The 72,089-nt window shown below is 39.3% G+C and overlaps 1 protein-coding gene across 1 annotated transcript; it reads right to left on the reverse strand.

Moving 5' to 3' along the window:
- Window positions 1-30,023: 30,023 nt before the first annotated feature.
- On the reverse strand, window positions 30,024-55,723 carry LOC116270577 (leukemia-associated protein 7). Its single transcript, XM_031655854.1, has 2 exons — window positions 54,959-55,723; window positions 30,024-34,582 (listed from the first exon to the last, which is right to left on the reverse strand). Exons 1-2 carry the CDS (start codon window positions 55,415-55,417, stop codon window positions 34,376-34,378), a joined length of 666 nt encoding a protein of 221 aa, XP_031511714.1. The 5' UTR covers window positions 55,418-55,723; the 3' UTR covers window positions 30,024-34,375.
- Window positions 55,724-72,089: the final 16,366 nt, after the last annotated feature.

Consider the following 72,089-nt stretch of genomic DNA (forward strand, 5'->3'; position numbering starts at 1 on the left):
ATATTGCCAAACAAACAGAGCCTCATCACAATACAACAGCATCATCCAGAATGTCGTCTGTTTTCCGCATGAAACATTGCTAGAGGGTACTCAGCGTTTCGGAGCTTGGTGTGTGCAGAGTGTGGATAGCATGCATGCAGGTTAGCATGTGAATTCTCCAGTTGCAACCGGGGAAGAATGCGTGCGACATTGGGGTCAGAGTGTGGGCCTAAGTTCCCGAGTTCTTGTATTGGTTCTGCTGCTGCCCGTGCTCCTGAACAACCCATGTAACCTCTCAGTGCCTCAATGCCATTCTCCAGATGATGAGACCTACACAATACAAACATTCAGTGTGAATGTTTCTTTAAGAAAATTGAACTTGACATACTAGATGACTAAGCCCTGTAAAATCTTCATCACAAGATTCTTGAGAGCAGAAAACTCATGGGATGTACAACATAGATGTTGATTTATTTAAATATGTATACACACACATATATTTAACGCACATTTTCAGGAACACAATTGTTTTCTACAGAAAAGTACTCTTCTAAATTATATGTCCTATTAGTGCTTAATCAGTCAACGCCTACTTGATTGCAAGGCATCTTTAAAATATAGAACAACATGTTACCTAAACAGAATATATCATCATTATGAAATTATAGAATTTTAGCCCTATAATGGACCCTGGAAATCATTTTGTTCTAACTTTTCGTAGCATCTGAGGAAGCTAAATCCAAGTGAGGTAAATTACTGCCCACTTCAAAACATGTCTGCGTAGAATTTGTCATAATGTTAAAGTCTGATCAGGTAAATTGAAACATCTCAGAACTAAACAGCAAGTCTTTCCACAAGTCTTTGTTTCCCAGAGCCATCTTTTTTCTTTCTTTCTTTCTTTCTTTTTTTTTTTTTTTTTTTGAGACAGAGTCTCGTTCTGTTGCCCAGGCTGGAGTGCAGTGGCGTGATCTCGACTCACTGCAACCTCCACCTCCCAGGTTCAAGTGATTCTTCTGCCTCAGCCTCCCAAGTAGCTGGGACTACAGGCACGTGGCACCATGGCTGGCTAATTTTTGTATTTTTAGTAGAGACGGGATTTCACTATGTTGGTCAGTCTCGAACTCCTGGCCTCAAGTGATCCACCCACCTCGGCCTCCCAAAGTGTTGAGATTACAGGCATAAACCACCACACCCGGCCTCCCAGAGCCATCTTGTCGCACGATTATTTGTGTGTCCATTACCATCAATATCTCTTTCTTTTGTTAAAAAAAAAAAAAGAAAAAAGATCTGAAGGGGGAGGGAGTTGTATGGGAGAGAAGTTTGTTTTCCTTCTCCCAAATCCTTTTATATTTTTTTCATGACACGATGTGGACTTTGAGGTGCCCTCTCAGGCCCGCAAGGATATCATGTGAACCAAAATAACACTCTCTATTTAAGGAGACCCCTGCCGCTTTTTTGTGTTATCTTTGAGGCATTCTCCATGGAGTCTGACCATCATTCTTGTTCAGAGACAGCTCTGAAGAATCCTTGGTCTCTCTCACACGCTGGTGGAAAGGAGGCATGTCTGGGGAAAGTTTGGAACAGCCAAGCTGGGATGGTTAGTCTGTGGGATGCCGGGGGTGGGGGTTGGGCGGGGAATGTGCTGGCTGGGGTAGGAAGAGGACTCTGTTCAACCCAATGCTGTATAAACTATCAATAACCCCATTTTCCAGGTGAGACAATAGAAGCCAGTCAGGTTTCACGTAGAGATTAGTCATGGACGGTCTCTCTAGGGCCTGATGCATTCCAGAAGAAACAACCAGAGCGGAGGCTTTGTGCTCTTTAGAAAAAGGTGGTCCCTCCTCAAATTAAAAAGAAAAAAGTTTAGCATGTTATTACCCAACTCACTTAGGCTATACCCAAGGAAAGCAGGAAAGCTGGCAGGGAAGGGGACGCGGCTACATTGTCTCGGAGCAGAATGAGGTGATTCTGGATGGTGACTTGTAAGAAGACCCACTGGAAGAGGGGAGGGAGGGAGGGAGGGAGGACACAAAGGAAGAGTCCAGGGACTTTAGCCCTGGGGTTTCAGTGCCAAAATTCACCATCCATGTATCCAACCTGTGGAGCTGTTAATCACACTCATTCAATCAACCTATGAATACCACCAGGTTCCAGGAGAAACCACTGCTGCATAGATGTGTCCCCTGGGTTTGGCTGGGCTCTTCTCTGAGCAATGTGCAGGGCCAGGCAGGGTTGTACACACGCAGGGGCACCTATGCTCTCTCCTGCTCACACACCCAATACCTGCCCAGTGCTCTCCCACCCACTCCATGCCCCTGATGGGAGGTGACCATGTGAGGTTCAGGGATGTGGGCAGTGAGACTTGGGCCTTCAGCAGCTGCAGGTGGGGGAGAAAAGCCACCTAGGTGATCTTCTGGGGAGCAGTCGGGACAGGGTAGAGTAGGACACATGTGTATGTGTTGGTGACAGTGTGTACTTGTTCCAGGCCACTCTAGGAACATCCAGAATCTCCCCTTACCTAGGACATCACTCTGGAGACATCCCCATCTCCCCAGACCTCTCCCCCAGGCCAGCTTGCAGGGTTGGAGCCAAGTTTTGTGGAACCTAAAAATTACTCAAGTGAAGGACTCAATCTTTAAGGAAAAATCCTCCCAAAATTAGGAATACAAATTGGCCCGAATGTAAACATCTATTTAAAATGAGAAAAGAAACCACAGCAAATGACAGTTTTAAAGCTCTGACAAATACCAAAAAAATCACAAGAACCAGAAATGTATTTTTATTAGTTAACAGCCTGACGCCTTTACATGTTTTCCACATTTTTTTGGCTGCTCTTTGATCACCTTTTCCTATGACAGTGATATTGTAACAGCATTTTTTTACACAAAGAAATAGAATTTAGCTTCAGGCTTTCCTTCCAAACTGAAAACTTACCACTTCACAACTTCTTGTTGGCAATGTTTTACATGTTTTTAGGACTGTTGTCAAATCTGGGGAAAACTCTATCAAGTTTCTCTCATACATGAGCTGTAGGATTTAAGGACTTTCCAAGTTTTCTTATATATTAACTCAATTTCTTATATATTAATGCCGAAATGTTCTTTAAATTGATAACACTCAGAACCAGTGTATTATATATCCTATTGTAATGGTGAACATGAGTTTTCCGTTTTCTTCATCGATGCCAGTATTTTGCGTCAAATCAGTAGGAATATCTTTTCAGTGTGCTCATGTGATTTAGTCTTCTTTTTAATTGAATTATCAAATAATCCAAGCATCTCCCCATTAGTTTTGTCCAACATTCCATCCTGGAAGATATTTTTACATAGGAAATATATTAGCTCAATAACTACAGAGAAGTGCCTGTGAGTCTCATAAACATACCTCACTAAACCCAAACAAAATGAATCCCCAATGAACTTCCTTTAGCTATTCCCTAAAATGTCCAGCACCCCAGCACCACTCCACACAGATAGGAGTATGCTGGGGGAAGACAGATTGGGAAGAGACAGCATTCCCAACTGACTGTCTTATTTTTCTTGGCCTGTTTTATCCTTCTACTGTCTCACTCTGCTTCTCTATTCACTTCCAGGAGCTGAACTTAATCAGTCAAATTCAGCTCACACTTGTTAATGGTGCTTGCACACTGTTTTTTACATCATTCCATTGTTGATAAGGTGTCCAAGAACTGAATATGTTCTTTGGGTCCCGACTCAAATGTCACCTCCTTAGAAAGGCCTTCCTTAACCAGTCAATTTAAGCCAGCCCTTTCCTCCCTACTTACTCTCTTCACGTAGCTTAGTTTGTCTTCTGGTTTTTGGGTTTTCTTGCATTCTTTGCTCTTCTTTTTTTGTTTTTCAACTTTAATTTTAGAATTAGGGTGTACATGCACAGGTTCATTACAAATTATATTGTGTGATGCTGAGGTTTGCAACACAAATGAATTCATTACCCAAGTACTGAGTATAATACCCAATAGGTAGTTTTTTTCAACCCTTCCCTGAATCCCTCCTTCCCATTTCTAGTAGTTCCCAGTGTCTATTGTTCCCGTCTTTGTGTCCATATGTACCCAATGTTTAGCTTCTGCTTACAAGTGAGAACATGCAATATTTGGTTTTTTGCTTCCACATTAATTCACTTAGGATAATGATTTCCAGATGCACCCATGTTGCTGCAAAGGACATGATTTCATTCTTTTTTTTAATGACTGTGTAGTGTTCCATGGTGTATATGTATCACATTTTAAAAATTCAATTCACTATTGATGGGCACCTGGGTTGATTCCATGCCATTGCTATTGTGAATAGTGCTGCAGTGAACATACAGGTGCATGTGTCTTTTTGGTAGAATGATTTATTTTCCTTTGGGTAGATACCCAGTAGTGAGATTCTTGGGTCAAATGATAGTTCAACTCTCATTTCTTTGAGAAATCTCCAAACTGCTCTCCACAGTGGCTGAACTAATTTACATTCCGACCAACAGTGTCTTAGTGTTCCCTTTTCTCTGCAGCATCACCAACATCTGCTGTTTTTTGACTTTTTAACAAAAGCGACTCTGACTGGTATGAAATATCTCATTATGGTTTTAATTTGCATGTCTCTGATGATTAGTGATGATGACCATTTTTTCCTATGTTTGTTGGCTGCTTGTACGTCTTCTTTTGAGAAGTGTCTGTTCATGTCCTTTGCCCACTTTTTAATGGGATTGTTTGTTTTTTGCTCATTGACTTATTTAAGTTCCTTATAGATTCTGGATAATAGGTCTTTGCCAGATGCCTAGTTAGTGAGTATTTTCTCCCATTCTGTAGAGTGTCTGTTTACTTCCTTGAGAGTTTCTCTTGCTGTGCAGAAGCTCTTTAGTTTAACTTGGACCCATTTGTCAATTTCTAGTTTTGTTGCAATTGCCTTTGAGGACTTAGTCATAAATTCTTTGCCAAGTCTGATATGGAGACGCATTTTTCCTAGGTTTCTTCTAGGATTTTTAGAGGTTGAGGTCTTACATTTAAGTCTTTAATCCATCTTGAGTTAATTTTTGTATGTGGTGGTAGGTAGGGGTGCAGTTTTATTCTTCTGCATATGGATAGACATGGTTTCGTTTTTGAACAACTTGTAAGTATTTGAAATCATCTAGTTGATTTATTTGTTTACTTGCTTATTGTTTACACTTTGACTTTCCCTTTGTATTCACCGCTGTATCCTAGCTTAATGATGCCCAGCCAATAACAGGTCAATAGATATTTGTTGAGTGAATGTGTTACACACCCCAGGCCCTTGTTGTAAGAGTTTACATTTTTTTAAAAAGTTGAGTAAAAAGACTTTTTTTTTTTTTTTAAACATGGAGTGTTTGGTCACAATAATGATGGTATTACAATCATTGTGACATTGAAATCCAGGTCATCAGAGCAGGATTATGTTCTCCATTTTACAAAAGGGGAAGCTGAAAAATTAACTTGCCCAAAGCCACACAGTTGAATTGGAGCCAAACTGGACATAGAATTCAGGGCTTCTGACTCCTATTCCTGTGTTCCACTTACTACTTCAGGCTGCCACTAGCATCTGGTGAAAATGTTTAATTTTTTAAATATGAGAATCATGGCTGACTAGCTACTTGTACTTGTGCTGTGAGTTGCAAGACATTGGTAGTTGTAGCAGATTTGTGTTCAAAAGAGAAGAGCAGATGTTCTTTACATGCTGTCATCCAACCTCACAATAACCCTTGATGTAGGCATTATTGAGCAGTTCCTTTTAACTGAGGCTCAAATGATTAATTTGCTGAAGTTCACAATCAATGTTAAATACAGGATTTATACCCAGATTTCCTTCAAATGACTCTCATACACGAGATTAAAGGTCCACATTTGGAAGCTGGCCGGCTAGGTTGGAAATTAAGTATATAGTTATCATACATGATAAAATAATAAAATTCTGTGATTATATATACATTATTATATAAATATGTATAATTATATATTATTACAACAAAATTATTTGGTGAAGGCTAGGCTGACATGTGATCTTCATCTAATTAAGAATTAAATATTCTATTACAGATGGGGTTGCCTTAAAAAAACACACAAAATGGCCCCAAGGTGTGAAATCCTTGGCTTGTTTTGGGAATTACCATGATAAACCAAAAGCTAGAGGTATACTAGCTCATATTATCTATAGGAGATCTATAAGTGCTTTCATAGAGAAGGGGCCAACCCTGGAAAAGTAGCCTCTGGTCAGGGGTCATATATTTTTTTGAGCCAAACAGATCCTCCTGGGCTCCAGCGGCCTTCTCCCCAACCTTAGCTGTGAGATCAGGGATTATAGCAAAAGGACAGATGCAGATTCACCTTGAACTCCTGTCCATGCATGTCTCCAGAGTGGTCCAGTATCTCACCTACTCTCTCAGGCAGCAAATGCAGTTGATGATAAAGGGGAAGACAGTAGAAATGTAGCCCCTGACCTTGGTTCTCCTCATTGCAGCAAGTTCTATTCCCTGAGAGAGCAGTAGAGAGGATGTGAAAAAGGTAGACTGAGGTTAGATTGGGAAGGACATCATATGCCACAATAGGAGTATGACATTTATCCTGTTTTTCTTCAATATTTCTAAATTTAAACTGTACTTCAGATTGTTAAAATATTAAAATTCTCTACTTTGAATCATTCAATAATATATGTATGTTACACACATTTGTGTTTCTATTAAATTTATCAATAAACAGCAAATCTTATTTAATATTATTTTTATCAGCAAGCTAAAATGTTAACTCACACTGCGATTTTTTTTTATAGCAAACTGCAGAACTGAGATTAGGTACATAAACTGGAAATTGAAGATAATTAGTTTGATTCATATTAATGATCTCTACTCACTCATTTTTCTATCCTTGTAGTTTAAAAAATGGGACTGCGAATATGTTAGGGCAATTGAGTCAGAGTATGATTTCTCTTATGCATCAGTAGACACTTTTGGCCTAAAAGTTTTAGGAACTATGTACTTTTCATAGTAAAAGTTATACAGTTGTGACTCAGTTTACCATTGCTCACCAGTATCTGTTTTCCCTTTTTTCTCAGCATACCACCAGGATATATATAATAGTCCCCCCTTATCTGAGGAGCTATGTTCCAAGGCCGCTAGTGGATGCCTGAAACCCTTAGAGTACTGAACTCTATATATTCTATGTTTTTTCCTATACATACATACCTATGATAAAGTTTAACTTATAAATCAGACACAGTAACAGATTAATAATAACTAATAATAAAATGGAACAATTATAACAATATGCCAGCATCACTAGTCTTATGCTTTGGGGCCATTATTAAGTAAAATAAGGGTTACTTGAACATAAGCACTGTGATCCCACAACAGTCAATCTGATAACCAAGAAGGCCTCCAAGTGACTCACAGGGGAGGAGCCTCTATAGTGCAAATCTGCTAGGCCAAGGGAGGGTGCACGTCCTGGGGTGGGCCTGGGCAGGATGGTGTTAGATTTCATCATGCTACTCAGAATGGCATGCAATTTAAAATTTATGAATTGTTCATTTCTACAATCTTCCATTTAATCTTTTTGAGCTGCAGCTGACCACAGTTAACAAAAAACTCAGAAACTGAAACCAGTTATAAGTGGGAACTACTGTATTCCAATTAGAAGTGGTCATGTGACTCCACTCCCATTCAGTCAAGTGACTGAGCTCTGGCCAATGGAATGTGAAAGGAAGTGAGGTGCACTACTTCCAGGCCTGCTTATGAAAACCTCTTATGTCCAATCCTTGCTCTTCCATCACCCTCTGATTGAACAGTGTTTTATGAAGACCCTAATAAGAGCAGATTCATCAGATAGAAGGAAAACGCATCCCTGAGCAACCACGTAGAGTGGATGCCAACACCCCATCTGACCTGCATTGAACTGTATTGTGAGAAAGAAGTAAAATGTTTTGTGTTAAACTATTACAAATGTGGGGTTGTTTGTTAATGCAGTTAACATTCTCTAACTAATACATTGAATAAAATGTGCTATAGACAAGCAGAAGGAAAATTCTGCAATTGACAATGGAGATGTATCACGGGTTTTGAAACAGACTTGATGCATGATCAGGTTTGAGAAGATGTAAGATCCAAACGTGGAGTACATTGAATGGAGTTGGTTGTTCTGGGACAAATAGGGTAAGAACGTGAGTGCAGAGAGTAGGTCTAGAACCTGGATTCAACCCAGGGGAAGCAGTTGGCATGAAAAAGCGTGCTGGGATTCATCCTCCAGGAAACTGGGGCTCAGTGGTAAGAATCACAGCCTGGAGTCCAAGGCAGGAAGCTCAGTCACTGAGGGAGTAGGACATAAGGGAGGAAACTCAGCCAAAGTCAATCTTGAGAGAAATCTAATATTTTTCTGGAACGTGCTATTATAATAAGGGTTCCAGACACGGGAGCCTTCTATTGCACTTTAAAGCTTCAATCACTAAGCAGCACGTACAAGAAGTGGTTTTTCTTTACAAGCCTTTACATTTTAAAGAAGAATCAGAAACATTTTTTAAGTAGGACTAGGAAATGGAAAAAGAGTAGATGTTAGTTTCTTCATTGTGATGTTTAAAAGCATTCTTGTGTTTTGGTAGGTCTTGACCTCAATGGCAATTGTTTATTCTCATGGCAGGAAAGTATATGAAAAGATTAAGGGTGTTTTCCTGCTTAGATCTTTAGGCATATAACTAAGGAAAATGGACAGAGATGTGGATTCACTTATACGCTTGCAAAATACGGAGTACACTCAATATCCCTTTGGGGGTCACATATTTTATCTTGCCTGAAAGTTACTATTTGTTCATTCACTCAACAAGTATAGAGCTCAGATTCTGTGCTCCCAAATCTGCCAGAATCTAATGGGGGCCACAGAGGAATTGTAAGAATGTATTATTGTCCCCTAGTATTAGGAACATTCTTCATTTAGCAAATGTTGATTTAACCCCTCTTCTGGATCACACTGTTTTGGCTCAGGGAAACCTATTAACTAAGGAGTTCACAGTCTAACAGATGGGTAGACGAAGAATCAAGCAATTGTACAGAAGAGGAGATTTCAGAGTGCCATTATGATAAGTGGCACCACCAAATAGGCCTGGTTCACATGCCATTCTGCAGGTGGTATGCCATTTTGGACACCTTGATGGCAGTTGTCTATTCAATCTACCTAGTTCTGCAACCACTCATTAATATTCATAATATGATAACTAAGGAAGTCATTGAAAGTAACCTAACCCACACAAAATGAAATGTATATTTACCACTCATTCAAAATAAATAGCACATATATGTGTACAACACAGTGTGGGTGGCACATTCACAAACCTGACTGCAAACTCAGTTGTGCAAAAATTAGACTTTTAATATTTTTGGTTATTTACTTTAATTTATAAGTTAAGTTCCCTTTATCCAGTGGGACATACACTGACACCTAGCAATTTGTGATGCCATAGACGTTCAAGGTGGCATGGGGACAGGGCTAGGAGTCCAATACATTTAGTCCTTTCTCACCTGATGATGCCAGCTCCCATTGTTCCATCTCTCTGAGTCTCCACCCACGATCCTTAAATCATGTGTGCAGGGCCTTGTCCAGCCTGGGGACTCTTTGTACTATATTTGGGCCATTCTTGAGTTCATGCGAACTATTTGGGTGCTCACAACATGCAATGAGGCAAGAGAAGCTCTCTGAGGCTGTCCAGGTCTCGTGTCAACCTCCAGGCCACTCTAGAAATGATAAGCAGGACAATTCTGCTGGTCACTCCCTACATCAGAGTGCTAGAACCTCGAGGAGACTGTCAAAGCACTAGTTCACACAGTCATTGCTCCTGGAGCCTTCTGTATTCTGGAACCCTGGTTCTCCCTAGCTCTTGGGACCCACACACCTGTGTGGGCCTCCTTCTCTCCTCACTCCAGCTGCAGAAAAGGCATGCCACTGTCCAGGGCTTCTTGCTTCTCCTCCAACTCTCCTCTTTCACCCAAGCTGGAGAAGCTTTATCTTTCTCCCGGAAGTGAGGATCTTTGCTCTGAATTTTCCCTGCCTTTCCGTGGGGTATGTTTTTGAAACCTCCAAAGCCAGAGCAGGGCCCCTATTCTCTGCTTTTGATTAATACATCCTCTCCCTGAGTCAGTTAACCACAAACAATGAGCTTTGCCTCGGTTGGGGTAGGGCAGTGGACTGGTGAAGAAGTAACAGTTTTATCCTCCTACACACATGCACACATATATGCATATTACAACCTTCAAATAACACAGAGATAATCACAATCTGGACTCACTGCAAGCCCTTCTTCATTAATGCATTGATACAATCCTCAACAGAAATGGCCGCGTAAAACACCCTTGCCTTGTTCCTGTGTGGATTCTTGTATTATATTGCATTTCACAGGTCTGTGTTATTTGCTGATCCTGTTCTGTATTCCACTTGGGTCCATGTCTCACCTTCACTCCAGCAGGTTCGTCAGATTAGTAACTAACTGCCTTGTAGCAAAGTGATTTTTATACAGACACTTGTCTCTCTCTGCAATTGTAAAAAGCTTTGACATTGTAGTTTACATTCTAAACTCTAGATCCTTTAATAACAGCATTTCTGTAGCACCAGCAGTTTCCATTCCTAGTTGCTACCGTAGCAGGTCTCGAGCCAATGTAGAAACTTAGTGGGTCTGCCTTAAAATGGACTCTACAAGATGACTGCTACAAAATATCTTTTACTCTCTTCACTATTATGAAGGGAGTGGTATTATATTAGGACCCTCTTGTTTGTGGGCATCAATTACAACTTTCTATTTAGATACTTCTCTTTCCTCTGCTTATGTTGGAGTCTTTTACTCTGTGATTACTAACTGTATTGCATTATCTTCATTCTCTCAATAGCAACAGTACAAGTTTTAGATTATCTGTCCCCTGCATTGCTGAAGATTTACTGTGTAACTCCTGGATGTCCACATATATGTGTGCAGACACTAACAAATTGTACACAGAACTCTGGGGGTATGGAGAAGGGAATGATTAATTTTCCTGTGAAAAAGGATTAGCAAGGGGTATTGAAGGCTTCATGCAGGAGATGACATTTGAACTAAATTTGCAGAATAAATAGAATTTCAGCATGTGGGTACGATGCCTCTACTGGGGGTGGCAGATTAAGAAAGCACAAAGAAAGGAGGGTGACAGATAGAAAATAGTATGAGAAAGGGCACCGGAGAATTAAAGCTCATGGTATGAAAAGGACAGAGGTGGCATCTGGAAGTTAAAGCACATAGTACTTATATCAGAAGACTCCTGTCTATGGCTAATGCTCAGCCTGGTTGACTGAGTGTAAAAAATAGATTCAAAATATTCAAAAATACCGACAAAATGTAAAACAGAATACCAAATTCAGAAAGTGGGAAAGCACCCCTTCCCCTTCAGTTTCAAAAAATACACTTTGTGTATCTGAGCTTTGAACAGGAACCACACCCTGAGGAATGAAGAGGCCTCCTCATTAAGGATAATTTTAAGTTACTAATTGCTACCTACACCCCCTGTCATTAAACAAACAGAGCTGCCTTCACTCCTCCTAGGCTGCCCTTTGAGGAAGAACATAAGCATCTAAAAATAGAACTGCAGGGGCTTTCCCACACATTAAAACTTCTGCCCATCCTCCCCTCCAGCCAAATCACGTTAATCATGATGAAGACCAAAATAATAGTACTGAATGAATGTCCAGGAGCTTAAGTATTTGATTTGGACAAATACTCTGCCTAGTGCTTTATACCCTAAATCCTCAAATTATGGAGAGGAAGCTTGTGGCCCTTAAGGAGAAGAGAGAGGCAAGCTGAAGAAAGTGCAGAGATTTCAACGGCCTCTTGGACTTTTCTGTCTCCTTATGTTTTCCTGGTGTTCTAGTGGTTAGTTTTACAGCATACCATGCTAGTCTCTTCCTTCACACTTTCTGTTTCCCCATGTGTGTTAATCTAGAGATTAATAAGAAAGGCCCACTCTGAGAGTGACCACTAGCAAGCCAGCAATGGGGTTGACTCTCAATTTGGAATGAATGTTTGAAGAGCCTTTTCAAATTTCATAGAAATGAGGATTGTGACCGTACAAAAAAAGATGTTGTATACAAGAAGATCCCTTTACTCTTGGGAAGCAAATTTAGCTGTCCACTTCTTGCTTTTAATAACTCGCATAGCTAATAAAGAGACCAACATGCTCATCTTGGATCCCAGTGCCTCTCGGCGGAGAGGAATTTGGGAAGGGAGTTGGTTTGAAAGGCAAAGTGAGCTCTTAGTAGCCGAAACTACATAACTACACTGTTACCCCTCCATCTACCTGCTCCCAGTGCAGCAACCCTTCCTGAGGTCGCTTCAGATGTTTTTAGCTACTCCAGGTGACCATTCTTTAGCAGCACGGAGCTGCTGCTCATACTTGGAAGTGTCATCAGCCCCACATTTTCATTTTTGAGTATCCCTTTTCTGAGCAGAGATCGGTCTACTGTGGCAACAGAATGCATCCAGTTAAGGCAAGAGATTGACGACTCAACACTGACCTCCACTGGCTGGCATGGAAATACCTAATCCCTTTCCTTCAATGCCTTGGCCATTTTCACGGCGTGCACAGGGAGCCCTCAGCACCTTGCACTGCACTGTTGGTTGAGATTTTACATGAGTTTAAATTACCTTCCTAGGAGCATATATATAGATTCTGGAAAACTCTGATCCAACATTGAGACCTCAGCACGCCCTTGTACCACCACAAACCACAACATCATTTTGTTTACACCAAGTTATTGAGTTCAAAATTGAATTCATGAGAATCTGAGAAATCTATGTCAATCTGTTTCCACGGTGGTGTTATTAATGACTATTCAATTGCCAATAGATTTATTATTACCTTTTAAATGCCTCAAACTCCAATTGGCCATTGTAACCCCATTTTCAATTGGTATAATAATCTTGCCTGCCGAGAATCTGTGCCAGATGCTGTGCTGCCAATGCCTTAGTTGTCTGGAGATGGGTAAGAAAGGCCCGCTTGGATCAGTGCCACTAAAGGTGGGCTGTGATTCTCCTCATGGGGTAGTCAGGACTTGGAACCAGCCAGGATTTCAGGAGAGATACAAGGCAAAATGAACAAGGGAGCCTCTATACGCTAAAAAAAAAAAAAATAATAGAAATAAAAATAATTTTAAAAAGCACAAGCCCATTAGTTTTCCGGGAACAGGCCTGATGCAGTTTAATCCAGAGTAGCCTCTGAGGAACTGGGCACTTGTTGGTTTCAGTAGAAACCCAACTGACGCTTCTCCACCCAGGAAGGTACAATCAAGTTCAGAGAGCAATTGGTGAAAGAGATTATGATTTGGAAATACCTGCCATTTGGCTCCACTAAACAGAGTGGGTCAGAAAGAAAGTACTAAACAAAACCATTTAATGAATGCTCCTGACTCTCAAGAAAGCTGGAGCCAAACATGAAACTCTTAGGTAGCAAACCTATGTTCTTCATATTGGTGTCTTCATTTAGAACGCAACAGTGTCTATGTCAACAGCTATGTTGAGAAATATCAAGCAGAAATGAAGAAAATGCAATATATATCAAAAATTGAATAAAATTTGCTCCATGGTGGTTTTCATTGTTTCCATGCCCTCAAAAACACATTTAAATATTTTATTTAATTTTGAGTAGGTCATACATATTCAGGGTACTAAACTTGGATGGCACAAAAGGATATACACTGAAGAGTAACTCTACTTCTTATCTCTGTCACAGAGACAACCAGTTCCCCTCACAGGAGGCAACCTCAATTACTAATTACATATGGATATTTCCAGACATGCTTTATATGTCTGTACATGTGTGTATCATACATGTACAAGTACTTTTTTACATAGTTGGGACCAAAAAATGTATACTTATCTGTGCCTTGTCTTTTTATCCACATAACAATACAGCTTAAATAGGCTTCTACATTATTACATAATATATTTTCTTATTAGTTTTTATCACATGGCACTTCACTGTGTAATGTTTCATAATTTATTCAGCCTATTCCCTATTGGTAACATTTAGGCAGTTTCAAATTTTTACATTTATAGCCAATATCTTAATAGGTCATTGGTACATAAATCATTTCACACATTTGCAAATACATCCGTAGGAAACATTACTCAAATTGGAATTCCTAGGTCAAAGGTATGTGCATTTGTCATTTTGATAGATATTGACAAATTTCCCTCAACTAAGATTGTACAAATTTGTAGTTTAACCATCAGTGTGTGAAGTGACTCACTCTCCCCTTCCTCGTGGACTCAGCATGTCATAAAATGTGTGATCATTGTCAATCTGATATGAAATAGTATTTTCTGATAATTTAACTTGAAATTCTCTCAACTTTAGTGAATTAATAATGCTTTGCCCTTTTTTATTAGGCCGTTAGACATTTTATTATTGATATATGATAATTCCTTCTATATTAGAATATTCTATATTAATAAAATTAACCCATTAAAGTGTGTCAAATATGGTAGCCACCAGCCCATGTGGCTCTTGAACACTTGAAATGTGGCTAGTTCCAATCGTGATGCACAGTGATTATAAAATACACACCAGATTTCTTGGGAAAAAAAGGAATAGAAATATCTCATTTATAATATTTTATATTGATTACTTATTGAAATAAAATTATTTCAGATATGCCAAGTTAAATAAAATGTATTATGAAAATTAATTTCTTTAATTAAATAAAAAAGTGATGCATTTCTTTAAAAACAACCACTTCTTTTTACTTTTTACACTAACTACTAGAAAATTTAGAATTGCAAGTGTGGCTTACATTGTATTTCCATTGACAGCGCTCGTCTACCATGTGAGCTGCAAATTTTTTGCCCAATTTATTTTTATATTGTCAGATTCATCAGTTTTTTGTTATGGCTTCTGAGATTTGTAATGGACTTAGAGAGGTCTTCCTTACTACAATACTTTTAAAACTTTTCCGCGGCGGGTCCTAGTATTTTTATATTTTTATTAACATAGAAATCTTTGATTCATCAGGAAATCATTTTGATGTAAGGTCTGAGGTTATAATCCAACATTAATTTTTTAGAGGGCCAGAATAAACAGCATTGATTGATTTCAACCTTTTCCCACTAATTGAAGTGTCATCACATCCTAAATATTTTAATGCCAGGTAGGGCTAGTACCATGTATTTTCTATTTTTTTCCCTGAATTTTCCTGGTTACTCTTGCTTGTTTTTTCCTTTATATGAACTTTAGAATCATGTATAGACTCCCAAATTTTATTGATATTCTTATAGGAACTGTATTAAATGTTTACATTTTTTTAGAGAGAATTGAAAACTGTCTGATACTGAGTTTCTCTCACCAATAATATATTTCTATATCTGTTCAAGTGTTCTTTTGTGTCCACAAGAGACATTGTAAAGTTGTTTGTTTTATGGGTTGTTGTTGTTGTTGTTGTTGTTTTGAGACAGTCTCACTCTGTCACCCAGGCTGAAGTGTGGAGTGCAGTGGCATGATTTCGGCTCACTGCCATCTCTGCCTCCTGGGTTCAAGTGATTCTCCTGCCTCAGCCTCCTGAGTAGCTGCGACCACAGGCATGCACACCATACCCAGCTATTTTTTTTGTATTTTTATTAGAGATGGTATTTCACCATGTTGGCCAGGCTGGTCTCGAACTCCTGACCTCAGGTGATCTGCCAGCCTCGGCCTCTGAAAGTGCTGGGATTGCAGGTATGAGCCACCATGTCCAGCTGGTTGAAGATTTCTTTACATAAGTTTTCACATCTGACAAATTTATTCTAAATATTTTCTAGTGATACTGCTATAAAAAATGAAGTCTTTTCTTCTATTATGCCTTCTTTTATTTTAATATAAGAAGGATGATGATTGTATATATTTACTTTATAACCAAAGACCTAACTGATTTCCACTATTGTTTCTAATATTTTTTTTTCAGTTGGCTCACTTTTTATATAATCAAATTTTTACTTTTATAATCTACAAGCAATTATGGTTTGTCTTTTTTTTTTCCAATTTGTATACATTTTATTTCTCTCTTGTAAAACTGCATTGCTTAGGACATCTAGATCAATGTCTATGAATAGTTGTGGTAGTAGACATTCTTGTCTTGTTCCTGACATTAATATAAATATTTCTGAGTTTCCTTACAGATTATAGCACTAGATTTTATATTGAGATTAGCATATTGCACTAGGTTAAGGAAGTATCTACCAGCATTTATTGATAGTTTTGTTTTGTTGTTTATTTGCTTGTTCGTAAGAATGGATGTTGGAGTTTATCAAATGTCTCTCAGCATCTAGAAACATGACTTTTAATCTATTAGTGTGGTAGAAATATATTAATAGATTTCCTAATGTTGAACCATCCTTGCATTCTAGAATAAATAGAATTGCTCATGGTGTGTTAGTTTTTTAATGTGTAACTGGATTTTGTTTAAGAATGCTTTATATTCATAATTTTTGTGTAATAATCCTAACAGTTATTGTTTTATTGTTTTGGTTTTCTTCTTCAAGAACACCAATTACGCATATGTTTGATTTTTTTTATATTTCATATCTGTCATATAACCCTTTTAAATATCTTGTCTATTTATTCTTTTTATTCATTTTTTTCTAATTCTGTCTTCCGCATCTCTAGCCATGCTTTCAGCAATGCCCGATCTTCTTTGTACAGTTTCCAATTTAACTTTCATTTCTCTGATATTTTTATTTGTTTTTCCCTTAACTTCCCAGCCATGTATTGCCAGTACATGTTTAATTTACTTATGTTGTTTTGTGATTGTTTCTTATGAAATTGCATAGAAGTGATTTTACTCATTTTTTAAAATTCAAAAAATACTTTTGGTCACAATTTTTATCTGCCTCGTAAGACATTTTAGTAGTGTCTATTTCTTGATTGCCACTTTATTTTCTTCTTTCTTCACTCTTTTTTCCTCCTTCTTTTAATATCTTTCTGTGGATCTTACACTGACTCCTTTTTGATTACTCAAACAGTGGAGTAAGTTTTTCCAGAATCAGTGATTTTTAAAAGGTTCTGTGACAGAGGTATGGGTCAGGTTCCAGATAATGGGAATTTTTCTTATGAAAAAGGGCTGAATTTATAAGTTAGTTATTTTCACCTTTATTTTTCTCCAACCAATGGACATCAGAAGCGTTGAGTCATTCACAAAGCAAAGTCTCCACTCACACACAAACAGACTGCTTCAAGCAAGTATGGCTTTTTCCTACCGTTTCTCATTCTGCTTTGCCACCTTTCTTTTTTCTAGAAACCTCACCACTTTGAGGCCCAGGGAAGCATTCACTCAAGCTGATACACCCTTATTGCTAGAGAACAAATACCAGCAAACTATAGCCCATTGGCCAGCTTTCTGTTTTTATAAGTAAAGTTTTATTGGAATATAGATATGCCCATTTGTTTATTATACATGGTTGCTTCAGCACTACAATGGCAGAATTGGATAGTTATGGCAGAGACCATATGACCCAGAAATCCTAAAATATTTACTATTTGGTTGTATAGGAAGCAGTTTGCTGTCCTTTATTGTAAAAACCTCCATTTACATTTGAGTATATATCACATAGAATTGTGCTTTTATGACTTTCTTGAAGTTCAGAATCCACAGGCATCTTCACTCTGGCACTTCCTATGTCCTATGTCACTAAGTCTTCTCTCCGTCTCTTATTTTAAAACTCTCTGTTGTTTCCTACTTTTACAAAGGATAAGCTTTGCATTACTGTTTTTCTTGATTCCCTTGATGTTTTGGTTGATTTTTCTGAGATGTGAATAAGAAAATACTCACTTAGCTCTGCATGTTAAAATTGGAAATCCTCAAATAATATTCCAAGAAATTGTTTTTTATTTTCATCTTTGGTTGGTTGTTTTTTGACCATTGGATAGAGATCTTAGCATACTAAATATCTTTATCCTAAATATATATAGATTTTCTCTCCTTAATTTAATGATTTTATGACTTCTGCAATTCTTTTAGTGATTATTTAGTTCTCAATGAAGAACATAAACACAACTTTAAAAAAATATGTATTAGTAAGGAAAAATTTGTTTTATATTTTCTATTGCCCTAAATTCTGACTCATGTTAGGCAGTTCAGAGTAATATTTAGTACTTGAAACTTCACAAGTAATTATGAATAAATATGTGCTATAAATATTAAAAAATAGGAGCAATCTCAACTTTATCCTGACATTTTTCTGCTAAGACTTATTTAGTTACATACTGGGCTTATTTTAAAATTTAACCAAAATTATTGGATATTTAATTATGTTTTTACCCAGAAATGTGTATTTTAAAATAAAGTGTAATTCCAGTTGTATTTATACTATTTCAGAAATCTGTAATCCCAGCTACTTGGGAGGCTGAGGCAGGAGAATTGCTTGAGCCTGGGAGGTGGGAGGTTGCAATGAGCAGAGATCACACCATTGCACTCCAGCTTGGGTGACAGAGCTAGACTCCCTCTCAAAAAAAAAAAAAAAGTCTGTCTGCTCCTCTGCCTTTTGTTTTCCTACTTTTAAGAGTAGTCTGCCTCTGCAAACTTTAGTAAAGTACTAAAATTAAGTGTGTTAAATGGTGTTAAGATATATATATATAAATTAATTTTTAAAGAGCGTTTAGATTGCTATCTTTAAATTTTTAAATAAATTTTATAAAACATAAGTATTTCCTAATCACTAATAGGTTTTAATGAGCTTTAGTAGATGAGCAGAAATATCAGAGATATAAAATGATACTGTCCCAGCTTCCTTAAGTAGCTTTCTATTATTTCTGAGAATCCTACTTTATTCTCTTTCTTGAATTCATGTATGGCATTTAAAATCTCTTAAAGATCGTCATCAAAAACAAACAAATTCTTTAAAAGATGGTATTTGACATCTCTCCTCCCTCCTCCTGCTTCTCTCAAGCACCAGAATCCAGGTACCACTATCTATAAAGCCTTTTCCCAGACACAAATTTAATGTTTGAGTGTTGAGGTGTTTGTTTAGTTTTTCTTTTTTTTTTTTTAAAAAAAAAAAAAAAAAAAAAAAAAAAGGTAGTGTATTATCCTACGCAATGATACTGAGCTTTTGACTGAGAAATTGTGAAGTCAAAAGTAAAGTGTAGGAATTCCTTACTGGACATTTCAAGAACTTTGAAAGGCTATTGTAACAGGAAGAAAGAGGGAAAATATGTTTCAGTAGGAGACCTTCTCACCTCTTTACTCATAAGCCAGCCTGGGCATCATATGACTTTGTCAGACTGCAACTTACTGTTTTCCACTTTGAGGGGAGTGACAAGTGCTATAATAGAGTTCTCCAGTCTGAGGAGGTCAACGAAAGCTTCTCAGAGGAGATGATGCCTGGTTAAAGGGACTTTCTTTCTAAGAAAAGGGATCAGCATGTGCAAAGACAAAGAGGCATAAGGACTGACTAGTGGGTCATGGCAATGAGACATTTACTGCTAACCTCCAAGAGAAGACTTTCATTGAACGAGAGGAAGATCTACACTACTAATGATCAAACTGTGAGTGTTTTAGCTTTGTAGACTTATCAGGAACTTGGGAGATCAAGAAGACAGGATCAAACAGCAAATGGAGCTTTATCAGAAATGAAGAAAAGCATTTCTCCACAGTCCTAAGCTAAACCCTTTCTGCTAGTGCCAGTTCTTATATGTGCATCAAGGCAAAAAAGTATTAATCAGGAACAGGAATGTTTGATTGCTCATTGCTCATTCAAATTTGAAAGAAGAAGCTTCCATGCTTCTAACCTTCCCTGGTGGGGCCATAACATTATCAATCGATATCAAGTCTGGCATATCATTGGCTGTCACTATCCAGTGAGTATCTGAGGCAGCTGAAAGAAATTGAGGCATCCATGTAAGAATATTCATGTTCTATCATTATTTACTTAAATATGTATATACCAAGATCTGTTAGACATATTTAAGTATATATACTTACAAGAAGTAGCAAGTGTTTCTAGAAGAAATGTACTTGAATATAATCGCTGTGTAATCACTGTAAGAACAGAGTTCCGTATCTATCCTGTACATGCTTGTCTGTAGTACCTGGAGCAGATACTGCTCCATGTGTTGAGTGAATGGATGAATAAATAGATAGAAGGAAGATCCTCCAACTATGAAGTTTCTTCTTTTCTTCTGCTGCTGTTGAGTAGATGAGGGTGCCAAGAAATAAGACAGAATGCCAGGAGGAAGAACAAATTTGGGGTGGAAAGGATGATTGATTTATAAATTAGGTTTAGGAGTCAAGAGTTATGCTCTAGCAATTGGGTATAGTAGACAGTATTCAAATAAGAAATTGCTGATATTCTTGCAAACTGAGCTTTTCTATAAAATCATGAGTTTATAATTCTTCCTTTATTTCAGAAGAAAAAAAAAAAAAAGAAAGGTCAATTGGAACCAAAAGAGGAATTAAAAAGCCACAGAGAGAAACAAGTATGGTGTCCTGGGGTGCATTTTAAGTAAGAAGGTACTTAAGCAAAATCACTGTGTTGAGGACATTTTCTTAAATAGGATCAATTACCAGTGTCCCAGTCAATTCCACATGTCAAGAAGCTTGTCTACCTAGTTGACTGACCCAGGCCTAAAAATGATAATAGCAACTTGGTGGAGTCAGCTAAAGCTTGACAGCCTTTCCTCACCAACTGGCAGCCCCATAGGACGTATTAATCACTGCAGTTTTTACCTTGTACCAGATATTTAGAAAGTAAAACCGAAGAAATTTATTTCCATGTGTTTCAGTTGAAATAAAGAGACGTTTCACTCAATCTATTCCAGAAAATATAGCCACTTTGGGACTGAACATTTGTTTCCATCTTAGCCCAATGGCAATCACATTAGGGACATTGTATGCATTTGGGGTGATAAAAATTGAGCTGTGGTCTAACCTATTGCATAATTTTCATTCTAAAATTACTTGATGCTGGACATAATGACCCCATCAGTCAACCTATCATCTGGCTAGTTAAATGAAGTAAGAAAATAACCTCAGCTGGTCTCAGAGGAGTGGGAGTTCAACTGCCTGAGGGGTTGAGATTTCCTGAGAGTTTGTTCTAGATCTCTGTTGGGTCAGCCAGCATGCAATCTTACCTTCAGTCTCCATGGAAAAGCCCATTCAGGCCAAGAGAGAAGCCGCTTTAGATGAAGCCTGTAACCCAAGATGGAAACACTTAACCAGGCCAAAAACACTTTTTCTTTTTGGTGGATCCAGTGCACAGTGATTGTTCCTAATTAGGAGGTCTGACTTGAAAAGTTCCCCCAAAATGCCAGGAGAAAGTTCTCCTTAAGTGTCTTTGCAAAAAGGATACAGTGGGGCAGAAAGTCAGTATTGATTTAAGGAACACAGCTGCATAAACAATGTTCGTTCACTACAAGAAGAAAATTTATAGTATTTGTCAGGGAAAAGTAAACACGTTAGGGACTCTGTTTGTGACACGGTGTCACACATGATCCTTTGAGCCGGCAGGGACAAGAACAGATCAACAACAGAAGCAGCTTTCTCATGATTCTTGGGGTAGCCCTTTTTTTTTTTTATCCTAACCCATTTTCTGCTTCATATTTTAAGAGGACATTACATTCAGACCATTGATATGTCTGTGGATGTTGGGGAAAGAGGAAACTAGAGTGATGCGTCCTCTACCATACTCATTCTCTATAGTTTCTGGAAAAGAAATTCTGAAAAACAATGCTAAAAAGCTAAATTCTCTTATGAACTTCAGTGGTTGTAGGCATTCACTCCTGAAGTTATTTTTCCCCCAGGTTTGGGATTTGGCCCAGCCTCACAGAAATGTTTTCCAGACTTTAAATTTCATGGAGAGTTAAAATTGGTTTTAAACCCAATACAGAGTTTCCATCTTTTAATTTTACAAAGAAAGGTCATCTAAACAAAACAAAATGTTTTTGCAATCTATTATTACCTTCGCTTTCTATAAGAAATGAATGTTTTAATATCAAAAGGGAAAGGCAAGAAAAGCAAGGATAAAAATCTCAACATAAAGGATAAAGCCCAATCCTTCTCATTTAGCTATTGAAAGTTGAAGACTATGTCGGTAAGTGACCCTGGTCCACAGACTGGTATTTGGAAATCACTGCATTAGGGGAAAGGCCACCAGGAATGTATTGTGCCAAGGGCTGTAGAACGCAGAGGTGTTTTGTTGTGTGTGGTTCATGCAGAGCTATCGTACCCATAGCTATTCATCATACCCGTATCTCAGCGATCTATAAGTGTTGTAAAGGGGCCTTGGGAGGAATTCAACTGTTGTGAAATTTTTAGTTTATTTTAAAGTTTGGCAAAATTTATATTGTACATCCCTGGATTCTTAAATCTTTAAAGCCCAGTGGAATTTCAAAGAGCTTAATGATGTTTTCCTTTTAACAAAATTTACCCCAGAAATTCATTTTTAAAAGTAGTGTTACAGAGATAGAAAGTGTTCTGAACATTTTCAGGATAACTTGTGGTACCAGTGAACGTACATAGACTTCCTAGGGGTTTCATGCAGGAAAGTGTATATGTGTGTGTTTGCATGGATATGCATGTGTGTGCCTGCATCTGTATGTATGTGTGTGCATGCGTGGCAGCTGGAAGCACCTGCCAGGGAGAGCCCTACTTTTGCTTGTCAGGGCCCCAGAAAACTGCAAGTTGTTGTTCTGACTTAAATTGACAAACTCTAAAGGTCACTTTTGGTCCTTTTTAGAAAACATCTAACCAGAAAAGGGAAGTATAAATTAGAACAGTTTAGGCAGAAACTGAATGTTAAGGACCGAGGGAAAGCCTTTAGAAAGAGAAGTCACCAGAGAGGTGAGAGGAAGAGCAGCAAGAAGAAGGAGTGCTCCTATTTGCCAGACTTCTTACAAGAAGTCCTCAGCCTCCAGTAATCCATGGCTTTACTGAAAGCTTTCTCCTGTATATAGCACTCCTATCTGTTACATAGACATGCATAAAATTGGCTAAAACCTCCTGTCCCAGAAAGGATTGTGATGATGGGCATTTCTGAGAGAGAAGTCTGCTCACCTGCAGGAACTCTGTGGCTCGGCCCAGGAAGAAAACAGACCCATCAAATGGGTTTAGCACTGAGGCTCTCTTCCTAGCCATTGCCAGCCTTCCAGCACTAGCCACATGGCCTGCAGAGGCTAAGTAGGAAAGCCTAGCTGCCCCAACAGCCTGATGTGTTTTAGCTTTAGGGCCTTACAGAGGGAAGCCTGGATCAGGAGTTAGAAGAACTGGACCTGTCTTCATATTTAAATATCTGTAAGATGTCTAGGCGCAGTGGCTCACGCCTGTACTCACATCACTTTGGGAGGCTGAGGCAGGCTGATCACTTGAGGTCAGGAGCTGGAGACCAGCCTGGTCAACATGGCAAAACCCCATCTCTACTAAAAATACAAAATTAGCTGGGCATGGTGGCAGACTCCTATAATCCCAGCTACTCCAGAGGCTGAGACAGGAGAATCACTTGAACCCAAGAGGCAGCAGCTGCAGTGAGCCAGGATCACGCCATTGCACTCCAGCCTGGGCGACAGAGTGAGACTCCATCTCAAAAAAAAAAAAAAAAAAAAAATCTGTCATATGAAGAAAGTTGGTGAATATCAGTGGGGTGTTTTGTTTTATTCATTGATTTATAGTTTTTTTTACCTTTTTTTCTGTAGCAGAACCCTATTTTCAATAGAAATGCGAGTTGAAAATCAATATAAATGCATAAATATAGAAGCAGCTTGATAGTGTGTAGAAGGGGCTGCGGGAGCGGACACTGGATCTCAGACTTGAGGGGCCTCCGTGGACATTGCCGATCCCACCTGCTCTGATAAACTACTCTTGAGACCTCAGGCAAAGATGCATTTCGGGTTTGACTGACATTCTTCCAGCCCTCACATCTGTTGACTCCGGGCTAGTGCTACAGAAAGTCCACTTGGGTGTACACATGTGGTTAACATTTTCAAAGGGGAGTTTTAATCTGTATGTAGGGCAAAGGCAAGGAAGGCCATGACAAGATCAACAGTTTACTCAAAACTAAGCCCAAGAAAAGCAGTTATAAAGGTCCTGTCTCCATGCATCTGAGGTGTAGCACAGCCTCTACCACAGCTATGTCTGCTGAGGGGCATGCACTTCAGTCTATAAAAACAAACAGCTTTACATCAATCACAATTACGATTCAGGGTGTTACTTGTTGATATATGTGAATAGTTACATATAGCTATATATGTATAAATCTAGTTATACATATGTATGTATAAGTCTTTTCAGTAAAGCCATAGATAAATAAATATTTAAAGTAATAGAGGAAATTCTTAACATGAAAGTAGGACTGTAGAATGACAGGAAAAAGAAAAAAAAAAAACACAAATCTTAAAATTAAAACTTCTGCTTAAGGTTTGATTTGAGCTGTTGCCTTTGAAAACCAAAATGGTCCGAAAAGATAAAAGACCAAATACATTTCTCTTAAGCCCACAGCACCCGTTATTCCCACGTGGTCCCTTATTCAAATACTAACCAGGCCTGCCCCAGCTTCGCTTTCAAGATCGGATGTAACCAGACATGTTCAAGGTGGTATGGTCGTAGACTAGGATTTTTCTGACTAATGCACAGATACCAGAACTCTTTGGTGTGGTAGTTTGAGAGCTGTGTCATATGAAACATATGCTTACATTGATCTATTTGAGTTTCACTAAAACGCTGTAAGCTTCAGGAAGGATGACTGAGAATTTAAATTTCCTTCCTTGAATCACTAAAAAAACTCTGTAATTTGTTTGAGACTTTTTATATCTAATGTATATATACTTAGATAACTGATAGAGGTCTTTGCTTTAAACGTTGAAGTGATAACCCTGGAATTATATGGTAAAATAAACAAGTGCTATGTTTTATGGCTCAACTTAGGAAATACCATGCATTATTTTTCACTAGTTCTTTTTCTTTTCCACAGTGTATTTATTTCTCATAAATTATACCAAATTTCCCTCTGATTAGATTGAAATAGAGATTCTAGGAGATTTTTTCCATAAAAGCATTATTATCTACTTTAAAATTAAAGAGCAAATGTCATTTTTTGATCTTTGAAATAATTAACTTGCTTATATTAAGGAGACTGAGCTTCCATATTTCATGGCTAGAATAACAAAAAAGAAATCACAAAAATGGCATTTTAAGCAATACATATTTTTTAAATTGGATCAAATTCAACATGGCAATTTTTAAATTAGTGAGGGATTACCAATCTCACCTGGTAGGAGATCAAATAAGCAGTATTTTTTAGTCTAGATTAAACTCCAGAAAAATGCATTAGAAATGTGAAAGGCTGGCTCTGCATCTATTTGAGTGAAGTCATTGTCACCACTGTAATATTTTAAGGGATCTCTTGTGAAGTGAAAATGTGGGAAATCACTTAAAAGTCAGACCCACACTTGGAAATATTCAGCTCATGCCATTTGTGATATGGGTTTGGGAAAGAGAAGTCCACATATGGACGTTCATTCTGTCAGACCAAGGTGAGAGAATGCTTTCTTTCACTTCAACTACTTTGATGAAGATTTTGATAATAGTCATTTTTTAAAATGTAGAGCTTACCAACTTCATGGCATTATTCAGGTATGAACGTTGCCAACAGATTTTACAAAAACAGCTTTATTTAGGAAATGAACTTTGGAAAGAAGAACATGGAAAAAAATAGAAGTTGACTCCATGATTCCTTAGCTCTTCTCTGCAAGGTAATCCAGTCTCAGTCCAGAAGCCAGAACCAATGGTGATGGAATGCTGATGAAAACAGTTTTCATCAGTTTTTACATGTATTCATGTGAGTGTGTGTGTGTGTGTGTGTGTGTGTGTGTGTGTGTAGTTCTATGCAGTTTAATCCTGTGTATGTACTGTACCAATCCAGTTAATGGTACGGTACCAATGTAAGTTTCCTGGTTTTGCTATTGTACTACAGTCATATAAGCTGTCATCATTTGGGTTGGGTGAAGAATTCATCAGACTCCATGTACTAGATTTTGTCACTATGAATCTATAATCTGTGAATAATTTATGAATACGATCTATAAATCTATAATTATTTTAAAATGTAAAAAATAGAGACATAGTCATCTAGACAAATATAAATGTGTCTGAGTTATTTATTTGGCAAACTCTATTTTTCACTTATGACACTGGTTTGCTAAGAGTCTCTCTCTTTTTTCCCCCCAAGAACTCATTTTATCTGTTATAAACAGTGTTTAAAACCTGTAGCTAAAAGACATCTTGGAATTTGTAGTGTAATGATAATTAATGCACAGAAAGTCCATTTGGGAGCATGTTAGAGATGTAATCATTACTTACAATTGCATGTCATTCTGCAATTTCTCATTTCTATGAGTACCCATTGTCGACAGAAAAATCTCTACACTCAAAGATCTTTTCAACCTATATTTCAGTCTACTGAAATGAGGGGAAGAAAATGAGAGAGATTACCTGTAAATCATGTGTTTATTGATACAAAAAATTACACACACAAATACGCACACATACAGAGCCTTACTGAATTTATTGGATTTCTTATCAATTCTTTTTCAATTGTTTCTATACTGACTAGATCAACTATTGAGCAGGTTCATTCATCAAAACACCTGGAAACAATGGACTAGCTGTATTCTGCAAGCAGACTAGATGCTGGCTTACATTTGAACGAGGCCCCAGAAGTGTAGGAATGTTCGCTTCTAAATGCTCTAGATGAACTTGAAGTAGACTGTCCCACAGGCCCACTTATGGTGAATGTGAATTTGTGAATGTTTTGTGATTTAATGGTACAACATTCTCCCTAAAGAAGTCAGTCCCAGAAAACAGGAGCAAAACAACTTTTAGTGCAACCTCATAACTGTGCAGTAATTCCAGCCCCGTTAACTTTAGAGCTTCTCATACTACTAAACAACAAAACTACCCCACTTTTTTATGAAAAATTCAAAAATTTGCTTTCAAGAACAGGAAATATTCTTGACGGGGACTGCAGAAAAGTACAATTTTATAATATAGAATAAAACGGGTATCATAGTAAACATTTAAATTTAATTAAGTGAAAGTGTGAGGTCAATTACATCAGAAAGTCCTCTGAGTTTGTCTTCAATACCCTCTTGTCTCTCATTCATTAATCTTATCTCAGCCCCTCTCTGTTTTGGGCCACATTCCACATAATTGTGGCAAAGGCATTGAGAAGGCTATTAATTCCATTATGGTTTATATGACTATTCTTTTATACATAAATAAAGTTAACAGAATGAGATAACTTTTATCTCATTCTCTCCCTTTTGTCCTTCAATTAAACTTGCTGCAAGGCAAGAAAATGGATAGAATAGCTTATTTCTATTCCCTCTGAGTATGCCCATTCATGTAATGTGAGTGTAAACAGTAATCCTGCTATACACACACATACTTCCATTCTGAGTTACACAGGAGATAGGTGTCTAACAAGTATCACATAATCCGAGACTGGAAGACAGGCAAGGGAATATATTTTAAAATGGAGGGAAAAGAAACAAAGACCAACATCTGTTAACTTGATTTATGTATAAAAGAATAGTTAGCCATAAAAACATAATGCCATTAATAGCCTTCTAAATGCCTTTGGCATGATTCTGTGGAATGTGGCTCAAGATAGAGAGGGGCTGAGATAAAATTAAAGAATGAGAGACAAGAGGGTATCAAAGACAAACTCAGAGGACTGAATGAGGCTGTGTATAAAAGAGCATCAGCACTTCCCAGACATTATGGAAAGTGTCATTTGTGAGGAGCACTATATTTTCTCATTTGGGCAAATCAACAAACCAAGTGCATTTGAGGAATTCTTCAAGGTGGGTCTGTGGATATCACAAAGACATTCATTTACCAGATTATCCCACTGCTTTCTTCATGTTTGGGATTACAGCATCAGGCTCAGTGTACCTCTTCCCTTCTCCTCCCTCCATCTGCACTACCCTCGCCACATACACACACACACACAGGGCCAAGCTTTGCTGTCCTCCTGTACTCTCAAGCTCCATTCAGAGCTGGAATACAGGTGCAGCGAGGCAGGGGTCTTTGCAGAATCTCCTCTCTCCCTTTTGTACCAACTTAAGCCAACACTGTCTTCTCTAACTTGTTTCTAGGATCTCCGTGAATTTTTCTGCCAGATACCCTTATGCTCCATAGGCATTTTGTAATGCTTTTTTTTTTTTTTAAGGAAAAAGAAAATAAAGTCATGATTATTATCAAAGTCTCCACCAAGTCAAGGGGAACAAATTACTAGTACTTCTGTGCCAGGAAAGATTTCTGCCAACCTTGGAAGTGTCTCCTGAATTATGACTGTATGCATGGAGCAGATATGAACTTGTCTACAAGAAGTAAAATATATAAACTATGGTTCAGCTTCAAATACCATTTCTATTGAGCATAGCAGTAAACATGTCACCTCCAACAAAGGTAAAGCTCTCTGGTAACACATACTGGGGCCGTGACAGCCTAGACCTTTGGTTCTGGTATGTAGCTAAGTGAAACCAGGACTGTGGTAATTTCTTGGCTGTAGAATGGAACACTGGGATCCCTGATGAGGATACCCAGATGATATGGAACACTGCTAGTTGAAGTTCTGCTGAATTAAATGTGTCTTGAAACTCATGGATCCACAAGATTTGTACTCCTCTCAGATAGATTTACTGCATGAGGATCTGGCACCAGAGCATGAAGGAAAAATGGAAAATGGAGCCAACTGTTGGAGGGAATTTTAAGATGTGGAAGATTTGGTTCTTACAGTCCTATGTTCTGTCAGAGGCAAGTGTCCAGATGACTTCCTACCCTCCAAAGGCCTTCATTTAAATCAAGAAATGGAAAACAGCCAAAGGAACCTGAATATAGTTCCTCAATCAGTGCAAGGCACGCAGTCAAAAGGATGTAAGATAAGCTGATCTGGGAGCTCTTGGAGCTGCCAGGAGATTACAGAATACAGTGAGGAGAGGATCTCAAGACAAGAGCAGGGCACAAGTACCATCTTGTTACACCTGTATCTAGCTCTAATTAAAAGATCACCAGTATGTCCCCTACTTTTATTCTATAAGAAAATGCATTTCTACCATCCAGAAATTTGTTATTATGGATCATCTAAAAATAACAATTAAAGGAAATAGGACGGTGAAACAGTTAGGGAAATTCAATGAAAAAAATATCAGGTGATGTGACTTTTTTTAGAGTTATAAAAAGACATCCACAACCTGTCTTCATGCAACTGTCACACATTGCCCAAGGTACTACATGGTCTTAAATTTTAAAAACACAGTCTGACTCTGAAGTGAGAGAGAAAAGGAAAAACACTACATGGGAAAGTTGAGGAGAAAAGGTCACTCAGAATGGCCCAAGCTGGCCCAGTCATTGTCAGGATGACCATCATGATTATTAACATTTATTGAGTGATTGCTACATGATTGTTTTTAACTCAACACCTGCCTAAAATGCACTGATCAGTTTAATCCTTAAAATTATTCTTTTCACTTTTTTTTAGGTTTAGATATTTACCAAAAAACATAAGTGACTAACGACATGACTTCATTCATCAAACATTTATTGAGCTGTTACCTTGTTCTAGGCACTGCTGCTGCTGTGCTGGGAATACAGCTGTGAACAACATCCCTGGCGCTTTTGTTCTAGTGAGGAAAAACAGGTGTATTCATTTCTTATGGCTGCTGCAACAGATTACCACAAACTGGGTGGCTTCTAACAACGGAAATGTTTTCTCTCATGGTTCTGAAGACCAGAAGCCCCAAATCAAGATGGCCCCGGTGCAGCACTCCTTCCGAAGGCCCTAGAGGAGAATTTGCTCCTGGCCTCTTTCAGCTTCTGGTAGCTGTCAGCGTTCCCTGACTCTGGGCCTGTCACTGTACTCTTTGTTCCCATGGGCACACTGCTTCCTCTTCTTCTGCCTGTGTTCTCTCCCTTTGCCTTTTTCTTACAAGCACATTTGTGATGGCATCTGGGGTCCACCCAGATAATCCCAAACAATTTCACCACAATATCCCTAATGCAATCACATCTGTTACCATCTAAGGTAATATTCACTTTATTGTGATACATGATAATATTCACAGGTCACTTTGATTAAGATAAACACAACTTTTGGGGCCACCATTTAGCCACTACAACAGGCAATAAAAACATAAACCCATTCAGGCCATTATGAGAGCAACAAAGAAAACAAAGCAGGGAATAGGGATAAGAGAGTAATAGGGGATGCTATTTTTGCTGAGCGGGCTACAGAGGGCCTCCCTAATGTGGAGGCTTTGGAGCAGAGACCTCCTTGAAATAGATGAAAAACGTTGTTCTGGCAGAGGGAAGAGCAAGTGCAAAGGCCCTAGGATTGATCATTGTCGTATTTGAAGAGGTGAGTGGCAAAGAGACTCGTGTCTTAGACGTGTAGTAGGAGATGGGTCAAAAAGGCAGAATTTGGATTTTATTCTGAGTAAAAAGGGAAGCCATTGGTAGAGCAGAGATGTAATTGATCTAACTTTTTTTTTTTTTTACTGCGGCCGATGTGTGGAGAATAGACTATAGAGAGCAGAGAAGTACTATGACCACTCAGGGAGGTACTGCAATATTCCAGGCAGGAGACAATAGTGCCTAGGACTCGAATAGTGGCTATGGAAGTAGGGAGAAGTGATCTGATTTGAGACATGTTTTGAAAGTTGAGCCAACAGGATTTGCTAATTGAGTGAATTTAGGTGACACTATTAGGGGAGTCAAGGATGTCGCTAATGTTTTTTGCCTATGTGACTGGAAGGATAAGAGCCATGGCCAACTGAAATTTGAAGGATGGCAGAGAAGCAGTCTTGGGAATCCGTAATTCCATTTTGGAATTTGAAATGACTTTCGGCATCCAAGTAGAGATATTCTGTAGTCAGCTGAACACAGGAGTCTGGAGCTCAGGGTGAAAGACATATATTGGGCATCATTAGTGAATAGCCAGTATTGTAAATCACCAACTAGTAGGTGTAGTTAGAGAAAAGGACAAAAACTGAGCCCTGAAGCACTACGCAATTAAGAAATCAAGAGATGTGGAAGAACCAGGACAAAAGTCTGTAAAGTAAGCCAGTGAGGAAGTAAAACCATGAAAGTCTGCTGACTTGGAAAACAAATAAGAAAGTGACTCAAAGAGGGAATGGTCAACTGCATCAAACACTGCTAATAGATCAAGTAATATGAGGATTGTGAATCTACCATGGAATTTGTCAGTGAGACAGTCATCAGCAGTCTTGACAAGATAAGTTTTGATGGAGTTGTGGGCACAAATCCATTTGAAGTGGGTTCAAAAGGGAATCAGACAAAAGGAATTGTAAGCAACTAATCTGGAAAATTATTCCAGTGAGTTTTGCTGTTAAGAGGAGCAAAAAAACAGAGCAGTAGCCAGAGGAATTTTTTTTTTAATTGGAGATACTATAACATAGTATCATGCTGACGCAATGATATTACGAGAGGCAAAAATTGATAATGCAAGCAAGAGCATGAATGTTAAGAGAGAATTCCACAAGTGAGTGAGAAGGGACAGAGTCCAGAGCCTTAGTGGCCAACCAGTCTTGCACAGGAGCAGGGCAGCCCTCCTTATAACAGAAGCAAACTCAGAGTACCTGTGTACAGATGCAGGGGAGGTAGATCTGCTAGTGAGACGAGGAACATGCTCTTCTTATGGCTTCCACTGTCCCTGTGCAATCAGAAGCAAGCTTATCAGCTAAGAATGAGGTGAGTAAACAAGGGTAAAGTTTGAAAAGCTGTGGAAGGGCCTTCAGAGAGTAAATTGTTAAGGCCAGTAGTGAATTATCTAGTGAATTTTCCAGAACAGCGCTTTCTCATAGAAATATAATGCAAACCATCCATGGAATATTAAGTTTTCTAGTACCCATATTGAAAACATGAAAAGAAATAGGTACAATTAATTTCAATGGTATATTTTACTTAAGCCAACATATTCAAAATATTATTTCAACATGTAATCAGTATAAAAATTACCAAAATATTTTAGATTCATTTTTTTAGTAATGAGTTTTTAAAAGCCAGTGTGCATTTTACATTTTCAGCACATCTCAGTTCAGATGAACCATATTTTAAGTGCTCAGTAGCCACGTGTGGCCAGTGCTACCATACTGAACATTGCAGGTCTAGGAAATGAAGTAATGCTAATGAAGAATGCCGAGGGTCCCTGGAGATTGGGAGCCACGAACTGAAGTGAGGTTGGTATGGCTGAGTGTTTTTCTCCAGCCATATTCAGAGCTCCTATACCGATGTGGAGTAGGCAGAGAGTTGAACTTGACCAGGGATTGAGTTCTGCAAGCAACATTCAACCAAAGGGAAAAAAGGGAAGGGAACTGGTGGCATGTGGAACCAATTGATTATGTAGACTGACCATAGAACATAGGACACCGAAGTTAGCATGGGGTAGGAGAGGGGTGTAAAAAGGTGGTGGGGCAACCAAAGTTCCAGTAGCATCATAGAACTTTAAGAACTGTAGATGCTCTGCAACATAAAAAGATGTCTAGGTAATCCCTGCCCTCAGCAAGCTAATCTTGACAGCAGATTTACCAACAGTTATGCTATTAAGATGGCATGTGATAAACACCAGAAAAGTAGCACAAAATGTGTTCTATGGGAGTTTAGAAGAGGAAGAGTTCACCTCTGGCTAGGATGGCCCATGAGGGTTCCTGGAGGGGGTGGTGGGTAAGTCAGATCTTAAAGGATGAATAGGATTTTTGTCAGCACATAGGAAACATGGTACAAAGTGAGGAAAAAGCACAAGCACAGATAGAAAATAAAAAATGTTCACTATTTCTTTGGGTAAGGTTAAAAAAAAACAACCTTAATATTCATTGAGGGAATCATTAATTACAATAGGGTAGTAATAATGGGTCTTGAAAGAAAAGTACAGAGCTAATTTCCCTGGGGGAAGAAAGACCTCATCATAAAAGAAAGGCATCCCCCCAGAATACAATGTTTCTTAGGTGTGGGAAAACTGAGTGGCAAAGATTATTCTCAAGAAATAAATGCCTACCCCTTCTCAACCTTTTGGCTAAGATCAAGTGAAGAAATAAATGCCCTTTATTTCTGGCCCACCTCACCCCTACACATACTCATGCACCTGTAAACACAGGAGCACACACACACACACACACACACACACACGCATGCACACAGACACACAAAGCATCCATCTTTCCTTTAGAATTCAGTATCATATACTTAGCTCCCTTCTCTGGAAACGGTCAGTTACTTCCAAAGAGAAGCAATGTTTACCTTTCATTCTCAGATTCTGGAAGAAAACATTTAGAACCAACTAGGATCAGAGTGGGTGAGATTAAAAAGGCTTTGATTACTATTAACACCTTAGGAATAGTACTGTACTCCCACCACACAGACCCAGTTGATGATTCTTTTAGAAAACAAGCTGCACATATACACTATAATCTTTTTTTCTAAGTCTGTTGCTGTTTCTATTAAAATTTTAAGGGGAAAATAGCATTTTACTTTGGCTCTCAACACAGTCATCATTGAACAACAAGAAATTTAGTTTTTCCTAAGTATGTGTGGACTGTTGTTGAAAAAAATATCATCTTCTCTCTTCCCAGCTCTAAATGGTTTGGGAAACCTGCCAGTAAATCCACTCCCTCCCTTTTTTCAAAGAATTTCCTACTTCAATCAGAATATTTAGAAACAGTAAGAGCTAGACTTTTCCACGTGAGATTTTAATAATACTGTGCTTTGTATTTACATATCATACATGATTGGTATGTCATAGCTCACTATCACTTTAAGTTTTTAAATTAGTATATAAAAGCACAAGGTTTAGAAGCAACTCTTCTTGTGCTCAACAGTAAGTTATTAATGTCAGGATTGAAACTCATGATTACTGACACATGTAGTCCTACAAAGGTCATTCTTGTAACATAAAAGGAAATGTCCAGTAAGTATTAATAGAACATTGCAATTATCAAATATCTCATTTATTCAAGGTCATTTTAAGAGCCAAGGAACTTTAATTATATAAATAACCACATTAAACCCTTTAGACCTACATTAATATGAATACAAATTAAGGTATCATTCAATAAATATGAATAAATATATACATACATAATCAAATCAGTTTCACAAAGTAGAATGTATTTCAATCAGACAGTCAGCAAATAGGTCAATATACTTAAAAATGTGAACTACTGCTTTAAAAAAATTTCACTAACGTGCTATAATCCTGAAGGCTACAGATGCCACTGGTCAGACTGTTTCACATGCCATCAAGTCTTTCCCCTTTGGATATAAAAACATCCATTGTCTGCTGACCCAATTAGGAAGGAAAGTATCTGGTTCTTTTAACAGTGCTGGCTGTGGTTTTACTCCCGATACCTTTAACACTCATATGTCTGGGAGATTCTGTAAGATCTGTCTCAAGGAAGCACAGGCTACCACGTGGGCATCTGAAGGAAGATTAGCAAGTGACTGAATCAGCTTCTTGACTATTGTCTTCAAACACTGGTGGGCAGCATTCAAGTCTCTGTCAAACTGCTGTCCTTCAATCTGTAGAGCCAAATGACTGCAGATGTTTCTAAACTCAACACTATCCTGAAATGAACAACAAACACAAACAAGAAATTAGATAGGTTATGGGGGGCATTTGTTGTACTTTGCTTACCCAACTTCCATTCCTTTCGCTTCTGGTGACAGCACTCTGTGTTTTGGTTTTCTTTATTTTTTTCTTGGAAAACTACCCCCCATTCTTAGCCTATGTAGTTGGACCAAAGCTGATCACAACTCCAGGGACCAGGCCAATCAGAGCATGGACTGATCAGAATGGACAGATGATCTAAGCCAAGGCCAATAAGCCACAGGCCAAGGATATCTGCTAGACGAGACCTAAAGAGGATCTGCTATCCTCTTTAGCTGAGGCTGTTGGAAAATATCTTGCCACCATAAAGATAGCATCCAAATGAGAATGCGGCCAACACAGAAGAAAGGAGAACCAAGAGATTAAAAGAGACATATTCTAATCTAATACTTTCTGAGTATGTGGCTCTAGCTGTACTTGAACAATAAACTCCAAGATTTTTTGGCCATCTGGGTCAATAAATATCACTTTTTTACTTAACCCAGTTGGACTTGAGTTTCTGTTACTTGTTCCTAGAAGAACTGTGACAAATACACAAATAGCCTGTGTTTCTATTATCCCATACTCACTGTGTTCAGTATTCCAGTACAGAATTTGTTATTTAATGGACATGGTCTCAAGAAATCCCCAAATGCAAATTTAGAAAGAACAGTTCCCAGGTAATTTAAAAGAAGGAGGTAATTCAATATTTTTAATCCCTAAATGGTTTATTTTCTAAAATCCATTGCACATAAATGGTACATTGGGATGATTCCACATCAGAGATAATGTTGAATATACGATCTCTTTTCAGTATATGGAAATGACGTCCCCAGGACTTCTGGTTCTGGCAACAAAACGAGAACTTAGTTTTCCCAAGGAATTCTCTTTGCTACTGAATTCCTAAAATTCTAAATAAAAATAGGGCAAACATCCTTTCTGAGCTTGCAAGAAAATAAGAGAAATCTCTCAGAAGCCAAAAATTTTTAAAAGATTATTTTAGCTGCCTACCAATACTATGAAGAAATGAAAGTTCATCTCTCTTGAGCCGGGTTTGGGATGGAGAGTAAAGTTGTCCCTCGGAATGTGGAATAGCGGACCTGTATTACACAGTTGTTTGACTTTGGAATTGCCCTCTGTACCAGATGAACATCCTGGGAACACTCGTGCTAAGAAATCAACTTAAAATTTTGAACTGGGCTGAAACAGCCATGAACACATGGCAAAAACAAACAAAAACATATTCCAGGGAAACATGTCTGCAACCATTGCCCTACAATAGTATATGCATAATGCCTATGTTGACGATGAAGTCAAAGTATGAAATTTAAAACACAATCTACCATGATATAGCAGATGCAATATGGGACAAGATTACACTCGAAGAATTTAAAATAGAGACTATAAAATATGTTTTAAATCAGCAGTCCCCAACCTTTTGGCATCAGGGACCAGTTTTGTGGAAGACAATTTTTTTCCATGGCTGGTGGTGGCAAATGGTGTCAGGATGAAACTGTTCTACCTCTGATCATCAGGCATTAGATACTCTTTTTTTTTTTTTTTTTCTTTGAAGAGATGAGATTTTTTTTTTTAGTCAAATAATTAGTCATCCTTGAGTCTGCATGCTTTGTCAAATAAAAATTATTTTATGATTGGCAAAGTTTTCTTGTTACCAATTATAAAATATACCCAGTATGCCCCTTAAAAAATAACAATCTTTTTCTTGAAGGGCAAATCACAACATGCTGATTATTTCATAATAAATTGAAGGTGAACAAAGGAGAAAATGCAGTACATTTATACTTTGAGAAGAAACTAATTCTAATACTCATGTGTCACCTTAATACTCATGTGTCGCCTTATTCTGGCTGGCATACAGTAGATGGCCCACAAGTGTTCAGTGATTGAATGAATGATTGGATGAATAAATATTATTCTTGAAAAAAATCTCGGTAATTACTTCCTGATCATACTGGATACTGTCAGGTATAGTTTCAGAAAATATTCTGTAATTTAATTAATAAAACTGGGAATTAGAAGAAAGAAAATTTGCTGCTAAAATACTGCCAAATATCCAGTTATATGGTATGAATTGGTAGCTTCGATAAGGCCTTCTTATTTACTCTAAAAATTTCTAATATCGTACTTGTTCTATTAGCCACCTATTATCTGATGATGAGTGGCTGGAATTTCTCTGTTAAATCTTCATTCCCTTAGCCCTAGTTTTACAATGATATTTAAGTGCAGTCATTCTTGCAGATATTCACAGGAACACCTAGTGCTTTTCTTAACAACAAATTTAATTGACTATTATTATTTATTATTTTTTAGTTTTTATTATACTTTAAGTTCTAGGGTACAGGTGCACAACATGCAGGTTTGTTCCATATGTATACATGTGCCATGTTGGTGTGCTGCACCCAGTAACTCATCATTTACATTAGGTATATCTCCTAATGCTATCCCTCCCCCCTTCCCCCTTCCCACGACAGGCCCGGGTGTGTGAAGTTCCCCACCCTGTATCCAAGTGTTCTCATTGTTCAATTCCCACCTATGAGAAGGAGCACACAACCTAGATCCTTCACATGCTGAATTCACAATAGGGTTTGTGCTCCTATGAGAATCTAATGCTGCTGCTGATCCAACAGGAGGAGGAGCTCAGGTGGCAGTGCTTGCTAACCTACTGCTCATCTCCTACTGTGCAGTGTGGTTCCTAACAGGCCACAGACCGGTTCCTGTTCATGGCCCAGGGGTTAGGTACCTGTGCCTTAAATGAGTAAAGATATAAAAGAAGAAATCAAAAAAGTGTTTTAAGAAAAAATAGGCTTGCAAAAGAAGCACATCTACTTCTAAAAAAAATGAAAATTATAGTAGAAATTTAAAACTTAATTGACAGCTTAAACACCTGATTAAATCTATCTGAAGTGAGGATGAGGAAACTAGATAATAAATATGAAAAAAATACCTTAGAATGCAAGATTACAAGTTGAAGACATGGGAAATATGAATGAGAGGTTGAACAACATGAATGACAGAATGAGAAAGTCCAACAAACACTTCTAGGAGAACAACAGAGAGAATGGGAAAGAGGCAATATTAAAGAGAACAATGGATTAGAATTATACAGAGTAGATCCAAAACAGAAATCTTTATATTAAGGAAGTAAAATATGCCAAAGGGAGAACAAGTTGAGTGAAATCCAAATCTAAACTCATCGAGGCAAAATTACTTTTAAAGGCAATCGCAAGGAAAAATACAGATGGACTTCAAGGTAAGACAAGACAGCAGCTGACTTCTCACCATAACAATAGAGAAGACGACGGAATAATGGCCTCAAATAACTGTCAAGCTAGAATTTTGTTGATTCCTACTAAACTATCATTTAAAACTCAGGGAAAAATAAATATGCTGTCATTTAAGAGGACAGAATTACCACTAATAGACTCTCAGATATTTCTGAAGACGTAATTCTGAAAGAGGAAATTCAACTGAAAATGGTTGAGATTCAGGATGCAACAGTGAAAAAAGAAACTCAGAAACGTGGTATAAATCTAAAGAATGTATTGTTTAAAACAAAAATTATAACAACTAACGTGGAGTTTGGGACATCTAAATGTGGTAAATGAATGACGGTTCATTTTAGAACCATCTGAGCAAGATGTTTCTCAAATGCTGAACAGCAGTGACATGTCGAATGGAGTGGCACTCTAAGCACTGTATTATTCAAGAGAAAGGTGGCAAGCTCATACATTTTAGACTTGTTAGGTACATGTGTGAAAAATGTAAGAGTTATTATTAAAAGTAGAGAAATAATACATAAAACTTCAAAATCAGCAGAGGGAAAAGATGAATTAAAATTTTATTGGCTGGGCACAGTGGCTCATGCCTGTAATTCCAACACTTTGGGAGGCTAAGACAAGCAGATTGCTTGTCCAGGAGTTCGAGACCAGCCTGGGCTACATGGCAAAACCCTGTCTCTAAAAAAAAAAAAAATGCAAAAATTATCTGGGCAAGAGGGCATGCACCTGTGGTCCCACCTACTCAGGAGGCTGAGGTGGGAGGATCACATTGAGCCCAGGAGGTCAAGACTGCAGTGAGCAATAATCATGCAATTGCTCTCCAGCCTGGGCAACAGAGTGAGACCCTGTCTCAAAGAAAAAGAAAAAACAGATTATTGACCCTATGTATATAGAAGGTAAACTGGAGAAATAAAGATACAAACATAAGGCAAGGTAAACAGAAAACACTAAATAAGATAGTAGTAATAAGCCTACACATATTAGAAAGCACAACAAATGCAAAGCAATAAACTCACCTTTTGGAAGATAGTGATTACTATGTTGGTTTTATATGCTGTTTACAAGAAACACATTTAAAACTAAAACCACATAAAGATTGAAAGTGAATGGATATTTAAACATATGCTAAGCAAAGAGAAGACAAAATAAAACCATTAAAAAAATCATTATTTGGGATAAAATAAACTATGAGTAATAAAATGAATGATTCCCCAAGAAGATGTCACAATTTTGTACTTGTACGTCCCTAATATGATAATCATAACATACATTCAGTCTACACACATACAAGCTGATTTTAACCTAGCTTCCTCTGAAACTAGATTGATCAAACAACAAAACAGAGAAAGATTGAAAAACACTAACCACAAGCTTGAACCAATGGAAATAAGAAAATATACATTATTGTCAAACATGTGGACTATTTATAAAGCTGACTATATTATAATGTCACAAAGCAAATCTCAACAACTATCAGAAAGTCTCTATCATGCAAATCACAATGCAAATAAATGAGAAATCAATAACATAGATACCCTTCCCAAAACATGTGTGACTTAGAAAATCCACTGCTAAAAAATTCATGGATCAGTGAAAAAAAATAATTGAAATTTTCAAATACTTTATACTGAACTATATCACAAATTTGTGGGATGTAGCCACAGTGAGAAACACTTTGACTTAAATGATTATGTAAATAAAGAATAATCCCTGAAAACCCATGAGCTAAAAATTCAACTAAATAATGTAGGAAAAGAGAAACAGATACTGTCATTCAAAAGAAAATGAAAGGAAGAACTAAAAGTTGAACAAAAGTTTGATGAGGGACCAGAGTTTTATTCCTAATTCTGTCTATAAGGAGAAACTATTCTTCTCCCTGTTTTTTTGATTGAGAAGGACACAGGTTTCTGACAAAGTACTTATTTGAAAACATCCGCCGGAAACAAAACCAATGTTCATTTCAACTTAGCAAACAGTGGCAGCAGGACCACCTGTGAGCTAGGTGCCAGGACAGAACCATACCACGCTCAAGGATTCGCAAGCTACCATACTTTTTGTTCTTTTCTCTTTAAAGCATTCTTGCTTCCCTACCTTTGTGTGTTGCTCATTTCTGCCCAGAAGGTGTCAAAGAGCTGTTTAGATCAAGCTTGTCCAACCTGTGGCTCAAGATGGCATTGAATATAGCCCAACACAAATTTGTAAATTTTCTTAAAACACTGTAAGTCTGTGTGTGTGTGTGTGTGTGTGATTTTTTTTTTTTTTTTAAATTTAGCTCATCAGCTGCTGTCATTAGTGTTAGTGTATTTTATGTGTGACCCAAGAAAATTCTTCTTCTAATGTGGCCCAGGGAAGCTGAAAAATTGGACATCCCTGGTGTAGATGACCTGTCCCATGGCTTATGAGGTGGCCTGTGTGCTGAAGCATACTACTAGGGAATGGGAAAGTAGGAGAGAAAAATCACTCTGGACTATTTCCTCAAGATCCACATCAAGGGAAATTGTCCGATTGCTTTATAGAAGTAATCCAACACTAAGTACAAAGTATAAGGATCAAAGAAAACATGCAAGGGGAAATTCAAAATAGAAGGAACCACTAAAACGTGTGCTGAGGTATGCCTATTAGCCAGTGTGCAAAGGAATTCATCACCCAAAGAAGACTAAAATGCCTTTAAAAATATAGTTGTGGGCCGAAAACCTGAAGTCAATTTCACGTTTTACTGTAAAGAATCAAAGAAGGCATCGTTTGGGGAAATTACACGTATAATAAAAGTCGACTGCTGGGCTGTACTGGTCCCTGAGGCCCTGGGCAAACTTCAGATCTCTGGCAAGCTTTGCAAACTATTCTAGTACAGTATTTCCTTTTTATCCTTTCTCAAATATATTAGCAGTCAAAGAAAACAAATTAATAGGAATAGGCTTTCCATGGGACTCTTAAGCCAGGGTAGGGAAAAATAAAACAGGTGAGTGCTTCTCTACCATTCAAGAAGGTCTGAAGGCCAACTCTGGATCCAATAATCATTGCCTTCAACCAAACTTCTGCTGAGTCTGCAGTGGAAGGTAGGGGTCACAAGTCACAGCATTAAGGCAATAGTATATTAAGTGGCTCACAGGCTTTCAGTAGAAACTCACATGATCAATATTGGTGATGATTTCACTCAGGATGCTTTCCATTCAATGACAGAGCCTATCCTCCCAGCCGCTTTTATTTAGCAAATCCCAGATGCTCCCAGAAATGATGTAATATCCTACACGATGCTTTGAGTACTTTGCCAGAATTAGAACTACATGGTTGAGCAATCTAAAAGTAGATTTTGAAGCTTCTAAAGCCTTGTGTAATTTCAGACTCTGGATATGAAATGTATTGATTGCTACAGCGGTCCAAATTGATGGCCAGCATTTACATTTTTAAGCCAGTTGAGATACTCTCATGTGACTCAACGGATCTATTGGGGTAATGGCCTTGGCCTGTTTAACTCAGCTAAATGAATTAGTTAAATTTATTTCAAATGTGTATCAAGCCTCCACCACATGGCTGGATAAAAGGCAATAAGATATGGTACTTGATCTATAAAGAGCTTATAACCTACTAGGGGGAAATGAGACACATAGATCATATACCAAATATCCATTGCAATATGATGAGGGCTATGGTAAAAACACAAAACCCCAATTCTATGGAAGAATAGACATGTATACACTCATAATTTAAGCACAGCACAGGGTTCATGCAAAGCTCGTTCTGTCATGTGACTCCTTCCTATAGCGTGCTGGGGTTTTATTGTTCAAAATTCATTTGGACACACTAGAGAAATTCGTGTGCTTAGGAGGCAATCCATTCAAAGAAATAGCTCTAGATTTTACATTATGGCTTATTAATTTTTAGCACACATCTGCCCTGTGGTAGGCAGAATAATAGCCTTCCAAAGATGTCCACATCCTAGTTTTCAGAACCTGTATGTTACCCCACATGGCACAGGAACTTTGCAGATGTTAGTTAGAACAGGAAGCTCTCCAAGCCATTATAAAGACCCCGGGGATGGAGACAGAGCTCATTCTTTCAAGAGCACTGGACTTGCCATCTGAACGCTGGTTCTACCCCTTTGGCCAAGCCATTATGCCTATGGAACACTCAGTTTTCTAATCTGTGAAATGGAAACAATAATAGTTACCACACGGAGGGGTTTCAGAAGTCAAACTAGCTCATGTATATGGAAACTCTTTGTATTTTTAGGTGCTCCTTTACATTAATAACTAAAGTTATGGCGGACTCTGTTAGACATTGGGAGATCAGTAAGGAGAAGGAGAGGGCAGGGGAGGGTAGAGGGAAAAAGAAAGGGGAAGGGAAAAGAAAAGAAAAGAAAAGAGAAAGAAAACAAAAAAAAAAATCTGCCCTGTAGAAACTTAGAATCTAATTGGTGAGATGAAATTTATTTGCAATTGTTCAGTAGGAATGTCACAAAAATAAGATTAAGGTTCAACAACAAAGGTGGAGGCCATTAGTAAGCTTTTTGCAGAAGAGGAGAACGGAGGCTTGCATGAAGTATCAGAGAAGTGGTAGGTGGGAAAGACTATATTAGATACTACAAGATAGACAGGTGGTATGGAAGAAAGCATTATTTGGCTCATAGGCCCCTGTAATCAGAATAAATAACGGAAGCCAAAGTGTGGAGTCAAGAAGGGGCTGGGTCAGGGAGAAGGAGAAAGTCTGAAAAGAATAGAATTTTGTGTAGAATATGAGGATATGGTTGTGTGGAAAGCCTTGAACGTCAGAGTAAAGTCCTTGAACACTTCCAATCATTGTAGTAACATGCAAACCAGCTTTTGAAGAACACTGGTCTGGCCTACACGCCTGAGCACCTACTCAGCACCAGACTGCGAGCTTGCCTCATTCTATACCTTGTCTCACTCAGTGCTCATAACCATCCGTGACAGATGAAAAGAAATGTGGCTTGGGGAGAGTACATGATGTAGCTAAGTAACACAGCAAGTTAGTGACAGAGTTAAAATTAACTTCTCCCAGGGATGAAGCTGAATTGACCACAGTGGATAAGCTTTTTGATGTGCTACTGGATTCAGTTTGCCAGTATTTTATTGAGGATTTTTGTATCGATGCTCATCAGGGATATTGGCCTGAAATTTTCTTTTTCTCTTGTGTCTCTGCCAGGTTTTGGTATCAGGATGATGCTGGCCTCATAAAATGAGATAGGGAGGAGTCCCTCTTTTTCTACTATTTGGAATAGTTACAGAAGGAATGGTACCAGCTCCTCTTTGTACCTCTGGTAGAATTCGGCTGTGAATCCGTCTGGTCCTGGGCTTTTTTTAGTTGGTAGGCTATTCATTACTGCCTCAATTTCAGAACTTGATATTGGTCTATTCAGGATTCAACTTCTTCCTGGTTTAGTCTTGGGAGGGTATATGTGTCCAGGAATTTATCCATTTCCTCTAGAATTTCTAGCTCATTTGCACAGAGGTGTTTATAGTATTCTCTGATGGAAGTTTGTGTTTCTGTGGGATTAGTGGTGATATTCCCTTTATCATTTTTATTGTGTTTATTTGATTATTCTCTCTGTTCTCCTTTATTAATCTGGCTAGCAGTCTATCTATTTTGTTAACCTTTTCAAAAAACCAGCTCCTGGATTCATTGATTTTTTGAATGGTTTTTCATGTCTTTATCTCCTTCAGTTCTGCTCTAATTGTAGTTATTTATTCTTTTGAAGAACACTGGTCTGGCCTAGATGCCTGAGCACCTACTCAGCAGCAGACTGCAAGCTTGACTCATTCTATACCTTGTATGCTAGCTTTTGAATTTGTTTGCTCTTGCTTCTCTGGTTCTTCTAATTGTGATATTAGGGTGTCAATATTAGATCTTTCCCACTTTCTCCTGTGGGCATTTAGTGCTATAAATTTCCCTCTAAACACTACTTTAGCTGTGTCCCAGAGATCCTGGTATGTTGTATCTTTGTTCTCATTGGTTTCAAAGAACTTATTTATTTCTGCCTTAATTTTGTTATTTACCCAGTAGTCATTCAGGAATAGGTTGTTCAGTTTCCATGTAGTTGTGTGGTTTTGAGTGAGTTTCTTAATCCTGAGTTCTAATTTCATTACACTGTGGTCCGAGAGACTGTTTGTTATGATTTCCATTCTTTTGCATTTGCTGAGGAGTGTTCAACATATGCAAATCAATAAATGTAATTCATACATAAACAGAACCCATGGCAAAAACCACATGATTATCTCAATAGATGCATAAAAGGCCTTTGATAAAATTCAACAGCCCTTCATGCTAAAAACTCTTAAGAAACTAGGTATTGATGAAACATATCTCAAAATAATAAGAGCTATTTATGACAAACCCACAGCCAATATCATACTGAATGGGCAAAAGCTGGAAGCATTCCCTTTGAAAAACCAGCACAAGACAAGGACACCCTCTCTCACCACTCCTATTCAACATAGTATTGGAAGTTCAGGCCAGGGCAATCAGGCAAGAGAATGAAATAAAGCATATTCAAACAGGAAGAGAGGAAGTCAAATTGTCTCTGTTTGCAGATGGCATTATTGTATATTCAGAAAACTCCATAGTCTCAGCCCAAAATCTCCTTAAGCTGATAAGCAACTTCAGCAAAGTCTCAGGATATAAAATCAAGGTGCAAAAATCACAAGCATTCCTATACACCAATAATAGAGAGCCAAATCATGAGTGAACTCTCATTCACAATTGCTACAAAGAGAATAAAATACCAAGGAATACAAATTACAAGGGATGTGAAGGACCTCTTCAAGGAGAACTACAAACTACTGCTCAAGGAAATAAGAGAGGACACAAACAAATGGAAAAACATTCCATGTTCATGGATAGGAAGAATCAATATTGTGAAAATGGCCATACTGCCCAAGGTAATTTATAGATTCAATGCTATTCCCATCAAGTTACCATTGACTTTCTTCACAGAATTAGAAAAAACTGCTTTAAATTGCATATGGAACCAAAAAAGAGCCTGTATAGACAAGACAATCCTAAAGAAAAAGAACAAAGCTGGAGGCATTATGCTACCTGACTTCAAACTATACTACAAGGCTACAGTAACCAAAACAGCATGGTACTGGTACCAAACCATATATACAGACCAATGGAACAGAACTGAGGCCTCAGAAATAACACCATACATCTACAACCATCTGATCTTTGACAAACCTGACAAAAAAAAGCAATGGGGAAAGGATTCCCTATTTAATAAATAGTGTTGGGAAAACTGACTAGCCATATGCCAAAAACTGAAACTGGACCCCTTCCTTACACCTTATACAAAAATTAACTTGAGATAGATTAAAGACTTAAATATAAGACCTAAAACCATAAAAACCCTAGAAAGAAACCTAGGCAATACCATCAGGACATAGACATAGGCAAAGATTTCATGAGTAAAACACCAAAAGCAATGGCAACAAAAGCCAAAATTGATAAATAGGATCTAATTAAACTAAAGGCTTATGCACAGCAAAAGAAACTATCATCAGAGTGAACAGGCAACCTACAGAATGGGAGAAAATTTTTGCAATCCATACATCTGAAAAAGGGCTAATATCCAGAATCTACGAGGAATTTAAACAAATTTACAAGAAAAAAACAACCCCATCAAAAAGTGGGCAAAGGATATGAACAGACACTTCTCAAAAGAAGACATCTGTGCAGCCAGCAAACATACGAAAAGAAAGCTAATCATCACTGGTCATTAGAGAAGTGCAAATCAAAACCATAATGAGATACCATCTCATGCCAGTTAGAACGGAGATCATTAAAAAGTCAGGAAACACAGATACTAGAATGTATGTGGAGAAATAGGAATGCTTTCACACTGTTGGTGGGAGTATAAATTAGTTCAGCCATTGTGGAAGACAGTGTGGCGATTCCTCAAGGATCTAGAACCAGAAATACAATTAGGCCCAGCAATCCTATTACTGGGTATGGACCCAAAGGATTATAAGTCATTCTACTATAAAGACACCTGCATGCGTATGTTTATTGCAGCACTCTTCACAATAACAAAGACTTGGAACCAACCCAAATGCCCATCAATCATAGACTAGATAAAGAAAATGTGGCACATACATACCATGGAATACTATGCAGCCATTAAAAAGGATGAGTTCATGTCTTTTGCAGGGACACGGATGAAGCCATCATTGTCAGCAAACTAACACAGGAACAGAAAACCAAACACTGCATGTTCTCACTCATAAGTGAGAGTTGAAGAATGAGAGCACATGTAAACAGGGAGGGGAATATCACACACCGGGGCCTGTAGGGGGGTGGGGGGCTAGGGGAGGGATAGCATTAGAAGAAATACCTAACGTAGATCATGGGTTGATGGGTGCAGCAAACCACCATGGCACACGTATACCTATGTAACAAACCTGCACGTTCTGCACAGAACTTAAACTATAATAAAAAAATTAACTCCTCTATTTCAGAACTTAAACATTCATCAGACTCACCCCAGATCCCAAATGATGCCAGGTACAGTAATGACTTACAGAGCCAAGCTCGGCCATGTGGTGCGGGAGACAAGACTGGCAGGAATTACAGAGCTATAGCTGCTCCGGCAGGGCGACAGGGGCATCTTGGAAGCAAGCGGGAGAAGCACTAAACCAGTTTTGGGATGGAACAAAATGTCTACAGGTGAATCGTTTCATATTTCTTTTTTGGCCATCTTCACACTATTTTTCTTAAGGTTGACTGAGTGTTATGAGTGGTACGAAGCTCAAAAATTGGCAAGGATCGCATCCAAATGGAAGACTGGCCTGTTGGCCCATCCCTCCTCCCTGCAGCGTAATTGAGAGGGCTTGGCTATTCGAAAGATATTCAAGGCATGGAATCTTCTACACCCCATGTAGAATTGCAGATGACATTATTGTATATTCAGAAAACCCCATCGTCTCAGCCCAAAATCTCCTTAAGCTGATAAGCAACTTCAGCAAAGTCTCAGGATACAAAATCAATGTGCAAAAATCACAAGCATTCCTATACACCAATAATAGACAAACACAGAGCCAAATCATGAGAGAGCTCCCATTCACAATTGCTACAAAGAGAATAAAATACCAAGGAATACAAATTACAAGGGATGGGAAGGACCTCTTCAAGGAGAACTACAAACCACTGAGCTAATCAGAGACCGCCCAACTGGAGGTCTCCTTTCCTCAGCTCTGTTCTCTCCTACCCGCTGTGAGGGAGGTCTCTCGGAAAAACCGCCACACCGTGTACTTTTCTGCATTCCGCATTGTGCATTTATTAGGAATGCACACATCTGGAATTCTTGAACAACTGAAAATGCACCTGCAAAGTCTTAAAAGGAAAGACAAGCTAAGCCTTTTTTTAAAGCTTGGTACTGAAAATAAACACTCTCATCATAACTGAAGTCTTGAAGACAAAAAGAATCTAGCAGTGTGAGTCCATTTGAGAGCCTGTTTTCCGAAACCAATGCCAGTGGATAGTAAAGTCAAAAACCCAATATGACTTAATCGGCTCTAAAATGCAGATAACATTTAAACAAGCCACATGGATTGTGCTTTTTTCTCCTACCATGTCACCTTCAAAATCACTTCTACATAAATTGTAAATCAGTTCGTACTCAACCACCGGCTTTACAGCAAGTTGGCTCTTTTCAAAAGAGTCACGTCTTGAGATACCTTGAGTTTTATTCTCTTACACTGGCCTCCACAAGCTTGTTTCTTCTCACGTTTCCCCCTCTAGCTCTCCCTGAAGGCTTCATGTCCTCTACAGAGAGCATGAAAGAAACAGATGGAGAGATGGGGGTGGGAGGGCAGAGAGAAAGAGAACAGAAGAGAAGAAAGAGAAGGAAAGAGAGAGGAGAAGAAGAAAGAGACAGAGGGAAGAAAGAAAAAAAGAGGCCGGACGCGGTGGCTCACGCCTGTAATCCCAGCACTTTGGGAGGCTGAGATGGGCGGATCACGAGGTCAGGAGATCGAGATCATCCTGGCTAACACGGTGAAACCCCATCTCTTTTTTTGCATTACCCCAAATGCAAAAAAATTAGCCAGGCGCGGTGGCAGGCGCCTGTAGTCCCAGCTACTCGGGAGGCTGAGGCAGGAGAATGGCTTGAACCTGGGAGGCAGAGCTTGCAGTGGGCCGAGATGGCGCCACTGCACTCCAGCCTGGGCAACAGAGCGAGACTCCGTCTCAGAAAAGGAAAAAAAAAAAAAAAAAAAGGAAAGAAAAAAGAAAGAGAGAAAGGAAGGAAGCAAAGAAGGAAGAAGTCTGTGTTGGGGCCTGTCCTTAGTAAACTTCTGCCTGGCCAGCAGGTTGCTCTCCACTAAAGCAGTCCAGTGCTGGGCCCAACAAAAGAATACAAATCCCTTCTCCAGACCCATTAGCACCCTCTACACTGGATGTCTACATAAAAGGGGAGTGATTTTTTCTGTTTTACTGGGATGTTGTGGAAAACATACTATCGTGAATCACGATTTGCCCTAACTTCATTTGGTTCATCAACATCTGGCTTTGAACTACAAATCACAGGGCCCAGAACAGTCATCCATCACCTGAACCCAAGGTCAGTCTCAATAGATGTGTAACTGTGTATTAATAAAACACCCAATGAAGAAGCAAAGTATTAGCCAGTCACCATTAAAAAGTCTATCATCCACAGGAAATTAAACATTTTTACTTGTGGTAGACCCACTGGAAATGCTCACAAATAACTAAGGCTCCTGATGCATTTGCTTTGGGTACAGCACCGTTTCCAGTTGAAAATCCAGTCAAAAGCACTTTTGTGATGGGTATAAGCACTTGATTCAGGGGTGCTCACCAGGCAAACCCAAAAATGGTAAAATAAAACACTGTAACATTTTCACCAAGATGTCAAACATAAGTAGTTTTGTTTTAGGCCTTTCCCGAAGTATCTCTCCCCAAATGTTCATTTCAGAAAGCTTTTAGGTCCTGATTTTCATATCATTCATATTATAAGAAATTGCAAATCTATACATAAGCTACTTCTAGAGCAGTCACCATATCCATGGGTTAGGGGGAGAGAAGAACAGAAATTCTGTGACTCATCACTGCACCTTTTTTCTAACATAAAAGCATGATTTTGTCACAGATAATGAGCACCACCTTGGCTATGGCTACTGATTATATAACCGTGAGCATTTATGTCTTCAATAGTATGTTAGTAGTCTTTGAAGACACAATTCTCAAATTTGCAGAAGCTGGTTTCACTTGTTCAGAGGAAGACATTGATGATGAGTGCTTTTTTCCCCAATGGGAAAAAGATTTGATTATTATTTTATTATTATTACCGTTAAAAGGTTGATGCCTCATGAATTCTTACTGACTGTTATTTTTATGAATTCTATTCTTGATAGTACCAAATATAGATACTTCTGGAAAGTGACAGCGGCACATTCAGTTTTCAAAGTTTGCTAATGACAAGGAAGGGAAGTATGGGGACTCATGGGGCTGGCTACATAGAGAAAGCTTTGAGCATGTTTACGAACCAAAAGGGTCAGCAGAGAGGGGGCAGTAGAAAATATAAGAAGAGAGAAAGTTGATAGAAACAACTCCAGGGGCAAATGAAAGATTTGCTTATTATTATTTTTTTTTAACCAATGGGCAAAAAAAGCACTCATCATCAATGTCTTCCTCTGAACAAGTCAATATTCACACTTGCAGTTTGCAATGACTGTGAAGCCAAAGCCAGCAGTTTTATGACTGCTGCTCTTGCACCACAGAATGAGAAAACCAGCAAGGACTATCAAACATGCGGGAATAATAATGCACTCATTGAAACGGGTGAGCTCACAGGCAGGTTTCATCTACAAGGGCAAAAACGTTCTTCTGCCTCTGAAAGTGAGCTTCCGCCACAATTTCCATGAAACTTGCTTCAGAACAGAACTCTTGGAAACTATAAATGTTTTTAATTCTCAAAAGAAGATAGACAAAACTCAATCAGAGTAACTCGTCATTGGCTTGGCTAACGGTCCCTATGTGAATTAGTCATTTTCAGCAGTTCAAAAAATCCTAGACTAGCTTCCTCCTGGTGTCCTGCACGCTTCTATGCTCCCTTCAGGTGGCAAATGTTGAAGGCATTCCTGCTAGTATTACTAGTTTGATAGTGATTTCCTGATTTTACCTAGTGCTTTCTGTCACTCTATCAGGCAGCCACAATGGAAGGAGGTGCAGAGATCATTCAGTGTTATGGACTAAACTGTGTGGTCCCCTCATTCACATGCTCAACCCCCAATGTGACTGTATTTGGAGATAGGCTCTTAGCGAGGCAATTGAGGTAAAATGAAGTTATAAAGCGGCTCAACTCTGATAAGACTGGTGTTCTTCTAAGAGACACCAAGACATGCAAAGCTTTCTCTCTCTGCCTGCACACACTGTGGATGGGCCATGTGAGGACGCAACAAGAAGGCAGCTGTCTGCAAGCCAGGAAGGAAGCTCTTACTAGAAATGGAATTTGTTGGCACTGTGATTTTGGACTTCCAACCTCCAGAACAGGGAGAATATAAATGTCTGTTATTTAAGTCACCCCGTCTGTGGTATTTTGCTATGGCAGCTCCGCTGGCTACGATGTGACTGTTGTAGTCCAAGCAGTGTACACAGTGCACAGCATGTACGACTATCGCCCCTAAGATCTCTCATGTACACAATTTGAGCATGATGTTCATAACGCCCCTAAGGGCAACACTGTGATGTAGGAGAATAAGTTAGATAAAACCCATCGCTTCTTAGCTGCAGGGTCTTGAGCAAAGTCCTCAATTCCTCCAAGCCTCAGTTTCCTCTGTTATAAATGTTTGTTAAGCTGGTTAAATCTAGCCTCGGCACCAAATTTAATAAGATTCGGTACTGTTAAGCATTTTTCATCCACCATGAAGAAACCCACTGCATGGGTGTTTGCATGTGTATGATGATTTCTAAGTGTTCAAAGGAATATTGTGTTGGTTTCTTTAATTAAAGAGTAAAATTCTATTTTAAAATGTCTGTTATCATTGTGGTGAGAATTTTTCTGCCTTCATGCCTGCAAATTTCACTGTCTTAACCTTCTGGTGGATTGATCAGTGAGTCACTCACTGGTGACACCTCTAAGCCTATCACTAGGCATGAGGCTAAAGCTGACCTCTAGATAGTGTAGGCTTCCTGGAAATCTCTTTGGATCATCCTGAGTCTGCTTTTGTCAATAGTTCCAGAAAAATAGACACAGAGTTAATGGATCATATTCATTAATATCAAGAATAGAATTTACAAAAGTAACAGTCAATAAGAATTCATGAGGCATCAATCTTTTAACAGTAATAATAATGATAATCATAATAACTCAGATAGATGGAGACTAACTTTGGGAAGCCACTGACTAAATGTATGATCTCAGTAACCCTTTAGGTTAGATACCATTATCCTCACTATACAGGGAGGAAACTGAGGGACAGAAAGGCTAAATAACTTACCCAAGGGCCAATGTAGGAAGTGGCAGAGTAGGTCTGAAATGCTCCGTGGGACATGACTGCTGTGCTATGCTGTCTCCACTGCAGGATCTCTAATGCCTGTCAACTGCGTCATGGGCTTTAGTTCAAGTGAATCTCCCTCCTACCTTCTGTGGTAAGTAACACCACCAAAGAGATCTGATGCTGGAGAGGTTCCCACGTACTTCTAAATGATACACAGTAGTTATTTCCATTCACAGAAATCCTCCTGCAAGGATTTCTGAAATCATTCTATTGTATAAAATCTGTATGTTCCTGATTTAAAAATATACAAAACATCCTTCCAAGTCATTTGAATTAACACTAGTATTAAGGAAGCTAAGTCTGCATAACCAGCCCCCTGGAAAGACAGAATGCCATCTCCTCAAGTCTAAGTGCTGTGTAATCATTAATCTACAAACCAAATGGAGATATTACCTGTTCTGCAAACAGCAAATCAAACAAAATTCCTAGGTGCTGGCCCGGCGCGGTGGCTCAAGCCTGTAATCCCAGCACTTTGGGAGGCCGAGATGGGCGGATCACGAGGTCAGGAGATCGAGATCATCCTGGCTAACCCAGTGAAACCCCGTCTCTACTAAAAAATACAAAAAAATAACAGGGAATAAACCTAGCCGGGCAAGGTGGCGGGCGCCTGTAATCCCAGCTACTTGGGAGGCTGAGGCAGGAGAATGGCGTAAACCCGGGGCGGAGCTTGCCGTGAGCTGAGATCCGGCCACTGCACTCCAGCCTGGGTGACAGAGCGAGACTCCGTCTCAAAAAAAAAAAAAAAAAAAAAAAAAAAATTTCCTAGGTGCTGCCAAGGGAACAAATCATACAGAGAAACTGCTCTCTGCTTGTCTCTTGAAAGCCCTGGCTATTTCCAGGGGCCCTAAAACTCATTATCCCCCTGCGGGTGAACAGCAGACTCCAGTAGCTGTATATTTCTAGAAAGTGGCAGCAATACATCTAAATGTTTTCAGTTTGCTCATGACAGGAAGGGAAGGATGGGGATTCAAGGGGTGGGTAGGTAAAGAGTGTTATGGACCAAGAGGGTCAGCAGAGAGGGGGCAGTAGAAAATGTAAGGAGAGAGAAAATTGATAGAAACAGGTCCAGGAGCAAGTGAAAGATTTGCTCCGGTGGAATTAACATGAATATACGTGGGGATGGGGGGCAGCATTTAAATTTTAGAGACAAAAATGAAGATGAGTAGAAATGCAATTTTTTAGATAGATATTTGTGTCCACCAGCCTCTATTTTCTCAGAAAAGGTGTGAGAGGGTTGAGGTTTGGATGAAGAAGGCTTGAGGAGGATGGAAAATGTTTAGAATCAAAAGTCAGTTAGAAAGGACTAAAAGGATTTCCAAGTAGAAGTGACTGTGGCATTAAGCTAACATGGCATAGTTTATAGTGGACTGCTTCCAGAGCAGAGGACATGGGGTTTAGTCCATTGCCACGGAGTTGGGTCAAGCCCTTAGAAAATTGTCTTCTGACCTGACTTTCAAATGGAAACCTACCCTTCTATGATTTATCCAGGCTTCTGTGATCTACCTACCCTTTGCTTGCAAGACAATCCAAGGTCCTCAGCATGACACACAGGCCTTTCCCTAACTGGCCCCCATTTGTGTCTCCAGCATCAGTTTTTGCCTTCTGCCATATTGAACTTAACTGTCATTCCTCCAGAGCCTCAGGCCCTTTCAGTGCTGCTGGGCCTTGACCAAAGGATTCCCCTGAAATGTTTTTCCCTTTAATGTCTGGGAAATAATATGTACTTTTTTTTTTAAAGGCTGCCTCCTCTGAGAAGCCTTCCAGGGTCACCTTAGGTAAAACGGATTATCAGTCTCTCTTTTTGCCAGCCTTATCTATGCCCTGTATGTGTTACTGACATCACAAGTTCATATTTCATCCATTTTAAAATGCACTTTTATTCACATTTTTTAAAAATCCCTGAAATAAGCCAGATGTGATGGCACATATTTGTAGTTGCAGCTACTCAGGAGGCTGAGGTGGGAAGATCACTTGAGCCCAGGGCTTGAGGCTGTAGTGTTATGATTGCACCTGTGAATGGCTACCGCACTGCAGCCTTGGCAACACAGGTAGACCTTGTCTCAAAAAAAAACAAAAAACAAAAACAAAAAAAAAACTCTTAAATTAGCATGTAACTTATAATCAATGGTGTATCATAGTTTAATGACAGGATTAAAAAAAATTTTGGTGATACCAAAAAAAAAGAAAAAGTACATCTTACATTGGAGAGCATTTGGTGAAATGCAGCTTCATTTTCTAACTTTCTAAAGTGAGTGTAAGAGTGCTTCTCATCTTGCCTCCCACCCCACCACCCCCACCACCTTTGGCAGTGTCTGGAGACATTTTTGGCTGTATCAACTTGCGGCAAGGAATATGCTGCTGGCATCTAACAGGCAGAGGCGTGAGATGATGCTAAACATCATACACAGGACAATCCCCAACAACAAAGAATTAGCCAGGTCAAAATGTGAATAGTACAGAGATTGAGAAACCCCGATGTCGAGAAACAATACCTATTTGGGTATATAATAGGCTTTATTATGTTTGATTTTAAATAAATCTTTTACAGTGTATAGTGCAACTTAATATATAGCAACTTTTTCCAAACCTTGGCTTGTGCAGAATAGCAACTCTTGAGACATATTGTAAGCTCTCCTCGTCACCCCTCCCCGACTCCCTTCTGCTAGATGCCCCAGGGGAATCAATACAGCAATGCTCCTGGTCAAAATCTGAAAGCCAAAATGTCTCAGAGAGATCTGTGACCTTAAACCAATTAGGTTAGTTAATGGCAAGTCCAGAACTGAAACGCAGACCCCCAGATTTCCGCAATCACACTCAGCCTGGGAGACAGCTGCTCCGTTCCCGAGCTAAATTGGCTAACACAGTTTGGTACCTTAAGAGGAAATGTGCCGTACCTATATGAGCTGGGTGACTTAGCAAGAGTTTAGCATTAGTATTCACGCTTTAACACCCGGGACCCACCTGGCTTTCACCCCGCTTTATGATAGTTTAGGTTGACTCTGTAAGACCCCTTAGCTCTGTGGGGAATTGGATTTATGCAAAAAATAATAGTGATTCATGAATGTGAAGGAACTTTAAATAAATGTAGATGATTTCATCATACAAAAGGCAGAAGGGACTTAGTAAGTGTATTTAAGGCTCTGGAGGAAGCGTTATTAATTTGGAAAGTGGGTGGAGGGAGCTGTCCTCTATCCCTACAAGCTGCACGTGTGGAAAGGGCCTTTCCAGCGCAGGAAGCTGATTTCTGTGAGAAAGGAAGGAGTTCCAGGGGGAGATTTTGGCAACGCAGTCCCCACATCTCGGTTGTGCCAGTCAGGCGGGCCTCAGGTGGGTCTGGGGATCCCTGCCTCTTCTGCTGAGTCCCCAGAGTGTCCCCCGCCCCCTTCCTTCTCCCACCGGGGCTGAATCACAGTGGGCAGCAGTGTTTGGGATCCTGCGATCAACCCACCGCCATCCCAGCAGCCCCACCCTTGGAGGAACGGGGGTTGCCCTGCACGTCAGAGGGGATGGCTGGGGCCAGACTCACCTTCAGGTGGATGGGAAAGGACCGCTCCTGCTGGAGGGGCCCCAGCAGCGTCTGCTCCACGTTGACCAGCTCCGAAGTCGAGTCCACCACGCGGGCTAGCGCGCTGCGCATCGCCATCCGGGCCAGGGTGCAGGGCCCGCGGTCCTGGGGGAAGGGCAGCAATTCGGCGCCCCCCTCAGCGCCCCGCACTACCTCCTCCTCTGGTGAGCCCGTCCGGGCCGCGGTCCCCCGATTCCTGGTCCCCATGCCCCCGCCCCGCTCCTCGCGCCAGGGCCCTGGCCGGGCCCGCGGCGGGCCTGAGCGACGGGCTGGAGCGGTGGACACGTGCTCCGGGTCCCGCGGGTTCCCGGGGGCGCCTGGACCGTCCCCCCAGCCCCACTCCTGCTGCAGCAGCTGCAAGGTCTCCAGAGCCACCATTTGGTGGCTGATGGAGGCCACTAAGGGCGCGGGGCTGGCCATCGCCTCCGCCGGCGGCTCGGCGCGCTCCGCGTGCAGGTGGAGCAGCAGGGAGGGAGGCGGGGGCGTTGGGGTCGCCAGGGTCACATTTTCTAACCCGCGGCTCCTCGGCCTCAGGGTCTCACAGCGTGTGTGTTCGGCCCCGCCCCCGGCTCTGAATCGGTGACCCGTGCTGGCCTCTGCCTTCGCCCGAAGTCAGAATCAGGCGCGTTCTGACCCAAACTGCCTGACGCGCTGCTCAGTGTGCACTTGAAAATCAGCGAAATGCTGAGCGCTCGTTCTTCCCTCTCTCCAGGGCTTTGATGAGAAAACGTGCTGCTTTGTGCGGGCGCATCTATCGGCGGGGATACCCCGCCCCCACCTCCTTCGAAGGACGCCTGCCAGTGACCACTGAGGTCTGGGAGGTGGGGGTGCAACAGACCCACCCTGGGGCGAAAGTACGAAGAGCTCTAGAAAAACTTGCAAAAGGAAGACTGTGCCTTTCCCAACCCGAGGGGAATTTTCAGAAACTTGTTGAAGCAGCCTTCAAGGCCTTGCATCCGCCAAACAAAAGAAGGAGGAGTTGAGTATCTAGAAGTTCTGCTCTTCTCTGCTTTGTTCGATGCCACTTGAGCACCGAGAGCCTGGTGGCTGAACTAGCATCAGCAAGCCTCAAGGCCCAGGCCTGGCACTGCCCAGAAAAGCCTAAATGTTTTTTTGTGACACTCCCAAAAGACTTAGGCAGCAAGGTTGAAGTTAATCCTTTTATGAGCCATGAACTTAGGGACAGCTGTACAAATAGTTGCTGTTTTTAATTAAACCCAACATGGCTACTTCCTTAACTTAGAAAAAAGCGACTGGCAGTGTTACGCTTTGATAGATTGGAAACCATGGGTGTGTGATCACACTTAAGAAAATAGAAGATATTTGAGAGGAGTGGTATGGAAAACCAGTCCGGAGCAGCATTGTTCCGGCTTGCTTTCTGCAAGGAAAACCATTAGACAGCCCAACAGCCCAGTAAAGCCTGGGTCGTGGTGCATGCCCATGACAGATAGGTGGGCCCTGGCAGACCTGAGAATGGAATTTCATTCCTCCTTTAGGAGCCAGACAGCACCCTTGGTGCTGTGGAGATCTGGAGAGGCCTTTGAGTGAAAAGGCCACGCTGGTTAGTCTGTGAGTACAAAAGGATCATCAGAAGAGATATGGAGAGGGATGTGGGGTCCTTTAAGGTTTCTTTAACTCTGAGATAGTATGACCCCATATAATCCTCCCAACTTGCCAGCAAAGGTTCCTTCTCCTTCCCAGTGCTTTCTTCGCCTATGAAAACAAATCTGAATGCCAAGATAAAGAAAACCTTTCTTAAACAAAAACGAGTATGTTCACACTAATTATAACTAAGTAAAAATGCATGTCTGTGCATTGACAGAGAGGAAATTACTTTGGAGGGAAGTAAATAGTTTAACGTTGATTAGATTTTCTTGCCATGAAGTTACTTAAGTTCATAATAAAAAATAGAAAAATTTTTCTTTTTTAAAAAAATCCTCAAATGTTGAAATATATTAGGTTTAGCAGAGACTAACCAGCAATAGCAAAAAGGAACCCCTAATTTTCACAGAGCATGTCAGATCTCCAGGGCTGCCTGTCTTTCCAGATACACAGGAAATTCAGTTTCATGGGCTAACCCTTCCACTATCAAATGGCTGACTGCAAAACTTTCTTGACAGATGGAATTGCAGCCAACAGCAGAATTGAAATCACTAGACACAGGCTGACCTGAGGCCCCACTCTTCTGCATACCACGCTGAGTCAGAGCCATGAGACCAACTGAACCTCAGGGGGTATGACAAAAGGGTGCCAGAAAACCTTGGGGCCTGAGGGATGGCACATGCTGCTTAAATCGCTGCCTGCTTTTTCTAGTACTCTTAGGAAACCCTGGATCATCTGGCAACTGAGTAAAACACTCAGTTTTGTCTCTCTTGGCTATGGGTCGCACTGTCTTTTGCTATGACCCCAAAATGGCCTGTGTTCCAAAGCTAGAGATATGAGAGCCTAACTCAGGAAAAGTTTTCATAGTCTGTTTAGATGAGTCAATGGCATAGCAGATCTACCTTTGGTCTAAAACACCTCCATAGTTATGTTTACTGAGCTACCAGACGAAGTAAGAGATGGCCTACTTCTTACCCACTGTACTCACAATTTGAGGCCATTCTGTAAGACACATTCAAAAGGACAAAGTATTAGACATCTGATATGTTTGTTTCACAGCATATATTTCACTGTTTTATAGAAATCATACCCTCATTTCTCAGTAGATGTTCCTTTTCCTCCACACTCTGCCCGTGAAGACAGATGGGATGAGCCCATCTCACTGCAGAAGGTTACTGGATCATCTAGCCTAAGTCCCATCACACATCACATCCCCACAGTGAATGGGTATGTGACCCAGCTAGAGCCGATGAGACAGTATCTTTTAAGATGCTTTCAGTTGAATGCACTGCAAAAGAGAAAACAACAGTTACAGAGTACAGGCCAAAACAAAAAGTGTAGGCCAAGAGATGAAATAGCAAAAGATCAAATTCCCTTTAAACTAGAAAACTCAACATAACATAATTTAATTAATAAGAATAATTTATTGTCTCACATCACAAGAAGTCCAAAGGCTCCAGAGTTGATTAATACAGCAGCTCCTTAGTGTAATCAAAGTCCTTTGTTCCTTCCTTCTTTCTGCCATGCCATTCCCAGCACATCAGCTTAGTCCTTGATCTTTGGGCTAGTTCTCCCATGGCTACTAGTAGCTGCTGGCATCATGTCTAGACAACAACAACTAGAAGAAAAGACCATCTTTTCCTATGTATTCCTTCTCAAGAGCAAGGAGACACTTCTCAAAAGCCTTCAGCTGGCTTCCTTTCACATCTCCTTGGCCAGAATTGTGTCACATGTTCTTGCCTAATCAATCACAGTCAAGAGGAAAGAGGCTACCATGAGAGTCTAAGGTGAACTAGAACTCAGTAGGAGTTGGGGCTGAGTCTAGCCTCCCTCGAAGCAACTTGATATGAAGCAAGATTTTGTTACCAAGCATCAGCAATGGCAACAGAGAACAATGAGGATTTTGCAGGGGTTTCCGGGTAAAGAATATATCAGATCTCCAGGACTGCTTCTTTTTCTCAATACACAGCAAGTCCATTTTCATGAGGCTGATCTTTCTACTGTCAAATATCTGACTTCAGTGACCCCTGTGCAAATAAAGCTGAGAAGATACAAGTTCTGGAGCCTCTGCAGCCATCTCATGAGTTTGATGGGGACAGCCCGCCTATGAATGAGCCAGCACTCCTGGAGAGAAGACATTCATGAAACAAAAGCCAACAGATGTATAGAGAGAAACGATGGCCATATAGCAGCCTTTGAGCTCCACATTTAGCAGCACAAGAAGACAGCCCCACCTCTGAGCTTCTCAATTATACAAGCCAATGAAGTCTCTTTTTGCTTAAGCCACTTTGGATTGGGTTTACTGCCTACTGCAACAGAAGGAGTCACAGCTGAAGCAAATAGCCTGACATATGTTATAGGAAAGATAGCATGTTCATGGAGTGACCCTGTGACCCAGTGCCCCTTAGGCAAAGCACTGCCGGAAGGTGTCTTAATAATCAGTTATTTGGTTTCGGCTTAACCAGCCAACTACTTCTGGCAGTGCTTATGCCATTCACCTAAACTTTCTACAATTTCAACAATTGTGGGAAAAGTTCTTTGTGTAACTCTGATGGGAGCATTTTTAAATGAGCACTGGAAACATTCAGCAGCCTGTGGGATGGAAAAGAGAAGAGGGTAGAAAGCTCAGTGAAGTGAGAAGCAATTTTCTACCTGGTAATGGGCAAGGTAGAGTGTTGTTAGATAAACGAATATGCTGGAACTTCTATTAATCCAAAGTTTCCTTTCCCGCATGAGCAAAAGATACAAGTTCCTATGTGGAATCATGGGGAAGCTGGGCACAGTGAGAACCAAAGGGAGCTGATAGAAGGTACAGTTCTGTGGAGCTGTCCTCAAAGGACTTGGCAGAGCCCAAATACATTTGACCCCTGTTTATATTCTTTGGCATTTTTCCTCAAAAAGGATCCAGGAGAATTCCAGAAATGGAGTTGTTAACCTTCAATGTACCCTGGTGAAGTTCATAGGTGAGGTCAGAACAAAACATATCCAAAGAGACCAAAGAGTTATTATTCTTGAATGAAAATTATGATTGAGGAGAAACAGATGCTGAAGAGATACACCAAGATATGAAAATGTACTGTGAAAGAGAAAACAATGGAACTAGGACAAGGTGTAGGCCCAAGAAAGAAAGAAAGAGCAAAAAAGATCAAATTCTTTTTTTTAAATGTACCATTGTAATGTTTGAATATGCCAAGTTATGAAAGTAAATGCACGTGCTGTTCTAACTTTGGCCTAAACATTTTATTTTGGGGGTAAAACAAAGATGCAATACCACCCTGAAGTCTCTGAATTGCCAAAAACAATTGTTTACATAGGATGGTGTGCTTTCAGAACATCATGTATGCACTGCCTTCCCAGACTTTCTGAAGCTGGTGAAGTTTAATGAAGCTAGAGAAGAAAAATAGACAAGAGTGGGTAAAGGGAAAGAAAATAAGTTCAAAATGTTGACTCCCACCTGCCAGTCCAGATGTCACCTGACGTACATCTGTGCCTTTGCAATTTGTCAACACAAAATGCAATTCTTTCTGGACATATAAATCATGGTGCTTAGTTCTGTCTTAATAATCAGTTATTTGGTTTCAGCTTAGTAATCAGTTTATTTCCAAGGAGAATTCTTGATATTGGCAGAAAAAAAATCAAAAGTGGAATTTTTAAAAGTCAATATAATTTGTTCTAATTATTGTAGCTTTGGTGGATGATTTCAAGTTTAAGAGTGATGGAATGCCATGAATTTTCATGCTGCCTACATTTCATTAAGACAAACTTGCTGGATCTCCCCCTCCATTTTGGATTATAAAATCTAACCCCTGGGGAATATCCTTTCACTTGGAGAGAAAAATTTAAAAGCTTCTTGGTTTCCTGAACTATTTTGATTATCTGAGTAGTATGGCTTATAGTATTGAAATGAGGTGGCAGAAAGAGTAGCAGTGATAAAAATGGAGAAGAGAAAGGTCAGGAGTGTTTCAATGACTTTGCCAACTAAATTCCAGGATCCTTAATGAAAAAAATGTGACCACTTTATCACTTTCCAGGATCATTCTGTATTTTCAAGTTTCAGTAGATACCCTTCTACTGTGATGGAAAGAAATACTTCACTTAGGTCTATATATTTAAATTTATTTTTATTTTGTATTTCTATTTATTTATTTATTTATTTTTGAGACAGAGTCTCTCTCTGTCAGGCAGGCTGGAGTGCAGTGGCACAATCTCGGCTGACTGCAACCTCTGCCTCCCAGGTTCAAGCAATTCTCCTGCCTCAGCCTCCTGAATAGCTGGGATTACGGATGTGCACCACCACACTTGGCTAATTTTTGTATTTTTAATAGAGATGGGTTTTCACCATGTTGGCCAGGCTGGTCTCAAACTCCAGACCTCAAGTGATCTGCCCGCCTCAGCCTCCCAAAGTGTTGAGATTATAGGCGTGAGCCACCATGCCCGGCGTTATATTTAAATTTTTAAAAAAATCTTCTCAGTACCTTTCCTTACATTCATCCTCATTCCCTTACACACTTCTTTTCCTCTAAGGAATTTTCTACTTTTGTTCTCCAAGTTCTTTTCTGGCAGGCTTTATGGCCGAGCAGACATTGGAGTTTTATCTACTCTTTCATCTGCTCCTCTCCTCCTTCTGTTTTTCCAAAGCTTCCTTTCCTATGGTAATTACAGTGAAAAAAAGGGGCAAGGAAAAAGGAGAGGGGGTTGAGGGGCCACATCGTTCTTTTGTTTAGCTTTTGCTACAAGATCACTATGGGTATATTCATGAAGTCAAAACTTCATCCTGGGAGGTTCGATGTAATCTTCAACTCTTAAACCCTGAGTGCAGCAAGGGAGAACTAAACCAGTTTTGAAAACTGGACTAAAGCCTTCTTACACTGACTCTGAGTGCTAGGAAAACAAGAGAAGCCAACAGATGTGTTTATTTTATTTGTTTGGTCATTTTGACCACTTTTGTTTCAAAATATTGTTAAGAATAGTCAAAAGAGTTGAAATAAGGTAAAAGATGTTTTTAAAATAAATACTTGTTGAACATGATTGAATTCACTTTTTCTTGGAGGAAAAAATATAAAATATTTAAAAATATGTTTATATAAAAATATATATCTTTTAGCATAAAGTATATCTATTTTTAAATTGTCATCATCTGTTTCTCTAATATTCACTCTTAATTAGCAAGTGGATCTTAGAGATGCTGATTTGACCATAAAATGCAAATGGTCCACAGAAATAATCAAATTTCAAGCTTTTGTTCAAAAAATCATATGTACATTTTATTTTATCTGTACTTTCCATTTGAAAATTGAAACCACATTCATAAAGATCTTAAATACCTCTGTTCAAAAATCTAAACTTTCTCAAAAGTTTAAATCATAGACTTGATGGATCATTTCTAGTTAATGATAGGTAATTTGTTAAAGAAGCATTGAAGTGATTCTCAATGTCCTACTCACTTTTGATAAAAACAAAAATCAAATACTTTCTCTGTATTCATTTTAATGCACAATCTATTTAACAGTGGATTACTTTTAAAGAATTTTGAGTAATTGTTATTCCATGACAGGGTAAAATATATAATACATATGATGGATCCATCATGTGTATTATAGTCTACCTTGATCATGAGAGACTTTCAAGCAGGAGCAAAAACAGACAAACAAACAAAAAGACTAATAATAATGGATGCTGGTGAGGATATGAAGAAAGAGGAACCCTCATACACTGTTGGTGGCAGTGTAAATTAGTGCAGTCACTAGGAATAACGGTATAGAAGTTCCTCAAAACAACTAAAAAATAGAACTACTGTAAGATCCAGCAATCTCATTGCTGGGTATATATTCAAAAGAAAGAAAATCAGTATATCATAGAGATGTCTGCACTCCTATGTTTATTGTAGCACTATTCACAATAGCCAAGATATAGATTCAACCTAAGTGTCCATTAGTGGATGAATGGATAAAGAAAATGTGGCAGGAGGCTGAGGCAAGAGAATCGCTTGAACCTGGGAGGTGGAGGTTGCGATGAGCCGAGATGAAATCACTGCACTCCAGCCTGGGCGACAGAGTGAGACTCAGTCGCAAAAAGAAAAACAAACAAAAAAAAGTGGTACATATACACAACAGGATATTATTCAGCCATAAAAAAAGAATAAAATCCTGTCATTTGTAACAACATGGATGGAACTGGAGGACATTTGTTAAGCGAAATAAGCTAGAAAGACAAATAAGAAATAAGGCAAGAGAGACAATTATTGCGTGTTCTCACTCTCGTGAAAGTTAAAAATGTTGCTCTCATATAGGTACAGTGTAGAATGATAGAGACCAGAAGCTGGGAAGAGTGTATGGGAGAAGGGGGATAAAAACAGGTTGGTTAATGGGTACAAAACTACAGTTATTACAGAAGGGATAAGATCTAGTGTTTAGTAGCACAATAGAGCACCTATAGTTAACAATAATGTATGTTATACTAGCGAAGTAGATTTGGTATGTTTCCAATACAAAGAAATGATAAATGTTTGAGGTGATGAATATCCCAGCAATCCTGATTTGATCATTATACATTGTATACTTGTATCAAAATATCACATATATGCCATTAATGTGTACAATTATTGTGTATTCATAAAAATTAAAAATAAACATTTTTTTCAAAGAATATACTATTAGATATATTGACAATCATTAAATGGGGAAGACATTTTGAAATAAGACACAACAGCCAGATGTCAAGATGTCATAAAGAAAAAACTGGGTAAATTTTATTACATAAAATATTAAAACCTTAATTTGATAAAAGACATTATAAGTAACATTTTAAAACCAGTGGAAGGCTGAGAAAACATATTTGCAACATAATAAACAAAAAAATTAATAAATTAATATACAAAGAGCAACCACAAATTTTTTAATGGCATTGACTTTGAATATAGGTGAAGGGTAATAGAAAAAATTCAAGGTCTGACAGACATATGAAAAGATCATCAACCTCACGAGTAATCAGGAAAATGCAAATGAGATCACCATTGTTGATATGATCCCCCCACCCTCAACCCCTCACTGGCAGAAATAAAAGTTGGTTAATACACAGTTCACCAATACAGGGTAATGGCTAGTGTCATATGCTAGCTGCGTGGGGGACAACACAGATTTAGCCTCTTTGGAGGGTGTTTGTCCTACAGAAATATTCACATGTATGCACAATTGTATGTACAGTACATGTAATTTAAGAAAAGGAAAAAATGTAAATAACTAAAATCTCTGACTATAAGGGAATAGATAAATAAAATCACGGGGCACCAAGATAGTATTATGTCCCTGTTGCAAAGAATGCTGTTACAAAGAATAGGTCAAACTATAGCTACTATCATGGAGAAAAGCAAGTCACAAAATATTTCACTAACCCGAAAAATATTAACATCACTCAAGTATCTTACCTGGTCAACCTCTGCTCTAGGGCTGAGACAAATACAAGTAAAACAGACCAAATTCGTTCATGAAGCTTATATTCTAGTGTAAGTTTCACAATAAACAAATCAACAGATAAATATAACCCATGATGTCCAATAATCATAAATGCAGTGAAGAAAAATAAAGCATGGTGCATCATTTCTTTTTTAGCCTGCTCAGCTCCAGGAGAAACCTAATTAGCTGAGGCTAAGGATTTAAATAAATAAGGATTTATTTACTGTGGGTAACAGAAACTCTGATGAGGGGAAGGGAAGCTAGAGTAGACCATCAAGGATTGAAGACGCTCCTTCTAGCTTCTTGTTCTACCATCCTCAGCCCATGACTTTTGTCCTCTTGCTTACAAGATGTCTATTGTATCTCTAGGCAGTAGGTCAGCATTACAGGCATAAAAGAGAAGGAAGAAAAACACGGGCAACAGCAGAGTTCTTTTCACATGTCATTGGCCAGAATGCAGTGGTATGGTCATCACTGGTTGGAAAGAAGACTGGGAAATTGTTTGATTTTTGTAGCATCAAAAGCAGAGGGAGACAGAAAGAGGACTTGGAAATGGAGGATGGGTCAGCCAGCCAACAATGTCTGCCACACAGAGGAAGGGGGTATGAAGTGGTGAGGACTCTAGAGAAGGCAACAAGGCAGTGACACTGAGCAGAGACCTGAGGGAAGTGGGGGAGTAGCCATGGAGATGTTTGGAGCTGAGGGAAGGGCTGGCAGTGAGGATGGAGGCAGGGGCGTGCTTGTGGGGTGTGTGTGGCTGGAAAAGAGTGCATGCTGGGGACTTGATGGAATAGAAGAGCACTGGGACCTTAGAGGGCCTTCTATAGGGACATAGATTTTTTTTCTTAACTCTTTATTGTGAGAAAACATTGTAAGAATACAACAAAGGACTCCCATATACTGTTTAGAAGCTGATCAGTGGTTAGCATTTTGTCACGTTTGCTTCATTTCTCCATCAATCTCTTTCAGCAAACATTTTTAAAAACATATTTGAGAGTTAGTTGCGTACATCATGACCCTTAATCCCTAAATACTTTTTATCAATCTCCTAAATGCAAGGGCATACTCTTATATAATAATGGTATGATTATCAAACTCAGGAAATTGAACATTGACAAGATACTACTGTCTAATACATTCAAATTTCACTAAATGCCCCAACAATGCCCTTCATAGGACCCCTCTCTCCTTTTTGTTCTGATTCAGGATTGCATTTAATTGTCATGTGTCTTTTGCTTCCTTGTTTCCTTTAAGCTAGAACCATTGCTCAGCCATTCTTTGTCTTTTATGAAATTAATTTTTTTTTTTTTTTTTTTTTTTTTTTGAGGCGGAGTCTTCACTCTGTCGCCCAGGCTGGAGTGCAGTGGCGCGATCTCGGCTCACTGCAAGCTCCGCCTCCCGGGTCCGCGCCATTCTCCTGCCTCAGCCTCCCAAGTAGCTGGGACTACAGGCGCCCGCCACCGCGCCCGGCTAATTTTTTGTGTTTTAGTAGAGACGGGGTTTCACCGTGTTAGCCAGGATGGTCTCGATCTCCTGACCTCGTGATCCGCCCACCTCGGCCTCCCAAAGTGCAGGGATTACAGGCGTGAGCCACCGCGCCCGGCCGAAATTAATATTTTTTAATAGTACAGGTAAGTTTTTTGTAGGCTTTCCCTCAATTTCTGCTTGTATAAAAATTCCCTCACAATTAAATTCATTTGCATTTTTGGCAATAATGTTACATAAATACTGCGACCTCAGTGCATACTTTAGGAGACCCCAGACGTCATTCTATTAATATCTCGGTGGTGGTGATGTAAACTTTTGATCACTCATTTAAAATGGTTTCCCCTGCATAGGTACGTTCCCTGCTTTGCAACTAATAAATCATTTATGAGGCATATTTTGAGACTGTGTGACTATTCAGTTTCCCCAGTAAACTTTGATTCCGTGGTTCCAAGGACTTTGAATTTTAAATGACTGGAAGCCACTGGAGGGTAATAGTGTGATTCTGATGTTGTAAAGAAATTACACATGAGTGTGGTAGGATCTAAACCAAATGACTAACAGTGGATTTCTACATTGTTTAGATATTTTATCAAAAAGAAGTATGTCCTTAAATTGTCTGTGTAATTTTTTAAAGGCATTTAAAACACACACACACACACAGACACACACACACACACACACACACACACAAACAAGGTCTGGAATCAGACAGACACAGATGCAGCCCCACAACCCTTATTACTAACTATGTAAATGGAGTGATTTTCTTAAACTCTCTGAAATTCATGTTCCTCACCTGTAAACTGGGATAATATTAATATTTATGAATTAAATAAGAAAATATTTTTTAATGTAGCCCATAAAGCAATCACTAAATCCATTTTTATTTTAAGTTTATTCATCTCATAAGTTTCCAAATGCACTCTTTATGCTAGCTTCTTTTCATCAAATACACTGGTTATTTTTTGCTGCTTAAAAATCCCATCTTCTGTCAATCCAGCCTGCTTCCATCCTCCATTCAGAAGCAAACTCCTTGGAAGGCCTCCCTGTTTGCCATGTATTTACTTCCTCACTTCTAATTCCATTCCTGCACAGCAGAGCCCTTCCTAAGAGCCAGTCAACCTGCTTGTAAATTCAGTGGCCCTTTGTCAGTCTCTTAACCATTTCTTGAAAAAGCATTTCTTTTCTTGGGGCTTCTACTATCTTTGTCTATTTTTTTTTTTCTCCCAGTTCTCTGGCTGGTTCTTCCTTGTGAGATCCTTTTTCTCTTTGGCCCTTAAATGTCAGTTTTCCTCTGCCTTTGAGTGTGGGGTTAAGCAAAGATTGTATCTAGAACATTTCCATGGTGTTTCGGAAAGACTGCCTGATATGGTTTGGATCTGTGTCCCCACCCAAATCTCATGTTCAATTGTAATCCCCAATGTTAGAGGCGGGGCCTGGTGGGAGGTGATTGGAACATGGGGATGGTTTCTTATAGTTTAACACCATCCCCCTTGGTGCTGTCATTGTGATAGTGAGTTCTCATGAGATCTGGTTGTTTGAAAGTGTGTGGTACCTCCCCTGTCTCTCTCTTCCTCCTGCTCCGGCCATGTGAAGTGCTGTCTACCCCTTTGCCTTCTGCCATGAGTAAAAGCCCCTTGAGGCTCCCAAGAAGCAGATGCTGATGCTGTGTTTCCTGTACAGCCTGCAGAACTGTGAGCCAATTAAACCTCTTTTCTTTATAGATCACCCAGTCTCAGGTATTTCCGTATAGGGGTGCAAGAACAGACTAACACACTGCTATTAACATTATCCATGTTGTACCTCAACATTCATTATACAGAGGTTCATCCACACTGCAAATTTCCGATGGAGCTTAGAGCTTTAAAACTTTGCCTCTCCTGACCAACTACTATGAAGTCATGTTGTCCATCACTTTCCCTCTCTGCTTTTGCTGTCAAACATTCAAAATAATGTTTTCTGCTAAAATCAGAGGACTTTCTCACGCTAGGATTTCAGGATAGTCATCTTCTCAATTTCTCCAGTCACTTTACATTCTTACATGTCTTATATATTTCCTCTTTGTTTTCAATCTTGTTGAAATGTCTTTTTTAGCAAAAGATCCACTTATTCTATTATTAGCATCTATGGAAAGGTTTTGAAAGTAGAGAGAGTAGTTGGATACCATGTTTAGACTTGAGAGATGTTTTTTCCTCTTATAATAAACAAATTTCCCTATAGGTTTTGATAAATATGCACAATTTTATTGAAAGAGATATAACAGACATAATATCCAAATATTGTATATAGCATTTCTTCAGTTCCTTTTTCTAATAATCTGACTACAAAGGAAGCAATTTTTTGGATAACTTGGGAAAACTAAGTATGGACTGGATATTAGATGATAACAAGGACACATGGATATTTTGTTAGGTGCAATAATAATTTTGTGGTTATATTTTTAAATATCCTCATAGTAGAGGGGCATACTGAATTCTGTATAGGGAAACTGACTTGTTATCTGTCATTTGATTTTAAAATCTTTAGCAGAGAGAGAGAGAGAGAGACAGAAGGGCAGAAGAGGTAGAAAGGAAGAAGAAGGAGGAGAAGAAGGAGGAGGAAGAGAGGCAAAGAAAAGAATCAATAAAGCAAGAGTGACAAAGTTGTAAAAATTTCAGAATCTAGGAAATGGAATATTTAGAGATTCCTTATACTGTTCTCCCTTATTTTGTATACATTTTAAAATAGTACAAAAATTAAAAGTTAAGAATAAAGTGTTAAACTTTAAAAACATCTGGCATTTCTAGGGAAAAATATGAAGTATTATCTCTAGACTCAAAGCTTAAAGTATATGCTCAAGTTTGGTTCAATCAAATTTGATTATGAGTAGCTTCTGATATGTGTGCCTTAGTTGGGTCCTGCTCTCATGAAATGGCCAAGTGAAAAATGGACTATTGGAAGTTTACAAGAATCAGAAAGTAGCTCACTCACAGGATTATTGTAAGAATTGAAATAGTTAAGATAGATAGGAGTCAGAACAGTGCCTGCTATGTAGCAATTCTCCATAAGTATTGGTTATTATTATGTCTTTTAAAATATCACTGGATCCACTAGTTCAACTTTTAGCCTCTCATGTTTACCTTAAATCCAAGATCTGTTTCTCTAGCCCCAACATCTGCATATCTGGCTTCTACTGCTCCTCACATATTTTCTGTATAAATTCCCATAAGCATTACACAAGATAGGTTAGAAAGGCAAGGTACTTGGTTGATAAGACTGCTATGGCTTGTGCCTGATTTCTTGTAAGCCTATGCTGTAGAGGGGGCCAAGATGGCTGATTAGAAGCAGCTGCGGTCTGCAGCATTTTCAGAGAGGAATGAAAGGGGTGAATGAATTTGGCACCTTCAACTGAAATATCCAGGTTCTTGCACTGGGACTGACTAGGCAAACAGCCCGACACACAGAGAACAAAGAAAAGCAGGGTGGGGCTATGGCCCACCCAGGAGCAGCACAGAGCCAAAGGAACCCCCAACCCCAGCCAAGGGAAGCAGGCAGTGATTGTGTGATCCCACCTGGGAAACCATGCTTCTCCCATGGATGTTTGTAACCAGCATATCCAGAGATCCCCTCATAAGCTGTGTGGAGTCCCAGCAGAGCAGCCAGTTGGCCACACACAGAGAACCAAGAGTTTTGCATATTCCAGGCCCAGGATTCCTTGCAAGGTGGGAGATCCATCCCGAGGTACATCTAAAGGGGAGGCTGCATCCAGGGAGCCAAGCAGTCTTGATCTGTGGGCCCCACTTCTACAGCACCTCACAAGTTAAGACCCATTGGCTTAGAATTCCAGCCAGTCAGTGGTGACAGGTTGAAGTCTGCCTAAGATGGATTGAGTTCCCAGGTGGAGTGGTGGCCACCATCTTTGCAGTTTGATCAACTCAGCTATTCTGGTCTGCTTGCTTTGGAGAGTCCACACTAGATGAGGAAGGGTCCTCCACCATGCAGCATAGCCGTGCTACCAAAAAGCAGCCAGACTACTTCTTTAAGTGGGTCCCTGATCTCATTCCTCCTGACTGGATGAGACCTCCCAACAGGAGTCTCCAGCCACCTCCTACAGGTACAGCTCAGGCTGGCAACAAATCAGTACCCCCCTGGGACAGAGGTTCCAGAGGAAGGAACAGGCTGCCATCTTTGCTGTTTTGCAGCCTTCACTAGTGATATCAAGGCAACTAGGGTCTGGAGCAGACTCCCAGCAAACCACAGCAGCCCTACAGAAGAGTGGCCTGACTGCTTAAAGAAAAACAAACAGAAAACAACAAAAACATCAACAAAAAAGACCTCACAAAAACCCTGTTCAAAGGTCAACCTCAAAGATCAAAGGTAGGTGAGCCCACAGAGGTGAGAAAGAATCATCACAAAAATGCTGAAAACTCAAAAAGCCAGAGTGTCTTATCTACTCCAAATGACCACAACACCCCTCCAGCAGGGCACAGAACTGGGCTGAGGCTGAGATACCTGAATTGACAGAAGTAGGTTTCAGAAGATGGATAATACAGAACTTCACTGAACTGAAAGAACATGTTGTAACCCAATGCAAAGAAGCTAAGAATCATGATAAGACAATACAGGAGCTGATAGCCAGAATAGCCAGTTTACAGAGGAACATAATTGACCTGATAGAGCAGAAAAATACAACATGAGAACTTCACAATGCAATCACAAGCATCAATACCAGAATAGACCAAGCAGAGGAAAGAATCTCAGAGCTTAAGACTATCTTTCTGAAATAAGACAGGCAAATGAGAATTTAAAAAAAGAACAAAAAGAAAAAGAAATGAACAAAACCTCCAAGAAATATGGAATTGTGTAAAGACACTGAACCTACAACTGATTGGGGTACCTGAAAGAGACAGGGAAAATAGAACCAAGTTAGAAAACACACTTCAAGTTATCACCCAGGAGAAGTTTCCCAACCTAGCAAGACAGGCCAACATTCAAATTCAGGAACTGCAGAGAACCCTAGTAAGATACTCCACAAGAAGATCAATTCCAAGACACATAATCATTGGATTCTCCAAGGTTGAAATGAAGGAAAAAATGTTAAGAGCAGCCAGAGAGAAAGGTGAGGTCATCTACAAAGGGAAACCCATCAGACTAACAGCAAACCTCTCAGCAGAAACCCTACAAGCCAGAAGAGACTGGGGGCCAATATTCAACATTCTTAAAGAAAAGAATTTCCAACCCAGAATTTCATATCCAGCCAAGCTAAGCTTCATAAGCAAAGAAGAAATAATATCCTTTTCAGACAAACAAATTCTGAGGGAATTTGTAACCACCAGACCTTCCTTGCAAGATTTCATGAAGTAAGCACTAAACATGGAATGGAAAAACCATTACCAGCCACGACAAAAACAAACTGATGTACATAGACCAGTGACACTATCAAGCAACCACATAAACAAGTCTGCAAAATAACCAGCTAGCATCATGATGACAGGATCAAATTTACACATAACAATAGTAACCTTAAATGTAAATGGGCTAAATGCCGCAATTAAAAGACACAGAATGGTAAGCTGGATAACGAGCCAAGACCCATCAGTTTGCTGTCTTCAAGAGACTTATCTCACATGCAAAGACACATATAGGCTCAAAATAAATGGATGGAGGAAAATTTACAAAGCAAATGGAAAACAGAGAAAAGCAGGGGTTACAATCCTAGTTTCTAACAAAACCAACTTTAAACCAACAAAGGTTAAAAAAAGAAAGACAAAGAAGGGCATTACATATGGTAAATGGTTAAATTCAACAAGAAGAGCTAACTATCCTAAATATATATCCACCCAATACAGGAGCACCCAGACTCATACAGCAAGTTCTTAGAAACTTACAGAGAGACTTAGACTCCCACACGATAATAGTGGGAGACTTTAACACCCCACTGACAATATTAGATCATTAGTTAACAAAGATATTCAGGACCTGAACTCAATTCTGGATCAAGAGAACCTGATAGATATCTACAGAACTCTCCACCCAAAAACAACAGAATATACATTCTTATCATTGCCACACAGTACTTACTCTAAAATTGATCACATTAGCAAAACTAAAACACTTCTCAGCAAATACAAAAGAACTGAAATCATGGCAGTCTCTCAGGCCACAGTGCAATCAAATTAGAACTCAAGATTAAGAAATTCACTCAAAACCACACAACTACATGGAAATTGAACAACCTGCTCCTGAATGACTCTTGGGTAAATAATGAAATTAAGGCAGAAATCAAGCTTTTTGAAAATAATGAGAACAAAGAGACCACATACCAGAGTTTCTGGGATGCAGGTAAAGCAGTGTTAAGAGGGAAATTTATATCACTTAATGCCCACATCAAAAAGCTATAAAGATCTCAAGTTAACAACCTAACATCACAGCTAAAAGAACTACAAAACCAAGAGCAAACAAACACCAAAGTTAGCAGAAGACAAGAAATACCCAAGATCAGAGTGGAATTGAAGGAAACAGAGACATGAAAACCCCTTTAAAAAATCAATGAACTCAGGAGCTGGTTTTTT

The sequence above is a fragment of the Papio anubis genome, chromosome 15, assembly GCF_008728515.1.
Source record: "Papio anubis isolate 15944 chromosome 15, Panubis1.0, whole genome shotgun sequence".
Taxonomy (NCBI): domain Eukaryota; kingdom Metazoa; phylum Chordata; class Mammalia; order Primates; family Cercopithecidae; genus Papio; species Papio anubis.

What these genes read in the sequence shown, in the direction of transcription:
- LOC116270577 (XM_031655854.1), bottom strand. Translation starts at nt 55,417, where the DNA reads ATGGCCAGCCCCGCGCCCTTAGTGGCCTCCATCAGCCACCAAATGGTG. An exon ending in CCTTTCCCATCCACCTGAAG is followed by an intron (nt 34,583 to 54,958) that starts GTGAGTCTGGCC and finishes TGTTCATTTCAG; the next exon opens with GATAGTGTTGAGTTTAGAAA.